Source organism: Panicum hallii, chromosome 3 (genome assembly GCF_002211085.1).
Source record: "Panicum hallii strain FIL2 chromosome 3, PHallii_v3.1, whole genome shotgun sequence".
Taxonomy (NCBI): domain Eukaryota; kingdom Viridiplantae; phylum Streptophyta; class Magnoliopsida; order Poales; family Poaceae; genus Panicum; species Panicum hallii.
The window spans coordinates 56,281,388-56,353,132 of record NC_038044.1 but is presented as its reverse complement, the minus strand read 5'-3'; the positions used below and the strand labels follow the sequence as shown (position 1 = coordinate 56,353,132).

Here is a 71,745-nt window from a genome sequence, read left to right as displayed (position 1 = left end):
TGTTTTGTTGGCTGTAGTAGCATAGCATTCACGGAAAGCGTCGGCCTAGCAAGTTCACCCCGAGAAGAATTGATGGGGCGAGAAATATATAGGGGCTGGAAGTGAAATATCAGGGGCACAGGTGAGGCATACAGAGTTGTTATGCGAAGTCATCTGCTCCATCCATTTTATCTGGCACCTCCTGAGCTGGGACCGCCTCTCCAACGTTCAGAATCCAACCATTGAACCACCTCATTATTACTAGCGGTGTATAGGTGGTGGAAGTATATTTATATTCTGGTAACTTTGTAAAGCAATTAGAGATTTTATTTAGAATAGGAGCTTCATTTATTAAATGTCAGAGTTAAGACAAGGTGCATCCATAAGTTACAGTCAACATTAAGAATTTAAGCTTTTTCATGCAACTTTTTAATCTCTGGGGTTTATTTATTGTTTGATGCTCCTAACCTATGAACATAATCATGAAAAATTCTTAATATATTCTCCAAACATACGTTATGATGCCCTATAGCAGTTCATAAAATTTCAACTTGAAATTCAATTGGTGCATGAAGAAACCAGAAGACCAAAACATGTACAGAGGCAAGTGATGAAAAAACTTATGGTGAATCATCCACATAAACTCTTCCAGAATTGTGGCCTTTCCTTGAGCTTCTCACACGGTCAGGTGGTTCGTAAGTTACTGGTGGTTCGCGAGTTCCTGGTGCCTTCCATGCCTACAAGGGCTAGCTACACTCATTGAGAGGTGTCTTACGAGGAAAACGAAGGGATCTGTTGAGAAGTTGTTTGCGAGAAAACAGAATGTTCATGGGAGATAGCCTAAGCCTTGGAGGTGTAAGTATCCATGGGAGCCTAGGGAAGGAAACCTAGATATATGAACGGGTGAGGGATCGGAGGTAAACTAAGATGGCGGGGCAGAGTAGTTGGGAGCAGAAGATGTAGTCCAATACTCAATGGTTAATTGATGTATTGGAGTGGAGGCCGCTCCGTGGATCAGTTAAGAGAGATTTTTATTAGCTGGCTGCTAAGTATTAGTTAGCTGAACATTAGCGCTGGGGTTTGGACACACAAACCAATAGCTAGTTGCAGTGGTAATTGTGTACTGTACCTATTGTATGGTGACTCAAATTCTACTTGGTTAGGACTTGATAGAGATGTGCTATTAGGATTTCTTATTCTACTAGAACTTGGGCATTGAATCCTACTAGGTGTAGGTCTCCTACTTATATATATGGGGGCGACCTTCAAGAGGAGCAGGGATACTTGAGTTATAAAAGGCTAGTACCTCCGCAGGTCCCAGCTCAATTCTGTTACTTGGGTTGTTTTGCTAGCAGTGCTTAGTTACCTCGCTGCACAGTTTGCTTCTTACTTAGGTTGGTGCCCGTGTGTTGCTACGGGCGGCTAGAATATGATCAGGCTCATTGACATTTATAAGAGAACTTTTGCGTAATAGTTTTAGATAGATCTTTACCCTTACGTTGTAAGCTCATTTTTTGAAACATAGATTTAGAATATGAAATATAGTTGTGAGCTTATTATCCGACCATGTTTGAGAGCTAATGCAGAATGTTATCTAGTTTACCTATTGATGGAGCTTATTATTATTGTTGCGACTCCCACTTGCTTAGTTCTGCTTTCCAAAATTCTGCATAAGAAAAATGAAGAAGTAGATAAGTTGTCGCAATGAAAAAGGTTCATCGATTTCATAGCAGGTGGTAACTTCTGAAGTATGGTCACAAGAATATGAGGCCCTGGATGCATCTGACTGCCGTGATACCCCCTTCCAAAATTGCTGAGTTCGAGCCATACCATGTAATTCGACAATAGTTGCAATGTTGATACATAGACATATGAAAACAAACATCAATTCAATCTTATCTACACACATCACAAATATCTATCATCTGGATAAACAAAGTGGCAAACTAATAGAAGCTAGAAGCATGAACAATTTGCGAACTAATATCACGGTACAACTGGCGAATTAAATCCTCAGTATGGTATGTGCAAGCCTTCAATCCTGACATGTATATTACCACAATTCTCAAGCAGCTATTCTACAAGCCACAAGTTATTTTGACACAGCGAGCCACTGGCAAAATTAAAAAAATTCCAAAATCAAAACAACCTGCCTAAGGAAAAAACCATTGGCAAAGTGCTTCTCATAGGAAACTGAGATAAAATATTCATAACCAAACCATGCCACAAACTCTAAAGTATGTTTTTAAAATTTACTCTATAATATGAACAAAATTACTCAACATGCAGCAATATAAATCCACTACACAGAACAGTAAAAGAATTTCTTATCTTTGTGTAGCTGCTGCAGCATGGACCTCCTGAATCGCCTCCCTCCCCTAAACCACGAGTGCTCAGACGGCCAGACCCATGTGTTGGCTGATCCTCCACAGCATATGAACTCAAAGTTCAGGTACATAGGAGCAGAAAATTCTTTCGCCCTCAAAATCCATAAGTAAGTAAATCTACCAATGTAACCTACATGAACCCCATGAATGTAGCAATCCATTAGGGGAAAAAAGTAAACTGAATAGAAGATATGGACTAGACACCGATGTAGGGGCTCTTATTTTAATATTTTATTAAAAGAAATAGGTAGAGGCTCTCCTACCATTCTCTTTTTAATATTTTTTAATATTCTTAAGGTGTTTTCTTACCTAAGTACTAGGTCTGTTCGGTAGAGCACCAACTCTAGATCCATTTATCTAACTTTTATCAAAAGTAATTATATTAAATACAAAAATTTAAACCATTTTAATTTATTACATGCGCTTTAAAATTTGCATGGTTCAACTTCTCAACTCTGCCAGATAAGCCTATTGTATACTAGCAAAATTGTTGCTGATCTTGGGCCGAATTCCACCAATAGGCACCTGTGTTTGATTTTGGAGGCGAAGACGATGTAGGGCTTTTAGTACCCAATTAGTGGCTCTGTACAAGCCCAGCAAAAATAAAAAGTAAACAAAAACATGAGGCGATTTTTCTTCCTGTAACAAAAGGTAAAATCGCTCCCTCGTCAACTTAAAAAAAAAAAATATCGATGGCTCGTCGCCCTCTTCGTCATCGGCGCCAAGGCCAGAGCCGCCTCCAACCACCGAACCGAAGCGCACCGTCGTCGACATCCCCACCGCCGATGGTGGGCTGGCGTTGAGTCCGGTGGTCATCTCCATCCGGACCTGGCGTTGATTTCTTCCGTAGGTACAGAATCCCAACTCGCCTGCGAGAAACCAAATCTGAATCTTGCGTTCTTTCCTTGGATTAGCGGTGGACTCCTTTGGCCCCATCCGTGCCTCTGATTCGGTCGGAGTCTGATGAGGTGTCGACGCGCCCAGATTGATGCCAGATGACGGCACTGGATTTAGGGTCTACAGGCGCAGGTGCAGGCTATTTCCCAGCATGTTTTGGTAGGATTTGTCCATGGCCTTCCGGATTGGATATATCTACACTTGGGTTATCAAATCACGTTCCCAAAACATCCGCCTTGGATTTGTTTGCATCTATGGATGGAGCTGATTAGACGAAGTTCTAGATCAAGCCCACGTCAAAAGAAATAAACATATCTGAAATGTGACATTCTTCTGTGCTGAAGGTGATGGCAGAGAAGGCAGGGCCTGCCATCCGTAAGCAAGCCATGATACTGTGATAGTGACTGATGCGGTGGCATCTAGGGTGCACCATCTGCTTGGCCTCCGGTAACATACTTATCTTCGGCTTGGTGTGAAGGCACGTGGTTGCAGTGGATTGTCATACACAGTAAGAAATTATGCTGGAATGCTGTTTCTGTTCTCCGGTACAAGATCTTGATATAGAGAAGTTTGCTCTTGTTGTGTTATTTAAATTTCTGGACGGTTGTGAATGCAATTCTTAGCTGGGTATATTTGTCACTGTTCTTTTATCATATCTGTATATCATAAAAAGTTTGGTTTCTATGCTAAGTTGTTATAGCTCAGTGATGTTTGTCGTGAACTTACTATACCATTTAGAAGGGATATGTCAAATAAAGTGGCACTCAATCCATTTAAGAACTGTCAGCTGAGTACATAAATACAATTTAGATGTGTACTGTCCATTTGTTCGTGCCCTGAAGTTCACTTTTTCTATTGATAGGGTAGAAACCTTGTAGGGTAGTTTGTTGGACATCCAATACAGTGAGTGCATTTAGTTTAACTGGCATCTTTCTCATCTTTAACAAGATTCAGCTTTCCAGCATATAGCTAATCATTCCAGTAAACACAAAAAAAAAAAATCGCTGTTCCTTAGGTACAAAAATAGATATGCAGTGCATTTACAGATATTTTACATTTTTGTTCTACTGTGTATGATATTTCTTCTACTCTTCTATTGACTGTTGTATGTTTTAAGCAACATTCTAATATACTCTGAAATGTTAGCTTGGAACACCTATTCTTCTATTGAAAATATGGTAGGGTCTAGGTTAAGTATTAAAACAACTTTCTTTGCAGTTTTACACTTTCACCAAGAGTAAGTTTTCTTTTTTAATAGTCTACTTGATTGACAGTACCACCTAGTGGCTGCATATAGGTGGGCAAGGGCTTCGGCAAATCATATGGATGATGGAACGGTCAGCACCAGGCAGACAAATGGGGTTCGTTTCTCTTTTTTTGGAACCCTAGCTGGTTAACCCTCTAAAGCCTCCTTTTTTACAATATTTACATAGTGTCTTTGAATACAATAAGCAACTTAAGTGCATCCTTTTTAAAAAGATGGAAAGCCAAACATACTGTTTTGCAAAAACTGTGAACTGCTCAAAAACGGTTAAAGCCATCATGATGTTTACCGAAAGACTACTAATATGCAAGCATTTCTGCTTCGCTAATTCATGCTATATATTGACTCAATTAGTTATCACTTGCTTGTAGGACTGAATTTCTAATAGCTAGGTATCAACTTAGGGGGAGTTTGATGAGCTTGTGGAAGATAAAGGAGTAAAGATACTAATTGATCCAAAAGCTCTTATGTGTGTTATTGGAACCAAAATGGATTCTATTGATGTTCCTCTTAGGTATTGATTGTTTCCTGCAAATTCTGTGGCGCTGCAATTCACATAATAGCTTGGTGATGGTAATATCTCGCAGGTCAGAGTTTCTATTTATGAACCGCAAAAATCAAAAGGAGCGTGGTTGCAGTGAATCCTTCTATGATGTCAACTAACTGAAGCTCTGTGATGGGATAAGTCTTTGTACCATTGGTCTTTGTGGTCCTCGGCATGGTGGTTTTGCTGCCCCAACTAGAATAGCATCTTAGATTAGCTTTTAGGATAGCATTTAGGACAGCATGTTAGACTAGCTTTTAGGACAGCATCTAGGACAGCATTTTAGACTAAGCATCACTAGCTTTAGACTAGCATATTGGCATATGCTTGGCTGCCTTGGCCAGCTATAAATATGTATCCCCAACCCCTAAGGTTGGCATTGCATTGTGTGAGAAGTAAACCAGAAAATTGCCCCAACTTCTAGTGCCATCCTCTCGATGGGAGTAAGAGTTTGATACTAACAACTAGTAGTATCAGAGCCGTTCTATCCTATACCTTAAACATCTCGTGCTCATCTCCTTCTCACGCCTCCCTTAGTCCTCAGCCGGGAGCAAGAACACCTGCTGTCCCTGCTCACCCCTCTTCCCCTGCGCAGATGGGCAGCAGCTCGTCTGAGGCCGCCTCCTCCCGACGCAGCAGCCCCCCACTAGCGCGCCATGTCCGAAGGACAGTCTCAGCGCTCGATCGCCTCGAGCGCGAAGGCACCGGCAGGAGGCCGAGCTCGCCACAGCAGAGGAACGCGAGCGAGTGGCGGCAGAAACCGCCGCGACAGCGGCGAGAGCGTCAAGGCTGGTGGCGGCGGAACTGGCAGCAGCAAGGGCGGAAGTGGAAGCAGCAGCGGCGGCGGATGCAGCGCGTGCGGCGGCAGTGGAGCTCAAGGCTCTACGCGGCAGTAGCATCAGCAGCTCTGCCTCTGCCGACGATGACACCGACGTGGAACTCAAGCAGGTGAGGGAAGCAGCGGGAGAGCGGGCGGCGCAGTGGGCAGCCGCGCACCCCCACGGGCGCGGTGGCGGCAGCCCAGACAGGCGTGGACGAGCCGGCGGCACTTCTGGCAGGGACGCGTGTGGCGGCTGCACTCCTAGCGGCGGCAGCCGGGTCGACGGAGATCGCGGATCTTACAGGCGGCGCGGCTCTCCCTCCCCAGACCGGCGCCATGGTCACCACAGGATCCAGGCGGTTGTCAGGGACATTGGCCCCGGCGGTGGGTGGCCTACCCTCACAAACACCAACTATGTCGAGTGGGCCGCGGTGATGAGGGTAAGGCTCCAGGTGCGGCACATGTGGGAGGCAGTTCGGTACGGCGACGTCGACTACGACGAGGATCGACGGGCGCTGGATGACTTCATTACCGCAGTCCCGCTTGAGATGCAGTTCTCGCTTTCAAAGAAGCGGACTGCCAAGGAGGCCTGGGACGCCATCGCTGCGGTACGCATCGGTAGCGACCGCGCCTGCAAGTCCACACTGCAGGCACTTCGCAAGGAGTGGGAGAATCTGGCCTTCAAGCAAGGTGAGGACGTTGATGACTTTGCTCTCCACCTCAACACTCTGCTGCAGAAGATGGTGCAGTACGGCGATGACACCTACGACGAGGAGAGAGCTGTTGAGAAGCTCTTTCGCTGCGTCCTCGAGAAGTACAAGCAGATCGCTCGCCCGATCGAGTCTCTGCTGGACCTCTCCATGATGTCGATCGAGGAGGCAATAGGTCGCCTCAAGGTCATCGACAGCAATGAGCCGCAGCCTCTCTCGGGGCCTATCACCATGGTGGGAAGCTCCTTCTCACTTGGGAACAGTGGGAGGCCTGCCAGGGTGACGGGAGGAGGGTTCCCCCCTCCTCCTCGACAGGCGGCCGCAGGCGTGGCAAGCCGCGCAAGGCACGCGGGGGCGCCTAGGCCGGGGTACGAGGAAGTGCCCAGGGCGGCGGCGCCGGCGCGCACAAGCTGGCACGAGACGACGCCTGCCACAACTGCGGCACGGTTGGCCATTGGGCCAGGGACTGTCGATAGCCATGACGCGGCCAGGTCCACATCGCACAGGTGGAGGAGGAGGAGCCAGCTCTGCTCCTGGCACACGCAAGCATCGAGCTACCTCCAGTGGCATCAGCCATAGCGGCTCTTCTCCACCTGGACGAGCCGAGGGCACACGCCTTTCTCGGCGACGCCTCCAACAACAACAAGACTGACGGGTGGTGCCTCAACACCGGCGCTACCCATCACATGACCGGACGGCGGGAGTTCTTCACCGAGCTTGACTCCAGCGTCCGAGGCTCCGTCAAGTTTGGGGATGCCTCCGGCGTGGAGATCAAAGGCGTCGGCTCCGTCATCTTCACCGCCGAGTCTGGTGAGCACAGGCTGCTCACCGGAGTCTACTACATCCCCGTGTTAAGGAACTCTATCATCAGCTTGGGACAGCTAGATGATAAGGACGGAGTCCTGAGGATTTGGGATCGCCATCGTCGCCTTCTTGCCAAGGTAACCAGAGGCGCAAATCGACTCTATGTCCTTAATGTGCAGGTGGCACAGCCCCTCTGCCTCGCTGCTCGTCTGGACGACGAGGCGTGGCAGTGGCACGAGCGCTTTGGGCACCTTCACTTCGAGGCCCTGAAGCGGCTCAGTGCCAAGGAGATGGTGCGAGGCCTGCCATGCCTCGACCACTGGAGCAGTTCTGCGATGTCACGCGACGAAGCAGAGGCGACTCCCTTTTCCCCAGCAGACGAGCTTTCGAGCCAAGGAGCGGCTCGAGCTCGTGCATGGGGACTTGTGTGGCCTGGTTACACCAGCCACACCGGGAGGACGACGTTACTTCCTGCTGCTCGTCGACGACCTCTCCCGCTACATGTGGGTGATGGTCCTCGGCAGCAAGGGAGAAGCTGCGGACGCCATCAGGCGTGCGCAGGCTGCTGCGGAGGCGGAGTGCGGACGCAAGCGGCGCGTACTACGCACTAACAATGGCGGCAAATTCACGGAATTCGCGTCATACTGCGCTGATGGGGGCATTCAGCGCCACTACTCCGTGCCGTACAGCCCGCAGCAGAATGGCGTCGTTGAGCGGCACAACCAGACGGTTGTGGGGATGGCTCGGGCCCTCCTCAAGCAGAGGGGGATGCCAGCTGTCTTCTGGGGAGAGGCGGGGGTGACGGCGGTCTATATCCTCAACCGCTCGCCTACCAAGGCTCTCAACGGCAGGACGCCGTATGAGGCTTGGCATGAGCGCAAGCCAGCGGTCTCCCACCCGCGGGTCTTCGGCTGCCTCGCGTTCACCAAGGAGCTTGGCCACGTCGGCAAGCTCGACGACAAGAGCACTCCGGGGGTGTTCATCGGCTACGCGGAGGGCTCGAAGGCCTACCGCATTCTTGACCCGGTGACACAGCGTGTGCGCACGGCGCGCGACGTAGTGTTCAACGAAGGGCGAGGATGGGCATGGGACAAGGCAGCGGAAGACGGCTCGACTCCGACGTACGGCGACTTCACTATCGAGTACGTCCACTTCGAGGGAGCTAGGGGAGTAGGCAGCTCCCCTTCACCGAGCGTGCCTACCCTAGTCCCTGAGCCTCCACCGATCCCGGCGCTCGCTACTCCGGCAGCGCCACGCTCTCCAGCCACGACTGTGGCTGCGACTAGCTCTTCTCTAACACCACTACCGCCGGCGACCCCACGCACTCCAGCACCACCGGCCACCCCTCCGGGCACGACTACTCCAACACCAGCTCGTGTCGAGCATAGCCCGGTGGAGTTCGCTACTCCGCTCTCTCATGACGAGGAGCGCATCGACGTGTACCACGACAGCGAGCTGTTGCGGTATCGTACGATGGAGAACCTTATCGGCGATGCTGGAACTGGTAATCGCGATCTGGAGGCGCAGTTGCACCTCGCATGCGATGACGGCGAGCCTTGGTCTTTCGCAGAAGCCGAGAGACACGCGGCATGGCATGCCGCGATGCAGTCGGAGATGGACGCGGTTGAGAAGAACCGCACCTAGGAGCTTGCTGACCTCCCTCCTGGTCACCGCGCGATTACCCTTAAGTGGGTGTTCAAGCTGAAGAGGGATGAAGCCGGCGCCATCGTCAAGCACAAGGCCCGATTGGTGGCACGCGGTTTCATGCAGCGGGAGGGGATCGACTTTGACGATGCTTTTGCCCCTGTGGCACGGATGGAGTCCGTGTGACTCCTTGCGCTGGCTGCCCAGGAAGGCTGGCGAGTTCACCACATGGATGTCAAGTCGGCGTTTCTTAACGGCGATTTGAAGGAGGAGGTCTATGTGCACCAGCCGTCGGGGTTTGCGATCCCCGACAAGGAAGGCAAAGTGCTACGCCTGCGCAAGGCCCTCTATGGCTTGCGGCATGCACCGAGGGCGTGGAATGCCAAGTTGGATTCCACGCTCAAAGCGATGGGCTTCGAGCAAAGCTCGCACGAGGTAGCTATCTACCAGCGGGGCAATGGAGGAAACGCCTTGCTAGTGGGTGTCTATGTCGACGACTTGGTGATCACCGGTACCAAGGATGCGGAGGTGGCGGCGTTCAAGGAAGAGATGAAGGCCACCTTCCAGATGAGTGACCTGGGACCTCTCTCCTTCTACCTGGGGATCGAGGTGCACCAGAACGACTCTGGGATCACGCTTCGACAGACCGCCTACGCCAAGCGCGTCGTTGAGCTGGCTGGGCTCACCGACTGCAACCCAGCTCTCACTCCGATGGAGGAGAGGCTGAAGCTAAGCCGCGACAGCACGACGGAGGAGGTGGACACTATGCAATACTGGCGTCTTATTAATGCAGCGACCAACGACGGAGCACCAATAGGCTATGAAGAGGATCATCCGCTACGTTGCGGGGACTCTCGACCATGGTCTCTACTACCCGAGGTGTCCTGGGGAGGCACACTTCATCGGGTACAGCGACAGCGACCATGCCGGCGACATCGACACCAGCAAGAGCACGAGCGGGACCCTCTTCTTCCTCGCCAAGTGCCTCGTTAGCTGGCAGTCCGTCAAGCAGCAGGTGGTGGCTCTGTCCAGCTACGAGGCCGAGTATATAGCGGCCTCCACCGCCTCGACTCAAGCGCTCTGGCTCGCCTGACTGCTTGGTGACCTTCTCGGCAGAGACACTGGAGCAGTGGAGGTTAGGTAGACAGCAAATCCGCTCTGGCCCTGGCAAAGAACCCCTTTTTTCATGAACGAAGCAAGCACATCCGGGTGAGGTACCACTTCATCTAAGGCTGCTTGGAGGAAGGGAGCATCAACTGCATCAACACCAAGGACCAGCTTGCGGACCTGCTCACCAAGCCCAAGGGGAGGATCAAGTTCCTTGAGCTCTATTCCCGGACCGGGATTGTCCAACTTTCCCACAAGACGACGCACAAGACTTAGGGGGAGAATGATGGGATAAGTCTTTGTACCGTTGGTCTTTGTGGTCCTCGGCATGGTGGTCTTGCTGTCCCAACTAGGATAGCATCTTAGATTAGCTTTTAGGACAGCATCTTAGACTAGGCATCACTAGCTTTAGACTAGCATCTTGACATATGCTTGGTTGACTTGGCCAGCTATAAATATATATCCCCAACCTCTCAGGTTGGCCTTGCATTGTGTATGAAGTAAACTGCCATCCTCTCGATGAGAGTAAGAGTTTCGACACTAACACTCTGGACGTGATAACGCTACTAATTGTTGCATTTCATCAGCTCCATCATTCTGATTCGTGCCCAGTTAAACTGTTGCTGGTATTTCAGTTTGAGCTCCATTTACCTGCTGTGGACATTTTGTTTCCCCGTGAGACATTTGGTTGGAAGGCTCGGTCACCCCAATTTGGGAAGTGCTGGGGAACATTTAGCATCCTTTGCTTATATCAGATTATTATTATGGATGGTGCATTCTTATTGTTGATACATCTGGGACTGAGAAATGTGTATTCCCCTGTAAATGTAGTTGCTATTGTAAAAACAAAAATGAAGCGTATTCCTAATTGTTTACTCTGGTGGCGTCTCAAGTGGGCATCTTACCATAACTTTGCATCGTCTAACAGTTTCACGCATCAGTGACTCACTTTTGTGCTACAATTGACACATTTGGAAGGCCAAAACATAAACATGTTGCAACCCCTAATGCTACAATTGACCCTTTTAATGTCTTAGTATATACTGAAAAGACTTGGTCAACTGACCAAAACATAAACATAGACGTGGCATTATGTAACTCAAATTTTGCATAGCTGCTAAAAATATAAGCTGATTTAAATCATGATTTTAAACTCAAAAGTTTAATAAGTACGTCACTTAAATAAATACCTACAGAATGTAAACTTCAAAATGCAAACACCCTAATACCGGGTAAGATATATACATTCAGCGCTACTAGCAAAGATCATTACAGAAAAACAAAACATTTGCACCACTTTAACTGAAACATCACATGGAAGAAATGAATGCAATTGTTATCTGAAGTGTGTTTCAGTGCATATATTACAATGTTCATTGGAACATTGAACATGCTAGGACGACTTTCAAGATACTCCACGGTGCAGATCTAGGAACAGTTTTAAACTGCCATCAGTTACGGAGGACAAATACGCACAAAAACTATGGACATCTTGATGTTCCACAGCGCTGAAGTTTTCACATCGCAATGCAACATCCTCAGGCACTGGTGAACACATGCCCAGCAACATGTGTTATCTTATCATACAATGAATTCCGTGCCAAATTGCATGTAGTTACCAGTTTCAAGCAAACTGGTCCACAATCACACTTCGTTATCGAGTACACCTTCAAGCTTAGGCCTTTTGTAGTCGTTTCTTCCATCCTGCTCATGTCTTCCAGCAAGCTGAGCATCATCGTGGCCCTTGTGGTGCTTCAATGTGTGATCACCCTGCTGGGACTTGTGCTCGGAACCATCAGTTCGCTTATCAAATGATTGAGGGTGTTGTTCTTTACTGTCCCTCGGAAACTCCCCATCTTCAGCAGTCGTTGACCCACTCTTCTCACCGTGGTAACCATTCTCCATTACATAGTCAACATGTTGAAGATCCGCTGGAGGCATGCTATCATGGGACAAAGTCTGCATCTTATCCTGCTTGATCTTCTCGTCCTCAACAGCCAATTCAACACCATGTTCTAGCTCTCTCTCAAGTAGATCATCATCATCCATCACATTTACATTTGCAGCAACTCCACCTTTTGATTTTCTTCGCTTCTCCAATGCTGCTTTTACCTTATCCTTGTCAATTTTATTCATCGCATCCATCCTTGATGTTGACACACCAGGAGCTTCATTGCCACCAAGAACACCATCTCCTGTTTCATTAGAATTTTCATGTGATCGATGTGGTATGTGTTCTTCGATTGGATTACGGAACTCACGACTGGACTTAGAATAATGATGTCCTGGGGAGGATTTTTTGTCATGATGGGACCTGTCCATACCAGCATCAGATTTACTTCCACTCTTGCTGCTCCTATCTTTGCTGCCACCATGGTTACCATTGTCGTTTTGAAGCAATTTATGGCCAGAAATATGCTTGTCTGAATTCAAGTGTCCAACATCACGGTGACCTGGAGCACCTGTCAAGTAAGAATGCTGCAAATTTGACAGTTTGGCAGATGGTTCCTTGGAGTTTCCTTCAGATTTTACAGATGAATGCTGATTGCGCACACCAGCAGAGCTCCCTTCAGCTTCACTTCCCTGTGATGGTTGTGCCTGTGGCGTACGGTTTTGCTCATACAACTCCAACATTTGATTGCTAACCTCTGCAATCATGGACGACAGAAATGTTTTGGTTGTCAGATGAGATATTTGCATCTCAGACCACATTGTGACAAAAAATAATAATAACTAATAGTTAGGATAGTAAATAAGAATTTCCATGTAATGCCTAGTTAACATTAAACTATACAGAGTGGGACCTAATAGAATTTGATTGCTGGCCTTTAGAGGCTATTAGGTTTCTGGCAGCTGGAAAGTGGCTGGTACTTGTGTCATTTCTTGGTTTCTACCACAGTCAGGAACTTGGCCTCTCAAGCACAACGGTTTAGGTGACAAGTCACCAGTAAAGTTAGAAGATCATCATTGTTTTGTGAATTATTAAAACCTAATTGTGTTTGGAACAGTGCTCTTCCAAAGATACAGCATAGCTCTGCAAGGTAAATATTAATAATAAAAAGAAATGTGTACATTATCAAAATCCCATTTGTAACTTCAATATACCTCACAAAGAAAAAGGCAGCAATATAGCAAGATATAGACACGTAGCACCTAGAAATATCAAGCTGGAACAAGATGCTCCATTTCCCAATAGACAAAAACAAGCCCATATCTTGGGGTGGAATAGCATGATATGTCCAGAAAATTGCCTAATGCAATGCCCTCATTTGACCACCCTTTTTATAGGCTAGCTAAACTATGTTTACTTCTGGTTGTAGCTATTTTTCTTAGAATAGCCTTGAAACTATGCTACTTTCCTCTGCAACAGGAAAATGAATTGGTTCAGGCAAGCAAATGGCTAACAGGTACAGTTTTTGGAAATTAAATTGTGTAATGAATTGAGGCACGAAAAAGTTATGACATTAAAAATCCAAATTGTATAATGTATTTTCATCTTTAGAAACAATGATAAGAAAAATAGACCATGTGCATGTAGGATATAATGAACTAATGTCATGGAGAAAGATGTCATCCGAGTATCCTACTTTAGCCTAAATACAAGTTCAATGAAGATTATACCAATAACTGTTAGTTAAAGAAAACACAAAGTCATCAAGTTAAAGTATCATGAAGTTTGTAAATTCGTTAAAACCCAAGATTTTCACAGGAATCGGGAACATCTATTTGACACACTGAACTCATGGTAACAATTCAACCAATGGAGGCCAAACCAATATGCTGAACAAATGAACAGCATAGAGCAACTGGAAACATTTCATCAGACTTTGCAAATAAGGACCAACCTTCAAGCTGTCGTGGCGTGACATCAAAATCCTGCCACCAAACTTTATCACCCTCAGCTGGAAGCTTCACTTTGAGAAATTTAGCAGCCAAAAAGATAGCACCTGCTGCAATATGATGAGGCTCGAATTGCAGGCAAAGCGAAGTACGCAGCCTGTACAGTGCACAACATTTTTAAAGTGTAGTAGATACACAACTGTGAACTGCAATTTCAAAAGACAGCAAGGGTAGCATTAGCATACCCATCATTTACGAAATTCCAGGCAACCTGAGGAAGTGCACTTTTTTCAACAACCTTGAATCTCCTTATTGCTTCAACCAAGGGCTTGTAAGCATGATGAATATTCAGGTCAAACCCGAGTGTTACAAGTACAACTCGCTCCCCAAGCAAAATAAGTTCTTTTTGTTTATCATATATTTCCTGCAAGGGGAAATACACTAATATCAGTAGAAATAACTATGACATAAACGGGGAAATATCGTTTTCGAATCAAATAAGAACTAGTGCATGAAGAAAACAAATCCTAAGTGGATTCAGAAACAGGAAGAGGAGAAAGAGAGCACTATCATAATGTCCGCTCTTGATAAAAAGGAGCATAATTTTTTTAAAAGAAATGCTTTTTCAGATTGTTCAGCTTTGGTAGCACCTGAGCATGTTTTATGCAACCACAAACTGATAACGGAAGCACACAAAGGCAACAACTGATGGCCATCTTTATTTTGTTAGATTAGAAAATGTTTACTAAGCATCATAAACTGTTAAACATTGATATTAGGAGCATGTGCTCCTCAAATCCAGGATGAAAAGTGGATCTCAACTACTTTCATCAAGACTTACGAGTGAGATTTGAATCTAGATATAGCAAAAATCTACTTTTTTAAAATTAGCTAAATTTAGTGAATGAATAGCTTATACAAGAATATAACTACAGCCTAGCAGTGTATGATGAAACAAGTTACAAAGTTAAACACACACTGGTTCCCAAGGGTATGCAACAATGAAGTTCAATAGTGATATTCATGCTGGACAAAGTCAAGTGTCAGTACTTCTGGATCAATATAACAGACAACCTAATCCATCACCTTCTGCTGCTTGATTCTCTGAACAGCATTAGGATCCTTCTTATGAATAAGCTCGTAAGAAACCACGATGACATCCTTCAAAGGTCTAGGTGTTTCTTCAACTTTTCCAGCCAAGAACATACAAACTGTGGCAATTATCTGTATGGATATTAGATTCAGAAGCATTGGCACATATTTTATAGAATTCTTTAAAAAAAATAACTGCACAGGATCAAAGAGTTTACGTCATACTAGTAGTATTCAGTTTCTAACACGAAACCAAAGGGAATGTGAAATTTTGAATCTGTCAATCTCTTGTCAACCGTCAAGATCCTGTTAATACTAATCGGGCATACAAAATGGAAAAGGAAAACCACTTGTTTAAACTAATCTCAGTAGCAACCTGGAAGCTCGAGGTAAGCTTAATTAACCATTGAAAAACAAAAAGAGACAGGCATTGAATAACACTTACCCGTCTATCATTTTTCGCAAGGGATTGGCGAAGGTAAAAACGATGACAGAATACCATAGCTGTAGCAATTGACACTTGAGGCCTAAAAACAGCAATACAATTTGCATCAAGATTATGACCATCAAGGAAAATGTCATGATTTAGCATGCAAAAACCAAGATCAACCATGCAAACAAAAATGAACACCAGCAAAACCTCGACCCATTTTCGAATGCCAGACTATCAAATATAACAAAATTTAAATTATAAAATAGTAGCTACACAAATTTCTCTCTTCACGATGACAGTATGAACATCTTGATCAAAACTACAGTTATCTAGAGGGGAAATAGATAAATATCCTGGTCCCTTAAACAACTGTAGATATGTGCATCCCATAACAACGTCCACCTAAACTACTACATAAAATGAGCAAACATAAGCTGACGTACCAAACATATATTCAAAAAACTTTAGCATTATGGCAACACTTAAGTAGCACTTCATTTAAAAATGAGTGTTCTTAGAATTTAGAAAGTGAAAGCAAAGAAAGCCAACAAATGTAGAAGTAGATCAATGTATCCAATCTTACACTTTAAGCTTCATGCCCAACTCTTGTAGAAAATTGCAATACGACTTTCGAAGGCCATTTTCTCTCTTCAAATCAATGCCATCCCTCCTGGATGGAGAATTTTCTTCTATTTCCTTTCTACTGAAATACCATGACGGACCAAGTTTCCTGGCTTCCTCACGCCAACCCTGGGTCTTGCCATTGGGGCTATTGTCCACAGCTCCATGATGTGAGGAATCACTTGGCACCATAGCCATGTAGGCTCAGTTGTTTATATTCAAAACAAATTGATGAACAATTTACTTTGATGAACTCCTAGTAGTCTCTGAATGGAGAAGATACACATGGTGTTATGACAGTTGTCAAGAAATAAAAGGGACAGTATGGCACATTTCAAAGTAAGGTACAGGATGACATGTGCAGTCAAAGTTTCAAACACTCAAGCTAAATTCCAGGACTGATCATAAAAACAGAAAATAGTACTGGCATGCTGTCATAGTATGCAAGAAGACACAATAATACCCAACCATGCCCAAATACATTAAACATTTGATGATGATTTATCTGATAGTACATGGTACGTGCTACTCAAAATTTAAGAATCGAATAGATATAGCCAATAGAATCCAACTATCTGTTAAAAATAAGGCATCCCACTACTAATAATTAATCCAGAGCAATAAGAAAATTATAAAATTTCTGAACCTAGCCAGATCAACTATACAAAATAACTCATCCTCCTTTCCGTCCCAGCATTCTCCATCCCAACCTCCCAGATCCAATGTTGCTACTGACTACCTACCTGGCAGAGCATGAACCAAACATCCTGCAATCTCATGCCCCTAACTGGAGTCAGTTACAAAAGGAGCCACCAATTCATGGACATAAATGCATCAGCTAATACCCTACAACCATGCACCCCAATCCCAACCAACGGCTTACTCATTTGTATAGCCATTCTTAATGGTGGTAATCAGTTATTAGAACCCACATCTCACAAGATCACGATTTCAATCTATGGCACCTTGCAAAGCCATGATTTCAACCTATATCAAGCCAGCGAAGACTCACTTGACTAGGGTTGCTACTGACTACCTGCCTAATCAAGCCAATTACCCTTACTAGTCATTTAGTCAACAGGACAGGATCAAGAGCCACTAATTCATGGACAGAAACACAGTCCTGGCATGAATAATACCCTACAAACCACTGTGCAGTCCCAATTGGCAATTTTTTTTCATATCTATAACTAAACCCCAGAGGTGGAAGCCCGTTATTGGAACCCACACCTCACAAGACCGCGATTCGAAACTAGAGCATCATTCAAAGCCATGATTTCAACCTAACTCAAGCAAATCAGTACTCAATTGGGGTTGCTACAGACTACCTGCCCAGCAGACCAGGAAATCTTGCAAACTCGTACAGTTGTACCCCTAACTCGAGCCGGAGGCAGGATCAAGAGCCATGAATTCGTTGACAGGAACACAATCCTTCCAAGACCTAATATCCTACAAATCACAGTGCACCCCAATCCCCAATTCAACCAACTGTTCGTTGTAACCAGTTAGTTATTGGAACACGCACCGCACAAGACCTCGATTTGGAATCTATGGTACCCGGTAAAACAGGGCTTCTCAACCAATAACATGGTGCAAGAACGCAATTTGCCCCGCCGACGCGCCTAAAATAAACACCTTGTCACCTGATCAAGAAACCAAAAAAAAAATCAACACATCTAGGGTTTCGAAATTCCAGCCCCGACCCCGATTCCCCCGCGGCCCTTCCCATTGCCCGCAGACGGCAATCCAAATGAACGCCCCGCGAGACACCGGCGACTGCCGCGCGCAATAGCCCAGGCATCGATGGGGAGGGAGTGAGACTAACCTCGTCAACCGCTAGGGTTCCCGGTTCCGCCGCCACGGCCGCCACCAGAGCCGAGGGGGCCGTCGCCACGGCCCGCGGGACGGGTGGCGCCAAGGCGTCGGGGCTCCGCGGACCCCGGGCGGCAACAGCCGAGACGCTCCGGCTCGCCGCCGCGAGGGGGTGGGGACGAGGTCGGCGGGCGAGGCGCAGGGGAAGAAGAGGAAGGAGCGGCGCGTCGCGGCCTGGGGATAACTCGCACGGAAGACGCAAAACCCTAGACTGTTTGGATTTTATTTTATTTTTCGTTTAGTTTTCTGCGGTTTAGTATTTCCCTGGCTTCTTTCAACGGTAGGGTACTCTGGATTTTTGTTTCCCTTTCTCTCTTTTCTCTTTTTTCTTTTTAAAATATGTTTAAATGGTATTTCCTCTATTCCAAATTGTAGGTCGTTTTGGCAAATTTATATATAAATATTTTGCTACGCATCTAAATATATATTATATCTACATACATAGAAAAATTTATAAAAATAATTTGTCAAAACGAACTGCAATTTGAAACGGAGGAAGTATGTGCTAATTTTTCCTCGCTTTAAAACCGATTTTGGCTTCTTTTCTTTACGGAACACTTTTAGATGGAGGGTTTTGCATTTAGGGGTGAAAAATGGTCAGGTAATTTTCCATATTTTATGAAAACACAAAATCAGATAATTTAGATTAGCACGTCCAGCTGATATGTTTATCTGCAAATATTTGTTCATGTATTTTAGGTAGTTCAAAATCAATACATAGACTATACGACCTTATGGAATATAATTATACATTATTAAATATTAATCATTTGATTATAAAGTCTATATCAACAAACATGTTAATAATGAATATGCGATAAGTCATAAAAAAATGTGGGATAAATGTAGTTATGAATATGCATACTAGTGAAAATATATACATTATTTGAATAATTAAATTTTCACATTTCGTTATGGAGCTAGCTCGAGAATAGTTTCAAAATCATTAGTCTAATTACATAATTATTACATAGTCTCCATTTTCAAAATTTTAAACGTGTGCTATTTTAGAAGTTATACCGTATGTTATTTGTCATATGGAGATTACTTCATCTGTTATAGAAACAAATCTAAAAAAACTTAACTTTTTAAATTTGGATGCAAGCTATTTAAAATTGTTTCAAAATAATTAAAAAGAATATATGTACAGCCTAGAGAGTGTTAGTAGCTGGCATACGGCTTATATCCACATTCATGGTACTAAGTCAAGTCTACAAATGAGGGAACAGCCTCAATATATATTTATTCTTTTACAAAAGTAGATAATGCCTTTCATCAAAAAAAATAAAATAGATAATATCGTATATGTATCCATAACCATTTTTATCGAACACGGATTTGAATTCACATGTATATCTGTTTTAGAAATGTACGTGGATACATATATATGTATTTACGTTTTAGCATATAAGGATATCGAATAATTCTGATAATCGCTTTCATTTTCCACGCTTATTAATTTGCATTAGGATTTTTGTTTAGATTCAGTTTGAACTTGTGGCAATCTTTAGTATATTTTCAGAATACGTCACAAATATAGTCATGCAAATATATACATACTCACCCCAGTGAACAAATGCATGCTGTCTACTAATATGGGCATCTTTCGAGAGACTGGACCGACGTATCATAGGATCTTTTCTACTTCTTTTTTTCCTTTCATCCAGGTTGATTTTGTGTGTGAGTAGTTACCGGTTCAAGAAAAAATATATGCATACAACTGACGATTAACTTGTCTATAACGATGTAAGAGTAGAAGGCAATGGCCGGCCGAAACTCAATAATTTGCATGTCATTGTCACTAGACTACTAAGTGTAATTCTCACAAAAAAAAAAGACTACCAAGTGCAATTCCAATATGGACACTATCATGTATTGTCCATACATGTCTATCTGATATGCACTCAAGGGGATAAACCTTTTGTTAGCGCCGCATAGTCACCATGTTAGCATTCCTTTAGATGGTTTTCGCAAAAAAGAAAAGAAAATATTCCCTTTTATAATTATATAAAAAGCATCCATTTTTTAGGTGGCAGTTCTACTCACTCAGTCAAACTGATATGTCCAACTAATGTGATATATGGAGAGCAGCTGTCATCATGGGCTTTTGGAAGGCCGGTAACCACGGAGAAAGTACCGTAGGCTTTAGGAGGCCCAAAATCAAAAAGAGCCTAGTCGTGGCAGAACCGTTTGAATTATTCTCGTTTAACTGTGTAGACCATCACTATACAGGCGACAGTGATCTCAACGCACTTCAAACGGAACAATCTAATGGTCTGTCGGGTAACGTCCCGATGAAACCATCGAATTCCGGATCGTCAAGCGTACCTCGCACGAAGGTGAGTCCAGAGATACAATTACCGTCATATTGTTACAACATAGGTCTAAATAGTACTGGTAAACCTAACTAAAACAAATTTATACAGGTATTGTTTGAAAACTTTAAATTTTAACTAACATTATTCAGATGCGGCAGCGGAAAGAAAACACGGCTACTCCTCGCAAAAGCAGGCACCACACTTAGCCCAAAACATAGTGTCATTCCGAAAGGTCATTGCCGGCCGGGGACGGATCCCACTCCACAGACCAGCCAGGCGGTAAAGTACAGGGCCACGGGGAACTCGTAACTGAGTCCCCGAATGACATATCTGAAAACCATATTACTAGCAAGGCTGAGTATACTAATACTCAGTAAGGCTTACCCGATAATTGGGTATACTAAACCCATAACTAGACCATGAGAGGTTGAAAGGCTCTAGGTTTCTTTTGCTGAAAAGCAACAAAGAGTATGTCTTTATTTCCATGTTTTAGCTTTCAGGTTCTAGTTCAATTAACCATTCTAAGTGAGCATCTATACTAGACAAGCAAGGTAGATATTAAAGCATGCATCAATATTGTTCCATCAACTGTTACTCTTGTTACTCTATGTGGTAGAAGTATCAAGCAGTCTCATTCACCGCGAGAAACGGACGATTTCTGAATCGAATTTCATAACCTTGCAAGGGATCCTAACTCACACGCTCGGAAACTTTCCTTTCCGGGCAACCATTCCCCTCATATTCCGGATCGTGGATCAAAACCACCACAAGCGACTGCAGGACCATACGCACATCCAATGTGCAGGACGTACGTCTATAGCGCGACTGTATGACCGTACTCCTGTCTGCTATGCAGAATGTACTCCCACACGTCGGTGCGTGTGAACATAAAATAAAAGAATTCAAGTGGTGGGAGAAGTCCACTTGCCGGGCCAATCAGGTATTAGGCTTACCGCGCACCATATTTACGGTATGTGGCTAGTACTTTCAAACACTTGACCACCACTACCACACACTGCGGCCTTATCAATTTGACCAACACAGACGGATACCATTTCAAGTCATGGTACTGCATATAATCCCATCCGTGATTCTTATGGTGATTGCAAGATAGTAAACAATCAACTCCTATATCGCGCGAGTGACAGTAAATCACTCGACTTCTGCCGGTCCTATTAGCAGAGCATCTACTCGATAAGGACTCGGAAACATCACATAGGTTCCTGGGTTTCATGCAACTAGGGTTTCATAACAACTCTTAGCACTTAATGCACAAGATAGATGTATAATAATATAAGTGCATAATTTAAAATATTGGATTATGCACCGGGGCTTGCCTTCACTGGTGAGGCTGGGGTCAGAGATGTCAGTATCTTCCGAACCTGGGTTCGGAGTTTCAGAAAGACCCTTGGCGACGTTTACTTGAGCTTCAGAAATACCCTCATCGGGTTCCGGGATTAGCTCGTAGGTACCGTCGGCGAGTGTTATCAAATCTACATGATATGCAATGATTTGAAGCAAATGGTTATTATTTTATTTTCACGATAAAGTTGCATTCCAACAAGATTACATTCAGTACATCACTTCAAGACTTAACTAATTTTGTACAAACAAAAAGATTTGAAGGAATAAACTTAAATAGAGTTTCTGGTGTAATAACTTTATTTCAAAAGGCTATTGGTGAAGATTACTACAGAGCTGATCAAATCTACTTCACAGCGTGCCTTTCTGATAGCTTATCTAGCTGATTGGGGCATACATTGGCTGTGATTTTTCCTTCAGCAATAGTAGTCGATAGGGGTGTAGCCGATCGATATGTAGTCGATGGGCATGTGGCCGATGGGTGTGCAGCTGGCAGGCGTGTATTTTACAAACAAGACCCTAGAAAAATACAGAGACTTGCATTTGGATCCCTAATCGACTTAAACAGAAGAAGTCGAGCGGTGGTGAATTAAAATCCGGCGAGGTGGCTTACTGGCGGCGAGGGAAAGGTGGGGAAAAAGGTTTAGGAGCTCACAGCGGACTTGGGATGGTTGGAATCGTAGAAGGGAAGCTCGGAGCCGGCGGTTCGACTAGAAACAGAGCCGGCGCGGCAAGGTTCCGAGGGCGGCGACGGTGTTCCGGTGACTGGAGTGTAGGAAGGTGAAGGAAATTGGTCAGGGAACTTCGGCGTGGAGATGTAGTGCTAATGGTGCTCTTGGCGAAGGAGAAGAAGGGGTGGAACTTCGGTTCGACTAGAATTAGAACGGCGGCGGAGAGTGAGATCGTCAGCGCGGCGTTCCGGGATGCACGTGTGCAGGAGGAGGAAGAAGAATAGATCAGGAAGGGGCAGTGAGATGTGGCGGTGCTGGTGGAGCAGAAATTGGAGAGGAGGAGCGGCGGAGATGGCTGACGGCGATGAACAGAAGAGCTCCGGTGAAGTAGTCGAGCGGGGGAAACAACAGGAATGCGGTGCGCGCGAGGGAATAGAAGAAAAGAGATGTTTACTGAGCGCGTCCCCGAGCTAAAAAGAGGAGCGCGGGCGGGCGCCAAGCAGCTGCTGGCGGTCGACGGCGCGCGTGGCGGCTCGGGCGGGTGGCGACGCAACGCGTCCACGCGAGGAGGAGCCAGCGGGGTTGTTTAAGTGGCGGGCGGGCGAGCTGGGGCCAGGTGGCGCAGGAAGAGCGGCGAGGGGCAGCTGGCGGCCGGGGAAGACGCCGGCGATGGGCGGTGGGCGGCGTTGCAGAAAAACAGGGAGGGGAAGCAGGAGGAAGAAGACGAGGACCTATACATAATTTTGCAAAAGTTTAAGGATTTTACTGTAAAGTAAAATTTTCTTCCAAACTATAGCTCTAATGAAAATATGCCCAAAATCAAAAGTATAGAGCTTAAAAAGGTCTACCACTTTGCTTTAGGGTCTAACTTTAAAATAGTTAGGGTTTTGAAATTATTTTTAAAACTAATAAATCATTCAATTTCAAATAAATCCAAAAATAAGTTACCTTTTTCCTGAAGTCTTGAAGTATTTACACTTCTTACAGTGGTTAAAAGGTGAAAACTTACATTTGCAATTCAACCCTTCCCATATTTTTAAAATTACCTCCCATTTTTACACAATTTACAAAAAGAACCCTAATTTTTCCAATATTACAAAAATACCCTTTAACGTATATTTAAGTTTTTAAAGATATTCATCGGAACAAACGCATTAAGTATCACTTCGTACTAGAAATTAATATACCTAACTTCTAAGTACCTGAAATGTCACACTAATCAATTGCGTAAACTCGCAAGAACTCTCAGCAAAACACATTCTGGGTGTGGCATCGGCGGGAGACCAGGTCTGAGGTCGTTACCCCAGCAACCCCAAAGCAGCCGGCGCTTCCATCGGCAAACCACCCAAGATCTGCAGTCTCGTAATCATCCGGCCATCATCGCCGAGCCCAACAGCGCTCGCCGTGCGTGCCCAGTGGCAGTACAGAATCACGGAGCTGTGCCAACCCCGAGCTGACCCCATGACTTGTCTCCCATCCATGATCCTCCATTTCAAGAGCTGTTCGGATTCGATGATTAATTTTTAGCCCGGATCGTATCGAATGCTTGGATACCAGAACTAAACGTGAACATAAACTGACTATAAAATTTAATTGCATAAATAGAGACTAATTCACATTTAATTGCATAAATGGAGACTAATTCACGAGATGAATCTATTAATATTAATTAATCCATCATTAGTACATATTTACTTAGCACAACATTACCAACTTATGAACTAATTAGACTTAATGGATTAATGTTTAGTGCGGGAATCCAAACGACATCTTCACCACCGCTGCTGCCGTACTGCGAGGGCCGGCCGGCCGGCGAGGCGAAAGCAGCGCAGGCGGCCGCCGTGCACGCATTCGTTGTTCACCCACGAGCCTACTGTGCTTGCCCGGCCACGCGCGGCAACAAGAGGAAGCCAACAACGGCGAGGAGATCCGGCCGGCCGGGGATTCCCCCGTCGCGTCTCGCCAGCGGCGGTGGAATCGTCGACGGGTATGGAATCGATGGCTTCCTTTTGAGGCGACCATTCAGCGGCGCGCAGCAGCTCAGGCTCAGGAGGGCCGGTCGGTACCATGCCTGGCGCTGATGGCAGTGGCAACTGCCAGGCAATTTGAAATGAGCAAGTAGAGTAGGAAGTGTTAGCACAGTAAATATCTTGAGAAGATTTTCTATTCACGTATTTTCATCCTCGAGATACAACCTCACTTATACGTATCTTTCCTTTCTACATGTTATTTTTTTTCTCTTCCGATCAGATATCAGGTTTGCGTCATCTAGCCATTCCGTCGTCACACCGTCGTCAAAACTACCAAGAATGAGTTTTGTCGTGGTGCCCACCTAAGCTGCAATAATAATGCTCGTGATCAAACTTCATCGCTGATACGTGAATCCATCCATAGAGGTGGTGATCCTCGCCATCACGTTAGCTCCCGATCCGAGTCCGCACCTACTGTTGCTACCTCGGTGACACCGCTGCTAATGTCGTTGAAGGAAGTAGGGTGTGCGCTTGTTCGTTGCCCCATCGTATCTACCTTCAATGTCCGGTCGGCTCATGTACAGCTCCGATCATCAGTAGGAAGCTACTAATTTTGTGTAGTCGTATGCCTCCAATGATGCTTTCGGACTGCGCCTCCTTCATGGCTTCGGCCACACCCACCTCGACTACTTCAGCAAAAGAGACTATTGTTCACATGACCTACTCATCATATTTCACTTCAATTGTAGCACTCGCATCAATATTCCGGCTGCGCAATATCTCCATTGTTCTCCAGTTTGTCTAGTTGTGTTGCTGCCACTATAGCCGCCGTGAGACGATATTTGATAGTGCAGAAAATATCTCAAAAGGCATCTTGCCTCGAATCTTATACTCTTATATATTGTTCTCGAGGCTAAATCCAATAGAACCCACGGCTGTACGCTTCAATCCTTCCTAATGAAAAGTTGGCTCTTTTTTTATTTTTCCCTTTTGCCTGTACGTACAGAAGTTCGAAATGGCTGCAAATTACGTTCCGTACCAAACGAGCCCGTGCCAATCAGCCAGTGGCAATGCGTTGGCGTTGCCTCTGAAGTATGAACTTGGCGTGCCCCGTCGACGCTCTTGTGCCCACGCGTTTGAACCAAACAGAGCAAGCAGGTGGAATGTACCCTGCTGCCGGCCGGCCGGGCATTCCGCTCGCTTTTCTCACCTGACGATTTGACCCGACAGGACGGCGACGCGCCGTACGTGCCGTGCCGTCTGCCTCCCCGCGCCGACCCATCGCACGTCGAGGCCGTCGCTCACGACACGCGCGCGGCCCCGCGCGTTCGGACAAACCAGCAGGGCCGAGCCTCGCTTGAAAAAGGAACTGGGAAAAGCACCGTGCCCGGTCGGAAATGAGCAGTGAAGGCTCTCCACGTCAAAGAGAAGAAGGTTGTCGTTCAACAGGAAAGAACGTCCCGGGCTGGACATGGCCAACGATGATCCTGCATTTGCGATGCATTGACGAGCTTTTCAGTTTTATTTGTAGCCAGGCTTCTTGGTAGACGACAAGCTCAGTCTCTTTGCCTCGTTTGAACTGGAAAGGAAATAATCTAGCACAACTCCAATACTTCAGTGCTTATAAAATTGGAGGGAATCGGAGGGAGTGCAAAAAATGGAGCGGTGGACGGAAACCATCCTATACATGTCACTTGCAGTGTGACATTATTCGAAGGGCATCTATTTATCGCTCTCTGTGATTGGAATTCGTCCAATTGCAGAGGCGAGCGCCCCCACCTCCCCTGGCTCCGCCACCGCCCTCCACCACCGCCCTCCACCACCGCCGTCACTAGTCACTCTCGCCGCCGCGACGCCCGTCCACCGCCCCCTTCATAACCTTCTCCTCGCCCCCGCCGCCAGCCACCGTCCACCGGGGAGCGCCGCCTCGCCTCCGCCGCCGGCCGAGCCGCCACCACTGCCGGGCCGCCACCGCCGCCGACATTCTTCTCTAGGACCGGTGGCCATTAAAGCTCTGGCAACTAGAAACCCTAAGCTCCGCCGTCTCGACCACCACCCCGGCTGCAGGCAACCTCGCCGGCGGCCGCTCCACCCCCTCCCCCCTCCCTAGCTCGTCGGTGACCGCTCCACTCACTTTCCTCCCCCCTCCCCTAACTCGCCGGCGGCCGCTCTCCTTCTGCGACAACTCGCCTCCTACCAACGCGCGCGAGGAATAGATTTTCCCATTATTCCTGGTATCAAAACATTTCGTTGCAAATATCCACCACCTACCGGGGTTTGTTACAAAACTATCCCACTGCACATAGTGCCACATATACACACCCAGTCGATCAGCGGATATAGCAAAAACTTAGTGCAATTTCAAGCGCTTGTAAGTAATTTTTTGGTGGAATATTAATATAATCCACGATTTGTGTCAAGATCACTTGTGGAACTATGTAATTTTGACAACTACATACATCAACGGTTCGAAACTGGTGAAAACAGGCTGAATTGATTGCTCGTATGTGCAGTGAAGTGGTGTTTCACAAAAACTCAGTATGGATGGGCATTTGCAATAAGATAGTTTATTGAAGAAACTCAAAATCCAAGTTACACGTTAAGTGGTTTTTGCAACTATTCCTAATTCCTTAGAATCAATAGGGAATGATAAACTTCATATACAGTTGTTAATACCCCATGAAACACCTGAAGGAGTAAACTTCTAGATTTTGGTGGATTTAATTTGGATCTGAATCTCTTCTTTAGAAACATTCCCTTCAAACTTTTGCATCTCCGATCCGGTACTTGAAGATAGCATTCGCTAGCACCCTTTTCATTCATAAATAAGTCTTGATGTGGATATAGACATACGCTGGAGCTGTACCTTATATATTTACATTGCAATGAGAGAAAATAATATTAGTAGCTACACCATCCGTCCCAAAATAAAGTCATTCTAGGATTCAAAATTCATCCTAAAAAATAAGTCATTTTACCCTATTTAGCATGTGCATGCAACAATCAATTTGTGCCAAATATGTATAAATAGGTCCAAATAGGTATGCAACAATCAATTTTGAAGGAAAAGCTATGGTTTTGTGAAATAATTTGGTTTTGAAAAGCTATATATGGTGTATTTGGATGCTACAAATTTTGTAGTTTGTAAATCCATTTGGCTTTGTCCTTTTTCTGAGTTATAAGCTCCAATCCGGTCATTTTTTTGTAAACCGTAACTTCACATGTCTTTGGCTTCTAAAACTATACATTTTTTCTTGATACATGGTTTCTTAAAACTACAACATCCAAATAGATGCATGGTTCTTAAGACTAACGTCTAAATAGGTCCTGTAGTATGGTTTCTATAAAGAGGGGTTGATTTTGTATTAGTACGTAGCTACTCTAAATTCAGGTCACCAATAAACAACTGTAGTGTCAAACTCATAACTGCCCCTCCTCTCTTGTTTAGAGGGTCCCATCCTCCCATAAGAGCGGGATTTGTTTCTCACGATTCTCTCACTCTCTCTTTCTTCAATCACCGTCGTCTCTGTTGCTCTCAGAGCATCTCCAAGAGTGTCTAAAAATAGCTTCCAAAAATTTATTTTAGAAACAAACGAAAAAAATCATGCTTCAACATTTGTCTAAATGGGTACCCAGTATATCCGCACATCCAATACTGATGCTATTTTGCCTTAGAAATTCGCCGCCTCTTCGCATTCCCAATCCAGCTGAAACGCGCTTTTTTCCTGGATTCGCGAGCTTGCTGCCGCGTTGGCATCCGCTCGCGGCATTTTCCCATCGGCGTCATGCACAGCGGAGCGCCAGAGCCGCTCTTCCGCTGGCCGCAACTCGTAGAGCTCCACCGTTGCTTCCCATTCATCGAGGATAGGCGAGCACAAATATTTTTTTTCCGCGACCGTGCCTGAGTATGTTTTTTATTAAGAAGAAAAGAAGTTTGTTACAGCAGTCTTAAATGGTTTCGGAGGAAGAAACCCTGCCCAAAGAATCCCAAAAAAGAAAAAAATGATTACACGGTGTTCATGGCGCGACCGAGAGCAAGCGCGACACTTTCTAGCTGCGAGTGTCCTGCGCGGCACCACAGGACGATTTCGTCCTCAGCTAAAGCTAGGAGCTCGTCGAGGCCTCTGGAACGACGATCGAAAGTCCTCCTGTTATCCTTCCAAATCAGCCACGAGATGAGAACTACCAAGGTGTCAAAGCACTTCCTATCTCCGCGGGCACGTTCTTTCCTCGCCCTATTCCACCAGTCTCACAAATCACCCAGATCCATATAAGTTGATGTTCTAAACATTGCTTCAATCAGTGGTTCATGCGAGTCAGGCAGGGCAAGCCAAGTCGCTCGTCATCAGTCCGGCGCAGCCAAAGCCATCGCATGCGAAGTGCGTAACCAAAAATTTCCAAGTCGATGATGCCCAAACCACCTAGCTCAGGCGGCCGGCAGACCCAAGGCCAGGCAAGCATGCAGTACCCTTCAGGCGAGCACAGATGTTGCCACCAGGAGAAGGAAAAGCGCCGCCACCTGGCTCCACATGAGAGAAGGGCAGAAGGTGATGGCGTCCTTTTTTGTTTTAACTACAGTGCACAGTGTTGGCCGGCGTTGATTTGATGGAGGCAATGTTGAGCAGTTGAGCCCATGGATGAGGTGGTAGGATTTAAATTTTTTTGGTACTAATTATTGAATACTGTTGGAGAGGAGGATTGTTTTTGACTTCCAATAATTTTTGGCAAGTCCAAAAACTAGTTTTTTGAGATTCTATTTTTTAGACACTCTTGAAGATGCTCTTAGTTCTTAGTACCAAGAAGGCAACAACCAAAATTGTGTTAGTCTACTATGTTATTATATTTGTGCTAGAAGATATAAATCATAAGTCTATATAAGAAATCCATTTGTTGCTCCGTGCGAACCTTGAGATTAGGAGGTCCCCATCTTTTTCTTTGCAAAATTATGAGGCCCCCTTTAAAGTGCAATAAACGTATCATCAAGCATCAACTTTCGTTGTGGTTTCTAGAAAAGCTCCCTGATGATGCCACTTGTTATCTTTAAGCTAAGCATCATTGTCGGGGACAAATATCACGGATCCCCCCAAAGAATATTTCTTAGAAAGCTGATCACGGATTAGCTCCCCCTAAGTACGCGGTTTGAGCCAGCTAGGCCGTCAAATGGCCGCAAGCGGCCACCAAGGGAAGGGGCACCGACAGCCCAACGCAAGACATTGGTGAAGAACACGGCCGCCTCGCCCGACCCCAGGGTAAGGGATCATACGGGTCCACCACGCCCGACTCCAACGGTGAAGGGTCGGGCGTGTACGTCTTGCCCGATCCCAAGGGTGAGGGGTCGGGCACGTCCGCCCTAGAGGCGTGGGGTTCCTAATGACCTCACGAAGTGAATGGCCATGCCAGGGGACGAACCCCAGGCATAAAGATAGGTAAGGACGTGCAACTACGTAACCTTCGGAAAAGATAGTCAACTGCGGCAAGCCCCGGTCGTCCTCCGCGCCGGGGATCAAGCCGTAAAACGCGTCGGGGGCTCACGCTGCCCGTCTCAGCAAGGCGTATGTCGCCCTTCATGTGGCCCGGTAGATTCGTGCCTCCCGCCCCGTTGAGATGCATGTTGCACGTCGCGCCAGTGAGTGAGTGGTGGAGGGACACTCCCATCATCATCTATAGGACCAGTGGGGACCATACGCAGTGAGGAGAAAAAGCGAGATCCCAACGACCTTCCTCTCTCTCTTGTATCCGACCTTTGCCCCTTGGCATATAAAAGGGAAGGGGAGGATCCCTATGAAAAATAGGTTCAGACTCACATTCACACACGCACACTCCACAAGAGACTTGGGAGCCCCCTCCATCTCTCGCGCCGTTTGTAACCTGTACTGCAAACTTAGTGCAGGAGCACAAGCGGCTCGAACTGGACGTAGGGACATTCTGCCCGAACCAGTATAAACCCTCGTGTCTTTCTTTCACCATCTGAGCCAGACGCGCTATCACGAAATTCACTGGTCGGCGGTTCGAGACACCGACAATCACCATCTCCGAATGCATTTTCTTTAATTTGGAAATATTCCAAATACCGTGTTTGCAATTTGTTACTTATCCAAGGTCCTTTGAGCAATTTAACACATTTTCATTTTAAGCGGAATGCATAATTATTTTCTAAGGCTCGTGGATCAAACGGACATTACCAAAAACTGGCTTAATTTATACTTTGCGATTGTTAAAAAACAGATTGTAAAATAAAGCTCTAGCCTGTTTGATCCCTGGCTTCTAAGCTATGAGTTGGATCACTTGTTTTAGATGTCAATAGTCTACAATGTCAGCTGGGATGTTGGTCATGTGAAAAAAAAAATGGTGAGTAACTGCAGTAAACTCTAACACGAAGTTTGGCCATTTCGCAATCACAAGCTGGTAAAAAGCTAATAAAGACAGCTCTTGAAATTGTTATAATATAATCTGGATTAAGATTAAAAGTTAAAACATCTAGATCCAAAAGCTACAATGTTTGAATTAGCTAGAGATATAATCTCTGCTTATCTAAATCGGGTCCAAAGCTGTGTTTGGTTAAACTTTGTAACCTGCTTTTGCTTTTGCAAAAATCAAAAGACAACCAAAGAGCTCAAAAATCCTAGATGCTTTTGCCCAAAATCAGTTTTCATTACAGTATAAATGCAAAAGCACCTCTCCCACTGCTTTTAGTGGCTTTTAGGGTAAAAATTACCCACCTGCCGCTGGTTATGAAAAAACGGTTCATTTTTCTATTCTCCCACCCATCCGACTCCCATCCGTCTCCCACTCGCGCCTCCGCCCCGGCCGCCACCCCACCCCACCTCCGCCCCACCCCCGCCCCGCTCTGGCCTCCGCCTAGGCTGCCGCCACGCCCGCCTCCGCCCGCCGCCTTTTTATGTGGACCATATGGATGAAAAACTTAGAAAATTTAATATTTTCTTTCAAAAAATACATTTACATACAAAATAGTGAATATATTAGATTCGTACGAGTATTTTGTATATAGACAGTCCTACAAACCTCCATAGGTATTATAGATATTTTACCCGCAGAACACAGTTTCCCACAGTTCACAACTGTTCTAATCAAACGGTCTTCTATTTTTATGACAGCAGTTTTTTCACGGCGCACCCCTCGCACCAGTTTTTCAAAAACACGGACATACGCTCAGTTCTCCAGTTGCTTTCCCAAGGCTTCTCTCTGCCCTCCCACGTCGAATATATGCCTGCGGCCCCTCCCCCCCTCCCCAACCCCCCAGCTGTTCCAGACGTCTCTTCAATTCCCTCTCCCACCTCGCCTCGTCCACCGCTTCCTCCTCCCAGCCGGCCCCATGGCCCACCACTCACTGTCGCCGTCCGGCAGCAGCCGCCGGCGGCGGCTGTCGGAGCTGCTGTGCGAGCAGCAGGAGCCCTTCTATCTGGACCTCTACCTCCTCGAGAAGGGCTGCTCCCCTGGCTTCCTTGACGCAGCGGCGCACGCCGGCGGCGCCTGCTCGACGTGCTGGCCGAGCGCCCGGAGCACCGGCGGCAGGCTGCTGAGGCGACCGGCTGAGAGGAGCAAGAAGGGGCCTCGCGGGAGCGGCGTGCTCCGGCTGCTCCTGTCCAAGATTCTCAGCGGCGCTACGACGGCGCGGGCTCCTGCTGCGGCGACGGCGGCCAGGAAGAAGCGGCCGCAGCCGGCCGCCATCGAGTGGCGCCGCGTCGACGACGAGAAGCAGGGGGTGCCGGGCCGCTCCACGGACGGTACTGTTGGTTCTCCCCAGCGCGCCGTCGAAGGCCACCACACGGAGGTCGACGAGGAGCAGGAGGAAGACGACGAGGAGGACGAGGACGAGTCGTCGAAGAAGCAGCTGCTGAGCCCGGTCTCCGTGCTGGAGCAGCGCCTGTTCGAGCACTCGCCGCCGCCGCACGCGCAGAGTAAGCGAACAACCACCCGGCCTATCGCCCAACCCTTTCTCGTCACCCGCCATTATCGACCTCGTAGAGAGGTCGAAGTCTCACGCGCCATTAATTGCAACCAACCCATGCAGAAGCCTTTGTCCTCTTCAGCGAGCTCCTCGAGGCAGCCTGCACACCAACCACGCTGCTGCACCTCCTTGCCAACGCCAGACAGTACAAGCCCAAAGACGGCCGCCGCCGCGGCACCGACGGCGGCTCGACGCCGCCGCCACGACGGCGGGCTCGGAAGAAGAAGAAGAACAGCAGCCACGCGCGACGGGAGCCGGACGACGACGCGCCGTTGGAGAGAGACCTCGCCGCGGTGACCGCGCTCGTGGCGTCCGAGATGCCCGGCGCGAGGGTCCGCGCGGAGGACCTGCGCCCGTCGGCGCAGGACGTCGGCGCGGACATCGCGGCGGCGGTGCTGGACGCGCTGGCGGAGGAGGCGGCGGCCGAGCTGCTGCTGCTCCTGCTGACGGATGGGGATGGGGATGGACCGCGGCCGTGCGGCTGACACGGCGCGGCGCCGGGCGACGACGCTGACCTCCGTTGTTGGGTTTCTGGTAGGGTGATGTACGCGTCTCATCGACGTGTGTACGTGTATCATATGGTTGATGGTGGTTTTCTTGGTTGAGATGTGCGTAGTTTGTGCTGATTGCCTGACAGTGCCAAGTGAGCTACCGTTTCGCATTGGTGGTTGGCGTGAGAGAGCCTGATAGGGCATGATGCCAAAAGCCCAAAACGGAGCTTGTACATGGTCGACATGCATGGTGAGACTATCGAGAAATAAGAACAGAGAGATCCTTACTATCCCAACCTGTGTGTTAAGATTACGGGGCTTGTTTGGCGGCGCTCCGCCTGCTATCAAAATGATTTTAGTTGTGGCTCTTATAGTGGAGTTGAAATCGTTTTAGATTCTTTTTTTCATGAATGGTCCTAGCTATTTGACCTTAGTTGCACCGTAGCCACGAATTTCATGTTTGGCCTTAATTTAGAATTTGAGTTCGTATGAAATTGAGAAATAATAGAATTGTAGATTAAACAACGAAGAAAAGAGAAAGAAACACAACTCGCAAACAAACAAACTTAAAGGGTAAGAGAAGCCGCTTTGTTTTCCAGCATCTGGTAGAGCTCGGTGCCGAAGTTGTTGGAGGCGCCCTACCAAAGGGTGTCCCTAACCGTACGTGCGTCGTGTGTGGTGTATGGGAGGAATGGGTTTAGATGTTCTCTGTCGGACGTGCCAGGGGATGACGTATACAGTGTATATGCCTCGGGAATGAAATTGCGCATTCCTTTTCTTGGGCGGGACAAATTCGAATTGTTTGTGCGTCCGTACGTGCAACACTTTGGACACGCTAGCATGCACCGCACGTGTGAGAAAACAATGGGCTCGCGGCCAGGTGGCGGCCCTGGGCGTTGGGTTTGTGTGGGTTTGTTGTTTATCCGCTCTGTTTATTCGGTGGAAAACTCTGGTCGTAATGAATGTCGCTAGGCATGGGCATGCATAGGATCTATCTCTGCATAGCCACCGTACCTTTGCTCACCTTATTTGGATGTACGCGCGGCCGTACAGATGGCACGAGTGCAAGCATAAATGCAGTCACTGAACCTTTGGCAGTACAGATGCTGCAAGTAATCCTTGCATTCCAAATTACCTATCACTTAGAATTTGTTGCTAAATCAGTTATCTCTTGCTTGCACCAACTTTATAGAAACATATGCAATTTTTTGCAATGCTAAATGAACTCAATATCAATGTATACCTTATGGTGAATTTATCGGAACTAATTCTATATTGTAGATACCGGTACCTTAAGTTTGACTCTGGGATAAAGCAAAAGTGATGCGTAACTAGAGATGAAGAGAGCATATACTGAATTACAGTAGAATGGCACGGGGGTGTTCGGTGTCTCATCCTTGTTATCCTAAGGAAAAACAACTTTTTTTAAAAAAAGAAAAATAAAAAACATTTTAGAAAATAGAAAAAGAAAAAACAAATTAGCTTGGACGAAAAAGAAATTAAGCTGGGCGAGCACCCATGCATGGACGGCGCATTAGTAGAGCTGGGCTATTTTTGGACGGACTATGGTACAATCTTTTAAGTACGACCTGAGCATGGCACGGTACGAAAAATTTTGAACCGTGCCGGCACGATACGAACACGAGGGTTGTACTGTGTCTAGAATCGTAGCACGATGGGCCGTATGACACGACCCGCATTTTGAACGTATTTAGGCCGGCACATCATGAAAATGGCCCGTCGACCTGTGTATAACCAGTTGTTCTAGGATCAATCAATTTATGCTACTTCTTATTAACAATCGTTATTCTTCAATAGAGTCATTCAAAGACTGGCATGGCATGGCATGACTTTTTATTTTTTACGCATAGAAATCTTTTTATGTAGAGATAAGTACAAATATATGAGTATCCATAGGATGATAACTATATAAAATATATTGAGGATCGTGCTTGGACTGGCATGGCACGAAGATACGCTGGCATGTCGTGGACAGTGCTTGGACCTCGTAAAAAAGGATTGTCATGCTGTTGCGGTGCGGTATACCTCATGCGCGTAGAAGTTTAAATCCGATACGGTACTAGGCACGGCCAGACCCAAGTCCCACCTCTCGACGCAGTAGCAGTACCAACCACAGCGGGACGCGGCAACAGCCACCGTACTCGCCGGTGAGTGAGACGGCCGGTGGTACTGCTCGTCCCTTGATCCGTGATCGGGCGACGACCGCGCCGCCGAGACCAGCCGCCTACGCGCAGGCGCAAGGGTATACGTGTACCGGGCACATCCCCCTGCTCTGCTCTGCTCGGCGCCGCTCGACCGCTCCGCTATAAGTACGTGCCGCTGTTCCGTTCCGTGCGTGGTGACGGAGGGACAGAGCATCTCAGGCGAGGGCGACGCCGGAGCTACCGCCATGATTCTTATCAGCAGCACACTTTCGTTCCTCTCTCTCTCTCTCTCTCTCTCTCTCTCTCTCTCTCTCTCTCTCTCTCTCTCTCTCTCTTCTCTTCCTCCTTTTGAATAAACAACGATGCCTTAACCGAATTAAAATTTAAACCACAGGTGCAGGTGCGTACGTGCGTCCTGGGTTTTGTTTGTTTTGACGTGGACACCCACGGGAACGGTTGGTGCCTGCGTACGTGCACGCACCGTGGTGACGTCGTCTTGCGAAAATATCGAAAAATATGTGAAGAATCTTTCTAAAATCTACTTTAGAAATCATCATTTAGAAAATCATTTAAGTAAAACTTATTTTCTATATCTTTATACTCTCCAATAAATTTTCTATATTATATACGTAGTCCAGAGAGCAATTCTCGCTCTCCATCTTTATCTTTAACCAGTGAGAAATTTAGAACAGAGGAGGTCTATATTTAGATATCCATTTGAGAAGACTGTTGAAGAATAATTTTTAATCAGTATCTCTAGCCTAAAAATATAAAGAGTCTTTTGAAGATGCTCCGGCTAGCTGCCCAATCTGGCGGCAAGGCGTCACCTTATTACCTTCTTCGGAGCCATCGCTCGCGCTCACACATCTTTGCATCATAGCCTACCCTCGTGGCAACCCAACGCAGGGGACACAATAGCAACCCAAATAGATGTGCGATAGATGCTGAAGTCGCAGAAAAGAAGGGATGGATACAGGATGACGACCGACCACACCTTCATCCCCGAGAGAACCTTGGGACATTCTGAAAACATTCGAGCACACAACTATCATTTTAGTACCTAGGAAGTGAATCCTAACATGCTGCTACTGTAATTATGTCTTTCATTTCCTCCCCATGGTCGCCATGAATGGAGACACCAATATCGCGGTCACCTTGCTTGTCTACCTTGTCTTTATTTTCACCTCCTCTGCTGCCTCCCTGCCTAATTGATCATTAGGTTCTTCCTTATTCAACTTTTATTCAACTAAGTGAAGCCCATGATGCTCCGTGTCATCTCCCTCCTGAAATGATGTGACACTTTCCTTTCTTTTCAGCTCATAAGCCACTCAGGCCTTTGCTTCTAAACCCTAAAAACCAAGCAGTTTGATAGCATTAGATGACGGAGAACGCTCGACGACCCTCAAAATGGAAAGAAATGTAACATATGGAGCAAACCCTTGAGAGATACCAATACACGAAATAAACATACATGGATAATCTTAAACTTTACGTTTCATAGAGTTGTTGAAAGTTTTAGCCCTCTCCAGTTGACATCCAAGATCCTTGCACTAATGTTATCATATTTTAGATTCGAATACATTGCGCACATTATTTGTTAAATTAAAGAAAAAAAACTCGACATCTATATTGTGAAACGTGAGCCATTTTGGAATAACATACTTTGGCCCTTTTAGAATATTTTTTTTACAAATGATCTATGAAAATAGGTCCTTTTTCATAGTGTCATGATGTTTGGTGCCAGTGTTAACTAGCATGGCGTGGTGACAATTGCGGCCATGCTAACTGCCGTATTTGATCTAGCACGGTGCCGCTTGTCATGTATGTGTTGTGTGCAGGATATACTTCCGTTTAACAACGATGCCAAATATCACAGTTTTTAGAAACACACCCATTTTTAGATTTGTTTGTTCTTAAAAGAATGATTTGTGAACACTGATTTTTTTGAAAGGGATCAAATTGTAAAGACTTCTCATTTCTGGACAGAGGTCTTGTTTAGATGCAGCCCAAATTGCAAATGTTGTAAACCGGAGTACTGTAGCACTTTCGTTTGTATTTGACAAATTTTATCTAATTATGGACTAGTTAGGCTAAAAAGATTCGTCTCGTAATGTATAATTAAACTGTGCAATTAGTTATTTTTTACAGGGCCAGAGTAGGCCTTTCTTTGGTTTTCTTCCCAGGCCTGGCCTGCCCGAGCCATTGCGGGCATTCATCCATACTTATTTCGCAGAGAATCATGCTTTGCCTCTTGGCTTTCCCTAATCCTCATTCTCTCTCTCCTCACTTGGGACCCCTCCTGCCCTGCCCTGCCCTGCCGTCGTCTTCCCCTGCCTCACTCTAATCCCCTTCGCCGCCGCTCTCCCTGCCGGTCTCCGTGCTCCCCACCCCGCCCACGCCTTGTCGGTGAGTAATCTGACTCCGCCTCCCGCGCGGTTACCCGCCAATCTCTTGATCCCCGCTTACTTCGTTCCTTTGCCTCGAATCGGGACCTTTCTTGGCCCCCCTGTTTCTTGAAATTTTATTATGTTGGCGCAGTTATGTTCTAGACAGATTGGTGTAGATTTCGCTCACTGGATTGGATTGGTGTTTCTGGATTGGATCCCCGTTTGATTTCTGGTTCTGCAATTGCAGGATTGGTCGGGTCGGGTACTTGGGTCAGGCCGCGCGGGGCGGCGACGGCCGATGGCGGAGCTCGTGGGGCCGCGCGTCTACAGCTGCTGCAACTGCCGGAACCACGTCTGCCTCCACGACGACATCATCTCCAAGGCATTTCAGGTCTGAACCCCGTGAATCACCTTCCCTGCACTTCCCGGCGACTTGTTTGTTCATAGTACTCAGCAGCTCAGCAATCACCTGCTTATCTATCCGTGAATCGGGGTCCTGGCGTTTAGTGGATCTAACTGTGTGAATTGTGGTGTACCTGATGGATATGTGGCTATCAAATCCAGCGATTTGTTTTGCAGCAAGGGATGATATGCAATATTTTGGGGAAAGCATGCTCTAATTGTTTATTGCTTCTGCAATTTGATACGGAAATGAAATGCTTTGAGGTCGACAAAGTCGTTATCTTACGGTTCGTGTATCCTCGTCTTTCTAAATCCTATATCTGGCTTCATGAATCATGACCACATGGCTGTACTTTTAATCACTCATTGAACTGAATGGAAGGCATTACATGCACTCTGTTAAAAGCACAATCTAAATTCTGAAACTAGTAATCTCTGTTGCAGTGACTGAAACTGTTTGTTAGCAGAGTATCATTTGAGTCGGAAATTCCTTGTTAGGCTGTATCAATTGGGACTTCTGATACTGCTTGGAGAATGATGCCTTCTTCCCTTTTCTATTTTATTAGGGGAGGAATGGCCGCGCCTTTCTGTTCTCTCATGCCATGAACGTAGTTGTGGGGGCAAAGGAGGATAGGCAGCTTATGACAGGGCTACACACAGTTGCTGATATCTACTGTAATGATTGCCGAGAGGTGCTGGGCTGGAAGTATGAGAGAGCGTACGAGGAGACACAGAAATACAAGGAAGGAAAATTCATATTTGAGAAGTCAAAGATTATCAAAGAGAACTGGTAGTATCCAAGACTTGACACACCAAACGGTTTCGCTGAAGATAAAATGGTCATTATGTGTGCTGTTGAATGTTTGTGTCCATGTAAATAGCCGTTCTCCATGGGGTCCATTCCTAAGGCTTCATGTTGTTGCCTCAGGGACATTTGTAAAGCACACTTATTCCTGTTCGTCTGTGTGAATAAGATACAGCCTTTGGTTATTTGTTATGGAATCATGGCCTCTAATGTGCATAACTTAGTGGGCCCTCAAGTAAATTTTACAATCTTTGTCCTGGATTAGAATGTTGTGGATTTGTCGTTGGCCTTATCAGGTTGATGAAATTTTAATGGTCAATTCTATCTTCAGTTCTGTAAGATCATAATAAGCAACTATGGTTCCTTGAAAAAAGTGTAGCTTAGTTGCGATGGAACTAATTTTTTATTAGTAAATGGAATGTTTATTCAAGAGGCCCTCTGTGGTATTGTCGTTTCCTTGTTCTACATCTCTTTCTCTGCAAAATGGTATGTTGATGTTTCTCATTTCAGTCAGACTCTGTTCTTTAGTAAGGGAGCTTGTATTTGATACGTTTGGTTAACGAATCGGTCCTGCATGTGATATATCTACTGACAAAAGTAGACTAATCAAGCATGGTTACTTATTTTGCACCATTAGTCATCCTTTTACTAACTGCTTTGACCTACATTATGGTAGGCAAGTTGAAAATCTGCAGGGTTGGGGCTGACCTATTCTTGTAGTGCATTGCAAAAGGATCAGGGTTTGTGTTAAGCTTATGACACTTTTGTCTGCACTTAGATTCAACTTAAAATCTTGCTTTTAGCTTGCGTCATTTAGCGGAAAGGGACTCTGATGAATGAGATATTGCAACCGTTATGCATGTCTTTCTCTTTAAAAAAAATGCTATTTTGATTTTACTCATGGTATTCGGGTTTTGTTGTTTAACAATGGAGGTGTTTGATAAATTCAGTTAACAATTTGTTTCTGGTTAACATTTCTGCTGACCAAAAGTAGACTAATCAAACGTAGTTACTTATCTTGCATAATTATCATTAACTTTGTTGACTTACGCTTTGCTGCACATGTAGGCAGGTTGAAAATCTGCAGAGTTGGGGATGACCTCTTCTGATAATGCGTAGCAAATGCATCTTGCTTTTGTGTTAAAAATTACCACTGGATTAGGTTGGATTTAAATTCTGCTTAGAAAACCTGCCGTCTCACTCTCTTTTCTACCATAAGTCAAAATTTGCACCTTACTCTTTTGGCCTGTCCTGCGAAGAATTACTACCATGAACGAAAAAAAAATCTTGATCTGATTTTGGTTTGAGTTTTTTCAGGTACTGCTGATACTTGACAGTTTGCCAATTTTAGCCAAAGTGATTTTGGATGCAGCTGGATGCTCTCTAGAATATCTTTTTCGGTGCATGACTCCGGAATCTCGACATAGTTTTGGTGTGAACTGACTACTGGAACAGAAGACGAAAGTGACCACAAGTACGAATTTCTGGTGTCGACGATGCCTACAGGTTTGTCTGGATGCCCAAAACTCAAACATAGATACGTCATGAAGTGTACTCAGCATCACAGGTAGATAAGTCGCAGATTCGAGAAAGACATGGAGACACATCATTTCATTTTACATACTCATAGCACAGTAGTGACGCTGGAACCATTGCAATTTGCCTAGACTGCAAAAATCATTCCAGTATATCATTTCAAGTGCTACTGCCAATAAATTGTTCATATTTGAATATCAATTTGAAGCCACTATGGGAGCAGCCCTTGTTCTGCCATTGACCAGCAGTTCGTTAACACTTCACACTCATGCAGTTTTTCCAGTACGTACCTCAGGACTAATGTCACTCGAGTACTTACAGTGAAGGATGTGACAGTTGCAACTTGCAACCCTGTAATGCAACACATGGAAAAAGAAACTCAAACTATCTTTCCTTAACATTGGAACCATATTACATTTAGGCCCTATTTGGGGGATATGAAATTTTCATGCTTCAATTCGTATGCCACTATTTCGCACCCTCTATGGATTTTTCTCGGTAAAATTTACTCAAAACAGGTGTTTTGAGGAGAGGAATTAGACAGACAGTTTGTAGGATCCAAATCCCCCTACTGCAAACAGACTATGGATAAAAACACAGGTGGTGTTTACAGATTCACAATTACACTGATTTCAACTCCCCATCCTCGGATCCTCCTGATCTCTCCAAACACTGCTATACTCTAGTGCATGAAGCTATTACAAGTCCTCATTGACCACCTCTTTCTTCTTGGTCTTCGCCTCCGATGCACTCGCCTCCGTCCCCTGCACCATCTGGACGCCGCCGTTGCTGCTCCCATCAGCGGCCGCCGCCGGCGCCACCTTGAACTTGGCGTAGATGTCACCCCTGTAGAAGTTCCTGGTCCTCCACACCAGCACCAGCGACACGAGAGCGCCGGCGAACGTGACGGCGGTGATGATGAGGAAGGGGCGCTTGAAGCACACCACCCCCTTGCAGATCTTGTCCCCGACGGCGGCCACGCCGCCGTGCTGCCTGGTGGCCTCGGCGTCGTACATGCGCCCGGTGACGACGACGTTGAGCACGTAGGCGCCGGCGGGGCTGGCGGCGGAGCCGAAGTTGAAGAGCGACGAGTAGTACTTGAGCCCGAACACCTCGGAGATAATGGCGAACAGCAGCGGCCACTGCGCGCCGAAGCAGAAGCCGATGATCACCGATGCGGCGTAGAGCGACTGTGGTACGCCGAAGGCGATGAAGAGGTGGCCGACGCAGGAGACGAGGAGCACGGCGGTGAGCACCAGCGGCCGCGGGAACCGGTACCGGGCGAGGAGGAACTCCGAGATGTAGCCGGCGCCCGCGCGCCCGGCGTAATTCCAGATGCTGATGAGGGAGACGAAGGTGTTGATGCTCTTAGCCGGGTAGCCCAGGGACTGGCCGATCTGCGCCATGTTGTCGATCGCCGTCAGCGTGCCGCCGATGCCGAACACGGAGATGACGAACAGCACCAGCATCTCCACGCTGACCAGCGCCTGCATGATGGAGTAGTCCTCCCCGAGCGCCGGCGGCTTGAACATGTTGGCGATGCAGCCCATGCCGCCGCCGCCGCACAAGGGCGGCGATGGCTCGTCGTCGTCCTTCTCGGCGGCAGTCGCCTTTGGTTCTTCGACGGCGATGGCCGTCGGCTGCTGCAGCGACTCCTCGAGCTGGGAGACGGCCTTGTACTCCTCCCTGACGACGACGCCGACGGGGCTGAAGAGGATGATGAGTAGCGCCGTCGAGGTGACGACGTAGGCGGCGTGGGAGAAGTGCACCTGCTTCTGCACGACGATCATGACGAGGAGGTAGGCGGCGAGGGCGAGGGAGAGGTAGAGGAAGTGGTAGAAGGGCGTGTTGTAGGCGCCCTCGCCGTCGCGGCGGCGGGCGTAGGGCAGGACGCGGATGGTGTAGACGGTGAAGATGTTGAAGGCGGCGGGGAGCCAGGCGACGAGGAGCACGAGCGAGGCGGCGTCGTCGCCGTAGATGGCGAGGTAGAGCTGCGTGTAGATGGCGCCGCTGAGGCCGACGAAGGACTTGAGCAGGCCGATGACGATGCCGCGGCTCTCCGGGAAGTTCTTGACGCAGGCGACGAGCGCGCCAGTGTTGGAGAAGGTGAGCGCGTTGGCGCCGAAGCAGATGTAGAAGCACATGAGCCAGACGGGCGGCGCCGCCGTGCGGCCCGTGAGCGCGAGGTAGATCATGAGGTAGCCCGCCAGGTTCATGCCGGCGCCGATGAGCAGCACGGCCCACGTCGGCGCCACCTGCTGCACCAGCCCGGAGATGACGCCGACGTTGGTGCCGAGGTCCTTGAAGAAGGAGAGTTTGTTGAGCGTCTCCTGGTTGTAGCCCAGCTTGGAGCGGAGCACCTTGGAGTAGAGCGCGAAGATGTAGGTGGACCCAGACGCCGCCATCACCACTATCGACGCGAACACCACGAACCACCGGCTCTGCACCACCCGCCACGCGAACGCCGGCGTGCACATGGACACCTCGCCGCCGGCCGCCATGCCTGATCTGGCCGAGATATCGGAGGTCCGTGGAGGTCGGCAGCTAGGGAGGCGCAGAGCTAGCCATGGTGGGAGTGCTACTTATAGGGACGTGTCCGCTAGGAGTCGTCGTTGACTAGCAATGCAATGCGTGCAGTGGAGAGACAGAGACAGCTATCGAGATGCACAGAGATTGAAGAAGCTTGCATGGGAAAATATCCCAAGTGTCCAAGTTGATGATCCACTTACTAATTAATCTTTAAGAAATAGCGAAAAATCGATTAGGAATGTAGGATGTTGCTTGGTCGATTTGAAACACATCCACACAAGATTCCCTGTCACTTGATCCATCAGGGCAAAAATACTTTAATTATATACAGTTCTGTTATTTGAAATAAAATGTTTCATAAAAGTTATCGCTCAAATCTATCTCCGAGAAATAATACGTACACAATTTGAACAAATGTTTAGTAGTAGAAACAAAAAAAAAACTTATACTTTACATATTGTAGATTTATGGAGTAACTAGAAGACACAATGATCTTTTGTAGAAAAAAAAGGAAGAAAACACGACAATGATCAAACGAGTTGTTGGACGAGACAATAAAGACCTCCCGAATTTAAACTAGAGTCTCCCTTTTAAAAAACAATTAAACTAGAGGTTGCCTTGGGGGATTTGCATGGTTCGCTGCCGTGTCGCCATTCTTAATTCGGGCATGCATCTTCCAGCATCAGTGGAGATACGCACAACCAAGTCAAAGTCTGACAGCTCCTTCGCAGCTAGCCGCTCATGGTCTTTAGCAGCCGTTTTCTTGTAGTGTATTCTTAGGGACGTGTTTCGCTAGCAGCCGTTTGACTTCGCCAGTAGTGTAGTCTCTAGCACACGCATCATCATGCGTTGCAAAAAACGCCAAGTGTTCGTCATGCAGCAGCAAGCTGATGTTTAGCTGGATGAAGACTTTGCGGATACGTGTGAACATGTGATTCGCTGCCGCTGCAGTTCTTGACACTTATCACAAGTAGCCAACTTGTGGCATCTCTCAGCTCGAGGGACGCGTGGGGGGAGTTATTTTTTCTATCACTGCCAGAAAACATCCTCATCCATTCAACGTAAACATACCGGTAAAAATTAGATTCGGTACTGATCAATATTTCAAACCGGTACTAAAGCCTCAACATTAGTAACATTAGTATCGATTTGAAATATTTTTTCTCGAACATTTTGGATATTTTTTCTTTTAGTACCAGTTAGTACTAAAATTAAATATATTTAGTCTCGGTTCCTTAGTACCAGTTGGGAAAATTCAATACCAATAAAAATAGTAACCGGTACTAATATAATAGTCTGTTTTTTAGTAGTGTATTCTTAGAGTTTGTTAACTCGCCGAGATTATTCCAAGGAATGAAGGTTTCGAGGTAGGTTATTAGGGTTGGTTGGTTGATCCCAGTTGAAGATCCCTGCATTTCAATAATCGCACGACGAATGAACAAACATTGTTTCCTTTTTCTCTTAACATTCAGGCTATTATGGCTATCAGGGGTACAATGAAGTGCATCATTTGAGGGCTTTCTTTCTTTGAACATTGTGCTATTATGATTATTTCGGGAAGAACGAATAAGTATGGTGTTATTACAATGTATAGGATTCATATAATTAGGTATTTTTAAAGCTTTGCACTTTAAAATATAGGGGAAATCCACTTTACACCTATCAACTGTCATAAAAAATCTGATTTTCAACCTACAAATATAAAATTGGATAAATTTGGCCCCTTGAGTAGTTCTAAAGATGGCTTTTCCTCTTCTATAAATTACAAAAATTCTGGTTTGATAAAAAATAATCCAAAACTATTTTATTTTAAATTAGAAAATATGAAATTGGCACCAAATTTTTTCTAAAAATGGAACCTATATGCTGGTGCTATATTTGGTTTTTATTTATTGAAAAATAATAGGTATAACCGTAAATACAAAAACACTAATAACATAAATAAATTGGATCAAAATATATGACAAGTAGAGTACCAATAGATAGGTACTCATATTTTTCTAATTTAAAATAAAGTACTTATAATTTGTTTAGATTAAATTTAATTTTCTTTAATTTATATAAAATAGAAATCATCTTTAAAACCATCCAAGTGGCTAAATTTGCTTGGTTTCAACATTTGGATGACCAACTTCATCCAATTTTGTAGTTGAAGGTTGAAAACAAAACTTCTGTGATAGTTAAAGTGTGTAAATTGGACTTTTCCCTAAAATATACATCAATGTATTCATCACAACCAATTGAACACTCATGGTACGAGGACAAGCAACAAACTTATGGATGATCATACCTTTTTTTCTCTGGGAGCTTTGTATAACGATATGAAATTAAGATTCCTTTATGCAGAAAACAATGCTAGTTACTTCTTGTGTTTGCACTTCTAACTCTGCCGGTCTACTATTGCTCTGGCTCGTCTTGTGTATTACTTAATGCGGCTAATATGTGAGCACATGTGGTATGCACTTGAATCTACCTTTTGCTCCATGTTCCGACAGATATCTTACGAGATTCTTGTCACATCAGAAATGGTTTCGGTTTCAAGTCTTAATCCCTCTCATCCTTGATGAGCAACAGAATAGATAAGCTAGAGTGCACGTCCAGTCCGGGAGAGCCACGGACCGTCAGCCGCCGTTGACACTTGACCAGTAGTATAATGCCCATACGGATGCAATGCCCTGCTTGTGCTTGCACTTGACTGACACCTAATCAAGCTTGGCAAAGTTTTAATTTGCTGATCACGCTGGGAAGACATGATTGGCTGCAGTTCCCTATACATCATTAGACTTATCTAATCAGGTATAGTAACTAACTACCAATTGTCTTGATCCGCTACTCTTCGCTGATAATCAAGGAGGGATTAGTAATTAGCCACCAGCTCTGACCTTGCTTAGCAATCAAAGGCGACGGGATCTGCACGCTTCCATCGACTGGGGATCGATCGATCGAGCAGAGCAACCGGAATGCATCATCAGGCCTGGTGTGATTTGATAATTGGTTTGCTTGATTAAGCTACTGTTAATAATGGGCCGTTAGCAAGGCCTGGTCGATTGATTGATGGTAGCCTGCTTGTATCATCCTATCTTGGTCCAGCGATGAACGAGACCGTCTCGAGCTTCGTCGCTAGCTAGGCTCAAAACGTTCTTGTAAACTCTTTATCTTCCTCGCAATGAAAAACGTGCTGAGACATGGTCGCGAAAAAAGAGACCAAGCTTGAGCTGGACCCAATATATCACTTTGAATTCTGATAGAATCGAAGTTTTGTCTTTGTTCATGTGCGCGCGGCTGCACATGAACCGTTTTGATTAATGTAAGTATATTTACCGCGGGACAATATGCTGATAGCATTAAATAGATGTGTAGAATTAACCAATTAGTGTAATAAATAGTTGTTTCCTTGACGACGCAAGACAATTAAGTGTTCTGTGTTTGTGCTTAGGAGAGCAGACCTAAAATATGAGCATGATTTCCTTGCTAGTTACTCTTGTATACCAAGCTCAAGCTGTTGTATCTTTGTGAAGAAACAATTTGGTTGTCATCTATTCTTTAGCTCTATATATACCATGAGAAAATATGTGCATGTGCATAATCAGAATCAACTATATTTATTGGCTGCACGTAGAACCTGATTCGCAGTGTATGGTTTATTCAAATTATATAAATTGGTACCCTGTCCCTTCTCTTGTCTCTCGTCTCTCTCTCCGTCGTCCCCTATTCTCCCTTCCTAGTCGTTCTGGTGCAAGCTGCACTGTAAAAATAATTTATAGAAATATCATTTTTTCTAAAGGCGGTTCAAAAGATAAGTAACTCGTTTCTATAAAAGGAGTAGGATTACTGTAGCATCTGACCCGCCCTTGGAAATAATTTTAGGGACAAATGACGGCATCGTCCGCCCCTAGAAATGGCCACCATTGGTAGCTATTTGTAGGAACGGGTGCCGACGGGAACCACTTCTACAAATCGATTTGTAGGAACGGGTCATGACATCACCGGTACCTAGAAATTGAATTTTAGGGGCGGGTGATGGCATGACGTGCTTCTACAAATGATCCCATGTAAAAAAATTATAATATTTTCGTATGATCTCGGATGAAGTCAAACTTTATATCAAAATTATATAGGTTGATGAGACCTAGAACTTTGTAGATGATAAATTTTTCATTTAAGATCATTTAATAGTCCAAAAAATTATTATAAGTATGTACAAAGTTGCACACTTTCTATATTCGAACTGCTCTATTACAGAGATATAATTTTTTTGATGAAATATGCACACTTGCATTAACCTGGATTCGAACAGCTTACTTCGAGCCTCACGCGTACCATTCTCTTCACCGCACTACAATCACTTATAACTCTATGAGGTACGTTATTTTTTTTATTAACTCTGAAATCGATTTCTTGGGGCGGTTCACACCCCACCGGTCCCTACAAATATCTTTTCAGGTGCAGGTTACACCCCACCCGCCCTAAAAAATATTTTTCTATTTTATTATTTAAATATTATAATATAGCAAAATAAATAAAAAGTGAAACTTCTATACTATGGTTATTATGAACTATAGATATAGCAAAAGCATGCCAAGCATATTTCATTATATATAAAGGTTAAGATTATGGAAACCTCAAATTATGACTTGAGTTGATGAGATATTAGCGTGGGGGAGTCGATGAGTTTGAGAATGTAACCGAACTCTCTGCATAATGTTTTGAATATTCTATAATTACAAAAATTTATTTAAAGTATGACGCCATGCCAATTTACGAAAGATTTGGACCTCTTTTATATAATTGCACTATCCATATCCATAATACTTCTAGATTTTAAATTAGAGAAATTATAATATTTTTTTGTACTATTAAATGATTCTAAATGAAAAATTTATGAACTATAAAATTTTAGATCTTGCCAACCTCTATAATTTGGGTATAAAATTTGACTTCATGCGAGATTATATTAAAAGTTATGAATTTATTTGTGTAGAATCATTTGCAGGGGCGGGTTATACCATCACCCACCTCTGAAAATTATTTTTAGCTGCGGAAGACGACATCAACCTCTCCTAAAAATATATTTCTAGGCACGGCTCAGAAGGTACGTACAGTAACCCTTACATTTTGGGCTGCCCCTGTAAAAAATAGGACGCTTCTAAAAATGCTGCCCCTATAAAAAAACAGGACGCTTCTAAAAATCATTTTTTTATAGTGATCCTATGGTCAAATATTTAAGGGAATTTGGCGTTCTTCCCCCTATTTGGATCTCAAATTATGATTTTGCCCTTATTTTTTCAACTGTGCGATTTTACCCCTGCCTTTTGAAATTGAAGGCTCCGTTTACCTCTAGTTTTGACTCTATTAGTTGGATGCCCACTAAAATAAATAAATAAATGGGAGAAAAACTCAGAGCAATGGAAAAAGATCATGGTACCCTTAAGCCTATCCACATGCCCACTCCTTTCTCATCCCCAAAGTCATGTTCCCAGACCCTCCCTCCGTTGAACCCTAGCGTAGGCTAGGGATGGCTGCAGCAGACGGCGGCGCACTAGGAGAGGAGGAGGAGGCGGCGGCTGTAGCAGGCGCGTGCAGGCTGGCCCGGCTCGGGCGCGCGGCGACCCTACGCGGTGCACGGACCGCTCGGGCCTGCTCCTCCTCTCCGCTCGGGACTGCTCGTCCTCGTGGACCACTTGGGCCTGCTCCGCCTCTCCTGCCTCCAGGACCCCACCCCACGGGAGCCACCGAGCACCAGACGCTCGTCGGCGTGCTCCCTAGCCCAGGAGGAGGAAGCGGCTTCCTTGTCGCCGAGCTGTAGGCGCGTGGTCGTCACCTCTACAGCTTGTAGACGCGGTCAGCATGGAAGAATCAAGGTAAATTCGATGCTGTGATTGAAATCAGATTATAGAGCAAATTATATATGGCCTCTAGACAGATTCAGCTAACTTTATATTTTGATGCTATGATTTGTAGGTTAAATTACAGAGATATACAATTAGTTGTTAGAGTTTGGTCTTTTTTTAGCTTGCCTGATGGGGGCCCAAATCATGGCTGCAGGGTAAAACTTTGCCAACACAAAATGTTCACATGCATAGCTATGGGATGTTGCATTTAGTTGATTTCATTGCTTAACACATGTGGGGTTCAAAGCAACATATAATTTTGTGGCGTGAGTTGGAGAGTGACTCTATTGAGTTAAAATCTGATGAGCAGTTGTTTGAGTGAGTTGTGGATTAGCATAAATATTTTTTTGCATACTAAGATCCCTTTATTCTTGCATGTGGGAATATGATCTGAACATGACGGTACCCCTGTTTGGACATAATGGAAGGTGATCTATTGATTTTGGTGGACATATATATACATATGTGTGTGTTATGGTGCTTTTGTTGGATATATATATATGTAAGTTATGTGCACTTGAACTTAAATATACGTTGTGTTTTGTTGCTACCAAAATTTTAAAAATTTTATCAAATTTCGATCATATTTGAAAGTTATAAAAATCTGGTTTGAATTTTCTTGAGAATTTTTTTTAGACCTCTCAAAATGTACCCCAATTCTTCTATTCAAAACAAGGGTAAAATCACCAAATTCACATAATAGTAAGGCAAATCCGCAAGGGCAAATTGGTCTTTTCATAGCAACTTTAACACCGTTAAGTGACTTTCATGGAATAGGGGCAAACCCTTCCTTTGTTTTCAAAAGGCAGATACGGTCTAAAAAATAGGGGAAAAAAATCACCATTTCACTTCGAAACGGGGGCAAGAACGCCAAAACCCTAATATTTAATGTGCACCATACATTGAGCGGGGAATAACCTTCATCACCAAATCCTAGTAAATGTGTAAATGACTTCCAATCTTGGATAGATTCACTAGGCACGGCGGCGCTCATGGCAGTAATCTGAATTTAGCTGTGTTGAAAAGAAGGTGGTAGGGCATACGCTGATTTCAGATATATAATAACAGCAACAGCTACTCGATGATCGCTGCGCGCAGAGACGACTACTGTTCTTGTCTGACTGCACGGGTGGAGCTAGGTCTGGTGCTGGGCGTGCTGCAGAACGGGTCTAGCCTAACTTATCCATTGTAAATCTGTAGTATTTAGGTTTGAAAACAACAGCATCCTTAATTTTAATTAGTCTAGCGCTTCATCCGTTGGTCAGCTCCGGGCGGGATCTCCACCCCTGTCTGACCGTGTTGTAGTCATGATGGCAGCAGGGTCTCGATCGCTTGCCACTTGAACGAAAACTGCCGGAGTGAGAATCGTCCAAGGTTAGGACATGGTGCCGTGGATGTACATTCATTCTCTGACTATGCCTTGCCGTACCGACTCGGGCGTTGAGCAGCAACCTGTGTATGGGAAGCGTTCGTTCGTTCAAGCGTGGTTGGAAGCATGCACCTTTTCTTCTGCTCATAAAGATAGACGTACAGAACCTTTAATTTGGATGAATACTGAAGCGTCGGCATATCTACTATCGTCGTATGTGGGCCAGCACATGACAGCGTGGCCCTGCATGCCGACCTCGCACCTTCAGCAGTGCCTCCGTATGTCGATCACCTTCTCTATATATCCACATGCTATTCTACATTTTAGATGCAGCTAATTATTAAATAATTTTTCAGTAATAACTACTGCACGTGATTTCTGATCATTATTTTACCGGACGTGATTCAGTAATTGGGCAAGCTGGTTCAATAATTTCTAATCGGTACGGTTAGTAATTTGATTGTTGGGTGTGGAATAAACGCTACACTTAACGTGTAGAATAGTATTATCGTGTGTGTATATATATAAAACACCGAATATTATTCGGTACCCGAGCACACCCACCCCGCACCCCGGGCGATCCGTCCAAAGGCGCTCGGCACCGGCGCGACCGCGTCCGGTTTTGCATGAGGGAAGCGCGGACAAGCCGGTGGACCGAGCAGCCAACGTCCGGTTTTTTTGTCCCATTCATATCGATCTCCACCAAGAGCGGCCAGTGCCTGGTTTTTCACGGATCTGCAGGAAATGCTTCTTTCCTCGTTTGTAATTCTTCAGGGTTCCACGGAGGCCGCGCGGTATACGACGAACGCCGCGCTGAATTGTATCACAGTGCCTGCAAGGCAGCTAATCAACGGAGAGACACGAGTGGTTTATTACTAGGTCACTGTCTTCCAAAAAAATAATATAGCTCACGACACTACTAGAAAAATGGTCTTCCATCCACTTAAAAATAGCTGTATGAGTTTGTGGAGGATGGAATGCTCGGGAGGCCCTTAGTACCGGCTGGCAATACTAACTGTTACCAGTGTGAACCATTTTATATCGGTTGTTGTTACCATTCGGTATTAAAAAGATCTCGACGGATTAATTAAAAGAAAAGCAATCTACCTTCCAATTGTTGCTACTTCCTACCACAAGGAGCAGAGTAGCAGACTGTAGCTTCATGTTGGAGGGCGCCTGTTTGGGGTCCCACTCCTTAAGCCCCACGCTAAAGTGATTGATCCAGTAAAAGTAAGGAACCACACACAACGTCGGCTTGGATAGATTGAAAATAAGAAGTGAAAATAATAGTGAAAATAAGGGACATTATGATGTACTTGATTGGACCGCCGTTCCGGTCGGTTCTGTTCAGGATCATTCATAATATTCCTTATTTTTACGAGATCAATCATATTGACCATCGCGACAGGTACATCAGACAAGACCGCAACATATGATTTAGATACGTTGGTTCAATCTCTTCTAGTTTGCACAATAAGCCCAGATAGTGATTCCAGCCGGTATAGGTATGTCGTGCGCATAGTAGAGAAAGAACACGAACTAATCCACAGTCATTGTGATGCTATCAACTTGTACCGGTCCTACACCGTGCATCAATCTATACATCGCATATGAACAGATTGCAAAGCCCTAAACAAAGCATATCTCTGTACGTGCATCGAGACCAAAGGCTAAACATGATCGCTCTGGTGCCACTGATAGGAAACGGGGACGCTACGCTAGCTACCGCGTTCAACAAGAATCTCATGTAAGAGGATGATCATAGATCATTACCACTAGACGCGCAACGCAGTGGAAGTAGAGTTAGGGTAGCTAGCCCGAACGTAGTCGCGCGTCGGTGAAGAGGAAGCAGATCACGGCTTGTAGCTCCTCCTCCTTATCCCGCCGATCAGCACCACAGCAACGTAGCAGCACCTCCTCGAAGTCCACATGTACGGGGCGGGAACGCCGGTCACTGGTGTGTTACCACCGCGCGCTCGGCTAGGGTTGCGTGGAGAAGAGGGGCGACTGCAGCTAGGGTTTGTAGCGCAAGAGTGCTAACCGGCCATAACCCCGCCCCTCATTATATAGACTCCATTTAATGAGCCTTCACGCTGAAAGCTCATTAGAATTCTAATCCTCCGCGGATCAATATCCGGTCCACGCATAATGCCTCTTGAGCATATCACCAAAACACTGCCCAAACAAGCTCTCAAATGGCTTCCGCTCTATATAAGCATGAATACGATGCCTCCGATCTATATGGATTCAACTAACACAGATGGTAAAATGGAACAGAGCAAGTAGCGGTAATTACGTACTTAGGCCTGCATGAAACGTTAAGTCTTGATATAAGACAGGGAAGGCATCAGAAAATTTCCGGTTAGTTGACTTCCTACCCATTCCACCAAATGAAACAGTAACTAAGCAGAAATCCATTCTTTAAACTTCTGCTAATAACTACTGTTTCTTGCATGGCAGTGACCACGCATTAACCGGCCGGTTGATCTACAAGACTTCATTCACAGCGGGATAAGCTTCCATACCTCCATGCCTGCTGGCACTAAAGATCTACGCGACACGTTATTTGTATGGTACCTCTGCCTTTATAGAAATAGCAGGAGGGGCCCTTAAAAAGGGAAAGGCAATCTCAAATGTTACTTTTCTCAACCTCCTCCGGTCCATGACCCAAAAAAGTATTAGTTTTCTCATGAAAGAGGCATGTGACCCACACTTTATGTAATTCCTAAAATATGCAAATTTCTATGTTATCTATTCTAGACTCATCGCACCGGAATCATGTTTAAGCTTGCCTTCTCACCGCGATGCCACAATACAACCTTTAAAGAAGAGGTGTTTATACCGATGTGATAAGCTAGACAGATGCGCTATGTTGGAATTCTCTACTAAACCACATGAAATGTTGCCTCTAGCAGGTCAACGGTTTAGATTGTGAAACATCATATACACAACTTAATTAACCACAAACGAGGTGTGTACAACGATTGTTTAACTTGATGAACTAATTAGATCATAATATGATACAATTTGACAGTATGGCTGATAGATCTGACAGTATTTATAGAACAACTTGCACGACATTATGGCATGCAGCAACTCAAAACCTCTTTATATTTCATTATTTTCCAAACTGAATTAGAATAATGGCCCCATTATTTTCAAAGCCGTGCTCTGTAACACAGTCAAGTGTGCCTAGGTACAATGAAACCGTGGACGCATCGACATTCTACGCAAGTGGTTCTTGTGTATTCTGTCATAAGATCTTACTGTTATGCTTTTCTCTTGGAAGAACGAGTCAGGAAACACCAAAGAATTTAAAAATAATTGCATATGCATGTGACTTGACTCGAACCTTTTGTGTCTTCTCATGATGCATGCACTCCGTATTTGGATGTTTGACTAATAATGATAGAAATACTATCTATTGTTATTTTAAACCATGTGAATATATACAACGAAAGGATCGGTGTCTAACAGTGCTCCTCTCTAGTCTATTGAAGTCTCGCTTACTCATTAATCAAATTTTCTAACAAGTAATTAGGTCATGGCTTAGAGGGATTTGGGGTGTCACAATGCCTTGCTCTAGACTAGAGGGATCGCGGGGAAGCTTGCTCTTCTGCAGTGGTGATGGGCAATGGGTGGGACGGCAAGCTTCGTTAATACAATATTTCTCTTTTGCGTAAGCTCCGATGGTGATAAAATTTATACAAAAATTAGAGATCTTATCGAGATCTACAACTTGCAGCCCATCGATTTTTATTCGAAACCTTCTTGATGCTTATATAGTGGTATAATGTTCGATTCTACGAAATTTTTTCTGAATATACTACACCAAATCAGAATTGCATTGGTGGCAAAAAACTATCAAGAAAGTACCAAAACTGCCAAGAAAATGATCCTTAGCAGCCGGCCGCCAAGCAAAATCCGTCAAGAATAGAGAGCCGGTAAAATTCAACTACCTTGGCTAATGGCCGCAAGGATTATTTTTTTGACTGTTTGGCCGCCAAGTAACAAAGTAAAGTAGGTCAGTGTCGAAATTGCAAATGTGTTAAGAAATTGTTACAACCGCAAAGGAATATAGAATTCTTCACTATAAAAAACGATTTGCAGGGACGTTCCGTTTTTTTCCAGGGGCAGCCCAAAAGATAACCCGCTCCTACAAATGGAGCGGAGTTACAACAATTCACCCGTCCCTAGAAATGCAATTTTAGGGGCGGTGATGGTGTCACCCGTCCGTAGAAATGACCACTATTTTTAAGGAGGGTGATGCCATCACCCGCCCCTAAAATGCATTTACAGAGGGTGGATGATAGCATGGTCCACCCCTACAAATAGTCCCACGTAAAAAAATGCATAACTTTTTCATATGATCTCGGATGAAGTCAAACTTTATACCAAAATTGTAAAAATAGACGAGACCTACATAAATATAGTTGATAAATTTTTCATTTAAAGTCATTTAATAGTTTAAAAAATTATTATAAGTTGTCTAATAGAGATGACTTATCTCATACAACTCAAGTCATACTTTGAGGTTTCCACAATCTTAACCTTTATGTACACTGAAATATTTTTTATCTCTACAGTTCACAATAACTATAGTGTAGGAGTTTTACTTTTATTTATTTATTTTGGTATATGTAAAGATTTAAATGAATTTTTGAAATAAAGAAGAAAAATATTTTTAGGGGCAGTGGAACTGCCTCTAGAAACGGATTTCCAGGAGCTAGTGATGGCATCATCCATTCCTACAAATCAATTTCAGAGTTAATATAAAAGAATAGCATACCCTATAAAATCACGAGTGAATGTATAGTGTGGTGGATAGAAAGATATATGCGATGCTTGATGTATGCAGTTTAAACATCGGGTGATGCAAGTGTGCATATTTCGCTAAAAAATTGTACCACGATAGTAAAGGGGCTTGTGGTGGTGGCTGGTTGGCTGCAATATCTTTTTCTTTTTTATTTTGCTATTTTCAATTTTTTTATTTTTTTACTTTCTGGAAATTGATTCGTAGAGGTGGGTCATGGCATTATCCGCACCTAAAAATAGCATTTCTAGTTGCGAGAAGTAGGAGCGGGTACCGCACCCGTCCCTAAAATACGTTTTTATCCCTCCTTAAAATCCCTTTTTTCCAGTAGTGCTTGGCTGTTAACTAGCACCGCCAAGGAAACTACATTTTCCTTGACAATTTAATTTCCACAGCTAAGTAAATTTCTAGCTGTCAAAGTAATTCCAGTTTGGTGTAGATGGTATTGTGTCGGTTATTTGAGCACCTTGATTGGTTTCCTATAACGATGTTATTCATAGACTCTTGCGGACAGCATGAACGAGCACAGACCATGGAGGCAAACTACCGAAGGCACTTGTCGCACCCTGAAAGGATACGATTAGAAAGAAAAATAAAGCAAGGGTTTTCTCATAATTTTAAAATTTTCTCAATATTTATTTTCTTGACACAAAATTTATTATAGGAAAAAAAATAATTGGTTGTATTTCTAAATTAGATGAGGTTGTTCTGTTTGTCTTGCATTCATGCCGTTGCATTAGTTTTTTCTTATTTATGTGTTTGAGTTTGCAAAACAAAATACCCAAAACCCACTCTAAAACCCTTTTCTTTCTCTTCCCTATCTCTTTTGGCCCGGCCCAACAATCTCTCTCGTTTTCTTTTCTCTCGCTTCCAGCCCGGTCCAGCTCCCTTTCTCCCCTCTCTTTTTCTTTTTTCTCCCGCGCGGCCTGAACCCCACCCCTGCTCGCCAACTCGGCCCGCTTTGCCACCCGCCCCTTTCCCTCTCTCTTTTCCCCCGTTTGGCCCACCAGCAGCGCCCACCCTGCGGCCCATCTACTGACCCGGCCTACCCCGCCTCGCTCCTCTCTCTCACCCGCTGACGAGCGGGCCCCACCCGTCAAGGTCTTCCCCTATCTCCGGCCGCCCACCTTCCCCACCGCGCCATACGCCCGCCGGCCATCACTCCCCGCACCACGCTCCCTCTCCTCCTTTACTCCTCCTTCATGGCTCATGATGAGGAGCCCCACTCCATCTCTTCGCCTTGCCTTCTTCTGCCGGAAACGGCCACCTTCATGGCCATCATGGCCATTATAGCCGGCCGCCGAGCTCCGCCTCCTCTGGCCATCCCATCCTTCCCTCTCCCTTCCTCAGCTTATATAAGCGCACTCGAGCCTGCCTTGCCCCCTGCTCTGCGTCCTTCCGAGCTCCCGCACCTCGCACTCCTCCTCCTCCACTGCAGCGCCACCACCGTCGATCTCCTTCGCCGCAGCTTCCTCGTGACACTCGTGCGCCGCCGAAGCTCCGCCTGGGGGTAAGGAACCTTCCCGATCCCCTATTGCTCCTTCACGCCCTTCGCCGCTGCGGAATTGCTCGCCGGAGCAACCCGTGCACCGCTCACCGTGGTCCGCTCCATTCCGGTCATCGCACCGCCTTCCTGACTACCCCATCGCCTTCCCCGCACCCAAACCCCAAGTTGAACCGATGCCGGATGCTCATTTTCGAGCATCTCCGGCGACTTGTTGCCGGCGACCCGCAGCCGTTCGCGTGAGCTGCTGCCGTCACGCTGCTGCCGAGCCGCCCGCCCGAGCCACCGAGCCGCTTGCCCGACGGACTGAATCAAGCCAACCCTCAAGTCAAACAAACCCATACCGGTCAACTTTGAACTTTTTGCAAAAGAGCCCCTTTGTTTCTTCAAAATCAAATCTGCAGTCCTATCTAGTTTAAATTATTTACAAAAAGATCCTTGTATTTCTGTTTTAGCCCCCAAGCTTTTCTATTTGATTAATACATACTTAAATGTGTTCTAAATATAATTTATTTAGTTCAACACGAGTTATAAAGTTATGCATTTAGATGCTGTCACATGTTCTTTTCATATTAATTGTTTAATCAGTATAATTTGTACATAGATAACTATATATAAAATTTGACTAAGTTTTACCTTGTTTTTTGTAAATGCAAATATAATATAAGTTAATTGCAACAAGGGATAATTTCTTTTAAATATCCCGGCTCGACGGACATGATCTCCCGGAGAAGCAGTTTTTGTTCCCGCCTGGAACCGAAGTCTCCATCCCCCCGAAGATGACATTGACGGTCTTTGAAGCATCCTGAAACTTCACGTTGTGCGTTTGGTCCCCTTGATCATCGTCTTCGGGTTCTTTGTCCACTGGCTTCTTGTTCTTCTTACCGCCACCGGGATTGCTAAATGTCCTCCGGAGGTGGTAGCAATCAATTGCCGCATGATTGGCACCTGGATGCCATGGGCATTTCTTCTGCAGGAGCTTCTCGAACTCTTCCTGCGTCGTTGTCTTCTTGCCTCGCGAGGGACGATCCACAGCCGTGATGAGATCATCTGGCTTGCACTTTCGGGATGGACCCGAGTAGTCCCGCTGGCTCTTGTCATTGCGGTTGTCATTTGGACGCCGCAGGTTGCTATCATTGCGTCTTGGGAACCGCTCCCGCATCTTTTCCTCCTGCTCGGACCAGTCGTGCATCATGTCATGAAGCCCCGCAACAGTTTTCAATCTGTTCCGCCCAAAGTCTCTGTAGATGCCTGGGTTGGTGATGACGTTGTAGAAGCAGTCGATGATGTCTTCCTCCGAGATATTCGCAATGGTAGCGCGGACGTTGAAGAAATGGCGTGTATAGGACCGTAGGAACTCATTACGTTCCTATTTACACTGAGCAAGATCGTGACGAGTACCTACGTGAGTGATCGCTCCCTGGAAGTTATCGATGAAGACCTTCTTGAGCCGTTCCCAGGAGTCGATCGAGTTGTTGCTGAGGCTCTCTAACCAAGTGAGCGGCGCAGGGTCCAAAGCCATTGGGAAGTAGATGACCTTGGTGATGTTGGAGCCTCCTGCGACTTCCACGGCGGTGGAGCAGCAACGTAGCCATTGCTGAGGAGCTTGCTTGCCATCATACTTGGTGATGCCGATCGGTTTGAAGCCCTCAGGGTACTTGTAACTGCTAAACCGTGCGGAGAAAGCTGGAAAACGGTTGCTGCAGTCAGTATCTTCTGTCTTGACTACTTCACGCTCTCTGCGCCAGGAATCGATTACGGACCGTGCATCGCGTCCTTCATTGATTCGCTGGCGCAGGTCTTCTGGAGGAGGCCGATGATTGGCCTGCCGCAGGTTACCCCCTGGAGGTGGCTGTTGCCTCCCGCCAGGGGCCTGACTCCCGCGAGCGTTGTCATTGTTGCTGCGCTGAGGTCGGGGACGGCCGCCTGCCGTTCGACTATGAGCCTGGCTTTGGCTTTCGTCCACGCGCTCCTCCCTGAGGGTAGACGCCGGGTTTTGTTGATCAAGCTGAACCCAAGCCCTCTGTGCGTAGCAAAGTGCTTGACGCATGTTTGGATCGTTACTGCGCTCGAGTATAGCCATTACCCTAGCGATGTTGGCCACCGGAGTCCTAAAGCCCCGCTCGCTTACGGCAGCGAATTCGGCGTCAAGCTCACGATGCATAGATCGCATGCGCTCATTGACCCTCCTTCGGCGGGCTGCGCAAGCTCTGTTCGTGGTCCTCCGTACCTCATGATCAGCGGCATTTTCATCGCCGGCATTGGCTGTGGCCTCATCTTCAGATGCCATATCAAAGTCGATGATGGGCAAGTCACCATCATTCTCGCCTTTTTCCGCCATCAGCACCTGGCGTGAGATGAGCTCATCGGAGCTCGCGTCGACTAGCTTGGTCGACTTCTCTGCCACGGTGGCTAATGGCCTGCCTTCCTGAAAAGGCAAGGGCTCGAGGTGTGCCACAAGTCGGTCCTCGGCCTTGAGTAGATTGGAAAGTTTCATGCCCTTCCAATGCACGAAATGACCCTCCGGAGTAGAGGTGATCACCAGACCATCGGCACTAGAACAATCCGAAGCCTCCCGACGCATGGTGGCCTTGGGCTTTCCGAGTTGGAGTAGAGAGTCCAAGTCCTCCAATGTGGAGAGGGACTCAGAGACGTCGGCCTCCTAAAGATTAGTGGTCAAATTGCGTAGATCGAGTCGTGATTGGCTACGCGAGTCCTCAGATTGGAACAGGTCCAACCCGAGCAAGGTTGTTGCAGCGCTGGATGGAGTCACGCAGAAAGCAGACTCCTCGGTCCTCGTAGCGGATCCATGGATTGACAAGTCGTCGAGATTATCAACAAACTTGTCGAGGTCGCTATGAAAACCCGCCGCGGGAGTTTTCGGCTTCATGTCGACGAGGAATCGACGGAAACTGCCCGCACCATCTGCGATGCAGGCCCATGAGCCAAAAACAAATGTCGTAACCTGAGAAGGCACTGACCTGGTGAACTGGAAAGATGCCATCGAGTTCGCCGGTGGATCTTCGATGCGTTCCCCTACCTGGCGCGCCTGCTGTCGGTGTTTTACTGGCTGCCCACCGAGGGGTATACCCGAGGTGGTAAGTTTAGGTGAGGAGACGCCGAGATCAGGAACTCGAAGGTGCAAGGAACACAAAGCTTAGATAGGTTCGGGCCGTGAGGTGCGTAATACCCTACGTCCTGTATGATGGTTTGTATTGCCTTGGGTATTGATGTTGTATTTTGAATGGGTTCCTGCCCCCCTTATATATCCGAGAGGTTAGGGTTACATGAATCCTAGCCCAATACTAGCCAAGGAATCGTACCCGAATATAACTCGACTAGTTTCCTTCTGTACCGACTAGCTTTATCTCCTACCCATATGAGTAGAGAATAACATAAATAAGAGATAAGACAGACTTTATCTCCTAATCCTGTTTAAACTACGTTATGTACACAGTCCCGTAGCCCCGGATCTGACACCTATACATGTGGTTTCTAATTAAAATAAATGAAGTTTATAGTTCTTTTGTTTTCTTTTTCAAATCTTTGGATAGCTGTGGCTTCTCAACTTTAGTTCCATTCTCAGTGTTTCTTGTGTTTGCGTGATCCATAGAATCGAGCCCTATCCTTTAGTGCGCTCTTTTTTAAAGCCTTTCTTGATTGGTGTACTGTTCTTAGTTGTGATTGTTGTTTGCTTTGTTTGGTTGTGGCCGATACTTGCTTCGAGCAGAAGGAGTGTTGTTTGATAGCTTGAAGATCAATAGTTTCAAGAGAGCAAGAGCTAAAGAGCAGTAAGAGTAACTTTCGTTGGAGAAAGGAAAGTGACCCTAACTATCCTTCTATCTATGCTTATTTACAAGAATACCTTGTATTAATTGAAATATGGAGAACCATCCAGGAAAACAGGACAACCACAAGAACCATATGTCTCTGGTCTTGACTAATTAATTAGAGACTCTAGTTTGAAGCAGTCTTACCAAAAGGGCAAGAGGGGCGGCAGTAGATGGGGTATTAATCCGGTCCTCTTGGGAAGTGAGCTTTGCTAAGACACTACGCCCTTTAGGGGGTTTATGCTCGGCTATTACTCCGGAAACCTTAGCGGGCTGCTTCTTATTAAGGAATCTTTGTAAAGGCCTCGTAGCATCCCTATGCAATCACACCTCAGAATTGTGGTATTGTGCCTAGCTAGCACAACATGGTTGGGCCAAAGTTCTTCTGAACTTTTACGTGACTTGTGGTGAAAGTATGCAGCCTCTACAGAGTGTCTAAAACTAATATATCAGTCGTGCTCACGGTCAAGAGCGGTTTGGACCCTCACATGATTAATAAACTTAAAGGTGGATTTAAATCGTTATACTGGTATTTCTTGTGGTCTTGCCAAGTACCAACCATAAGTGTACTCACCCTTACTTGCCGCTGCTCAGAAGAAGAAGGTGTGAAGTCTGCTGAAGATGATGTTGAGTTCTAAGCGTACCCAGCCCCCAGTCGTTTGCCTGTGAAGTTTGGAGCTTCCGTTTTCAGGATTAAGCGTATATCTCTTATAGACTTGTAAGTCTTTATTTATAATTCTTTGCATGATACTATTGCTTTTAGTTACTGATGATGTCATTATATGTATGAAAGTTGATTCTGCCATACATATAGGTAGCACTTGGTTTTGTTTTAAAATCGGGTGTGATAGAAGTGGTATCAGAGCTGTATAGACTGTACGACGTAAGTCTAGGTAGCAATAATCGTTTTGAAAGGTTTTTTTGATATAGAATCTACTCCTGCCTTATCCTTACCTCTCCAATGAATATTCTCACTACTTGACCATTTTCTTTTCAAAATCCTCCTTGATAACTCATCTTTCCCGCTTGATCCATTTTCATTTGCATCTTTTTATTTTGCAAATGCTAGACCCTCAATCCTGGTCTATTTATTTTCTCTCTTCTGTATTATTGCTTGATCTCGATCATGCATCTCTTTCTTGTTGAATGATATTTCCTGTTTCATGCAATACATCTCTTTGATTTCCTAGTGATATTACTACCCTCTCATCCTTTGTTCATTTTATCTCCTTGATATTTTTCCTTGCCTACTTATCCTTGTATCTATCCCCTCCTTGGCATTGTTTTCGCTTTGTCACTTTGTTCTAAATTACCTCTGCCCTGTTTCTCATAATTCTATAACTTTGGATTTGCTCCTTTGAATTTTAATTCCAAAGTGTCTTTTCTTATCCATATATGTTTAGATCATCCATGCCACCTGACCAAAAGCCTGCTCAAGATAACCGAAAAATGGAGTTATCACTTCACCCTAGAGAAGTCAAAATCAACTGCGGAAGATATGCCGCCCTCACCCGAAGAGCAAAATTCTACCCTGCACAAGCTGAAGGATTCCTCTATCAAGAAGGTTCAAGAATGTTGAACCTGAAGAGACAACCCATGCTTAGGAGTACCCCTTGCAGCCCTATTAACAACATTTAGCATCATTCTCTGACTATGTGTTGACTGGTGGAGTTCTGTGTTTGCGTGATAATGCTTGTCTTTATAGCCTTGTTTGAGTTGGTTCTTTGTATTGATTGTTGGTGTATTGTGGATCTTCTACCTACAATGACATCAGTTGCCTAGCTAGGTTCTTCTTTTGTACCTTCTGTATCCTTGTCCTTTTCCTTTTTTTCTCCCTATTACAATAGAGGACGTCAAGAGTTTGGAACCATGATGTATAGCTCACCCACACTACTATCTCATACAACTCAAGGCTCCTTTTATGGTTTCCACACTCATAATCATTATATACATTGAAATATGCATGTAGTATGTTTTTTTCTAGTTCTACACATCACAATAGGCTTATGGTACAAATTTTAATTTTTTTGGTGTGTTTTGCTATTTTATTAATTATTTGATTTTCCAGAATAAATTTAGAAAATGATTTGTAGGGGCGAGTGGGGGCTGCACCCGTCCCTAAAAATGCATTTTCAGGGGCGGGTGAGGCTCCCACCCACCCCTACAAATGGTTTTTAAATTTATTTCGGAAATCCTAATAATTAAAAAAAATAGCAAAATATATAAAAAATAAAATTTGTACCATAAGTCTATTCTGACCTGTAGAACTTAAAAATATCAAAACCATATTTCAGCATATATAATTGTTAAGAGTGTGGAACCATGATGTATAGCTCATCCACACTCTACTATCTCATACAACTTAACGCTCACTTTATGGTTTCCACACTCATAATCACTATATACACTGAAATATGCATGTAGTTTTTTTTCTAGTTCTATAGATCATAATAGGCTTATGGTACAAATTTCACTTTTTTTATATATTTAACTATCTTTTTAATTATGCGAGTTTCAAAAATAAATTTGAAAAAGATCTATAGGAGCAGGTGGGGGCCTCACCTGACCCTACAAATGCATTTTCAGGGGCCGGTGAGGCCCCCACCCGCCCCTACAAATTATTTTCTTTTTATTTTTAAAAATCTTTCAATTCAAAAAAATAGCAAAACATATAAAAAATAAAATTTGTACCATAAGTCTATTCTAACATGTAGAACTTAAAAAAATACCAAAACCATAAAATCATGCTCAAGTGTTCATTGACTAAAGGTGCCATTATCGTGAGGTGCTGCAAGATGTTATAGTGTGCTTGTTGCACACCTTTGAAATCCTTGTCGATAAAGGTTTTCCTCCCAACTGTGCTAACACCTTCCAATCTCCCCAAAAAGCGTGGAATAGGCAAACCAAGGCCCACTTTATCCTTTAGGTAACCTAGGCAACACTCGATGATTTCCTTAGTAGTATATCCCTCTATCATGGACCCCTCAGGATAAGCACGATTCAGTACATACCGGTTGAGAATGGACATGAAATGCTCATACATCCATATTTCGTGTAGGTAAAATGGACCTAGTGCCTGAATCGATCGACCATGTGAATCATTAGGGGTTCGTTATATCAAAAAATCTTGGAGGGAAGCACATCTCGAGCTGCGCCATAGTCTCCCTAATAAATTCTTGGAGATCCTGCAATTCATCTTTGTCGATCACCTTTTGTGAAATCTTGTTGAAGAAGTAACACAACCGAGTGATTACCATCTTTACATATACTGGTTTGATCGCTCTGATTGCAATTGGAAGGAATACCGTCAGCAACATATACTGGCTTGATCGCTCTGATTGCAATTGGAAGGAATACCGTCAGCAACATATGACAATCGTGACAGTTATAGCCACATAGCGATAAGTCTTTCATTAAGACTAGTTTCCTTATGTTGGAGGAGAAACGACTTGGGACTCTAATCGCTCTTAAGCTCTCTCACATTGCCTTTTTTTCATCATGTGTCAAATTGTAGCTAGCCAGGGGAAGTTCATATCTGACATTCCCTTTATCCACAGGGTGAAGATCTTCTCTTATCTTCATGGCTACCAAGTCCTAGCACGACTTCAAGGTATCCTTTGTCTTGGATGATGTCTCCAGAAGGAGCCCAATTGTGTTACAAACACATTCTTCTTCAGGTGCATACCATCGATTGCATGGCGGACCTCAAGATCCGCACAATACGGCAAGTACTTGTAGAAGATGGATTGTTTCTTTAATGGTATGCCATCGATAGGTGCCTTATCTCTCTTTCTCTTCTTCCTATCTTTCTTCATCTTCCCATAAGTGACCTAGATGGTCTGGACCATATCGAAAATATAGTGCCCGTCTCGTTTTACTGGAGCAGAATATAATTCAGGCATGCCATCAAAAAAATTATAGAACTTCTTATTTCGGTAACTATATCCTTCCACCAAGAAACACCTATACCCAAGGTAAACTACCTTTCGAGAACCTTCTAGGAAAGATGATACGGTGCCATCCACGCACACCGTGCATCCCATCCTATCTTTGATTTGTCCTAACAAGACAAACAGTGCCTGGTAATCATAGATGGTGACGAATATAATGGCTCTAAGATTAAAGGGCTGCCGTGTAAAACCATCAATGATGTTGATACCCTCCTTCTATAAAGTTTCCATCTCTTACATCAGAGGCTCAAGAAAAATATCTATATTAATGCCAGGATGCTTGGGGCCCTCTATAAGGATGGATAGCAAAAGATACTTTCTCTTCTCGCACAATCATGTAGGCAGGTTGTATATCGTCAATATCACTGGCCATATGCTATGGGTGCTAGTTCTTTCACCAAATGAATTCATTCCATCGTGCTCAACGCAAACTGAATATTTCTTGGGTCTTTTCCAAATTCCAGGTAGTACTTCTCATCGAATTACTTCCACTTGCGAGCATCAACTGTATGTCAAAGCTTTCCATCGCCCTTCTTGCGATTATCTAAATCCCACCATCGCATCAGTTCAGCATCCTTCGGGTTCAAGAAGAAACACCTCAAGCGATCCGAAATAGGGAGGTACCACGTAACCATGGCAGGAATCTGCTCTACTTCTCAAAAATGATTAAAATAGTATCTGCTGGCTCAACAGAGGTAACACTATTCCTCGCCGTACCCTTTATCTTCCTTTTATTCCCATCAGCTGGACCTTGATTGTCGCCATCACAGTAACCGGCATTGTTTCTATACCGACTTGCAGAACATACATGGCATTTGTCCAAGTCTTTGAAAGTATCCCCATGATACAAAATACAATGATTTGGACATGCATAAATTCTTTCCACACTCATCGTGAACGGGCTGAAAAGCTTCTTTACTCGATATGTGCTAGCTCGCACTTTGTTTGGCTTTGGAAGCAACCAAACCAAGATACGCAGCAGATCGTTGAAACTACCGTCTGACCAACTATGTTTAGCCTTCAGAGTCAACAGCTCAAGTATAAAATGAAGCACGATCCAGTATTTCGGACATCCCTTTGATCGCTCATATACATTTTCCTCTTTTCACCGTCTCGAAGTTTGCTAACCCCTTGTCACTACCAACCAATAGCTCCGCTTTGCGTAACATAACAACTGGCTCAGGAAATCACCGTCGTCAAGTTCGTCGTCACTACCATCACCATCGATGGGCCCCTTGTCAACACCATCACCATGGAATCAATCAACACCATCATCATCGCTGCCACCAACATCAAAATCATCGTAAGCATCAAACATTCTGTCAAACTGGACGTCTTGTATGATTTCATCGAGTGGATTATCTGTCCGAGGTGGAGCATTCTCGCCATGATACATCCAGATCATGTAGTTCTTAACAAAACCACCCACCAACACATGCGATCTGATTTAGTTGTGTCGGTGAATACTCTTATATTCTTGCATATTTTGCATGGGCAAAGTATTCTCTGTGTCTTCTTATTTCTTACGTGGTTTTCCGCAGCTTGCATGAATTTATTAAGTTCCCCATAAAAATAGGCATCCGTCCTTCGTGCTTTGTACATCCATATCCTATCCATCTCTGAACGTCAACAAATAATTTAAATGGATTAAAAAAAGTCAACTTAATATGTACTAAATAAAAAATCAAAATCCAACCTATTATCGTAAAACTAAATCTTGGGAAAAACTATCATGCATTTATGTACATATAGAAATAAAATAAATCAAATCCTATACTCGAAGGAAATGTAGCCCTAAATGGCCATAAATATATACTTCTATATATACGTAGACGTTGAAAAGTCAATTTAACATGTACTAAATAAAAAAATCAAAATCCAACCGTACCACTAAATCTTAAAAAAATCTATCATGCATATGTGTAAAGATAGAAAAAAATAAATCAAATCTTTTCCTTGAAGGAAATGGAGCCCCAAATAGCCATAAATATATACTTCTATATATGCGTTGATATTGAAAAAAGTAAATTTAACTTGTACTAAATAAAAAAATTAAAACTCAATCTATTATTGTACCACTAAATCTTGGAAAAAGAAACTATCATGCATTTGTGAAAATATAGAAAAAATTAAATTCTTCCTCTCTCTCCTCCATCGATCTAGAAAACTATTTACTTGGAAATGAGGCTAAAACTTATAGATTGAGACCAAATGGTTTCACAATCATATTCTTCTACTAAAATAGTACAACTTCATCCAAAAGTTTGAGGCAAATGGAGTCTCAAATGGCAAATCCACACCATGGAGATCTAGATCTAGCTAGAGGCAAAGAGAGCTCCATTTGAGCGTTAAAACTATCCAAAAAGCATAGAAAAGATATGAGCTTAGTATCAATTTACTTTGTACAGCCCCCAACTCAAAGGAAATCAAGTTTGAAACCTTCCCTCCCCTTTTCACTTTTTTCGATTTTCAGACAGCACCTCCCCAAGCAAACAATGGGTGGTCGGAAGGAGGAAGAAGGGTGGTCTGCTACTTTTGTTGGGCATTTTTGGAGGCGGGTGAGGGGGTGACCCATCCCTGCCATTTGTAGGACGGCCCCTACAAATGGTATCTTCAGGGGCGGGTCACCCTTTACCCGTCCTCAAAATGGCGCCCATTTTTAGAGGCGGGTGTGGGGTGACCCGCCTCTAAAAATACTTTTCCAGAAGCGGGTCGGTTGCTATAGTAGCCTCGCTCCATTTGTAGCAACGGGTTACATTTTGATCCTCCCCTGGAAAAAAAAGGACGTTACTATAAATTATTTTTTACAGTGTCCGTCACAGATTTACGGACTTAATACGCAGTGTAGCGATCCATATCATCAGCGTGATGAGCATTTGAGACAATTATGCCATTCTAAAATAAAGAACATGTTTTGTATCACCTTATTACATATATAAAGAACCACGATCGGCATATATAAAACAATCTTCACGTGCGGTCTGCCTGTATATATGAGCACAGTGACCTATCCTCTGACGCATAAGTATCTTCTCACTTTGTCAAGGCTGGTACTAGTATAGAAGGTAGAGCCCGCAACATGTATGTAGAACACAAGGCTGCCTACATACACAGTGCCAATTCCTGGACTTGCCGCACGTACACACTCAAATGTATTACGGCGTAGGTGATAGCTGTGAATGGCTAGCAATTCTACATGGCTTATGTAGAACACAAGGCTGCCTACATACACAGTGCCAATTCCTGGACTTGCCGCACGTACACACTCAAATGTATTACGGCGTAGGTGATAGCTGTGAATGGCTAGCAATTCTACATGGCTTTACTAATTACTACACGCGTAGCTCAAAAATTAAGCATGGGAGACGTCAGGATAAATGGGTATGGTTCTACAATGAAGCTTAGTTAAACAGTCCATGCCATTCTCTCAACCATAACCGGAGCTGCCTGCACGGAACATAACTGGTATGGAGGAAACCGGAAGGAAGGCACATAATGAACTTCAAGGCCGGTGGATTGTGGGAGGAAGGGTGCCAAACCCTAGACGGCATACACAGAGACGACGAGCTGAGGTGGGCGTGCGTATAGTAGTTGGAGGGCGCCGGATACCTCTAGGCTAAAGGGAAGCTATATTTCGTGTAATGGGATTTGCAGGCACCGTCAGTGCCTTAACGGTAGTTTGAACACACAAAATGCATTGGTGCAGTGCGCTATACGTCTGGTTACAACAAGCGGTTCTGTGGCAACCTGCAAAGTTCGGCTTGTTTTCACTAATATCAGCTGGAAAGCCATCCGAAACTAAGCTTAAGTTATTAGTTGGTGTACCAATTTTGAGAGTCAATTTTGTAGTACCCACTCTCAAAGTCATTACTCATATAGGTGAATTGTGTAAATAGCTGGACAGTATACACGACTTCACTATACATGCATAGCCGATAGGGATGGGATCAGGAGAAATGGGCCTTTACTGTACAGTGGACCGATGGCATACGGTTCGTGTGTGGTTCCTTCCATCATGGATGAGCAGCTACCAGGATGGAATTCCAAAGCATGTACCGGTGCCTGCGTCCAAATGCGGACGCCGAATTGACAAGTCAAGCTCTAACTAAGAACTGTAGAACTCGTCTTGTTGGATATGGTCTCATAGTTTGTATCGCTTGTACTGTAATATGGTTTCAATTTGTGATTCCTCAACTTTGCTCGTTAATTAGTTACTAGTAGGACTTTGAGTTGCACATCATCAGGGGCACTCTGGATCAGTTTAGAGGAGGGATGCCATTTTCTGCTTCCTTCAGCGTGGTTTGGCGTCGCAGTTGTCTGATCGACGGCGAATCGCATCATGATCCTGGATGTAGACATCAACGGACTCATAAACACTTGTTAAAACTTTGGGGAGTACGGGATCCATTTTGCAAACAATAGCTTACAAATATGCAGAAAATAATTACTTTGCAATAAAGAATAGAAAAGATATATAAAATGATACTCTCAAACTTATCTTCATATATAGTTCTACCCATGCTATTGTCATGCTAGTGTCATAAAAGGAAGGGGAATTGACAGACTGTACATATTCAATAATCTCATGGAAGAGTTAGATTAACCTACGCTTGGTGGGTCAGCTCAGCTTCAAAACCAGGCATGGAAATAAAATCAAACTAATGCAAATTGAGCCACGAGCAGCACAGGCCAAAAGTTTTCACATGTGGACATTCATGAGTATACCTGGTATGCATCCTCACTAAGCCAAGGCCGGTATTATATATACACACTAGAGCTTGGCTGCCCTTAGAAAGTATGCGTAGCATCGAAAGGTGCGTACATTTACGGTACAAAAAACTAGTAGAGCTTGGCTGCACGAGCGTTGGCGAATGGTATAAATACCTGGAGAGTCTACATGCCCTTGATTGCTAAGTGCAGAGCCGATAGACATGGGAGACGTCAGGAGAAAAGGACATGGATGCCTAGAGAATGGCTGTCATACGGTTCGTGCGGTTCCCTCCTGCTGGGATAATCAAGCAACGAGCTAGTATTCTTACGCTGGACGGATGGGGTAAACTTTAACTAAGCACTGTACAACTCAGCACGTTGAATAATCACATAGTTTCTGTAGTATAATCAGCCTGGGTAACCTTGTGCAATGGGCCCGCATTTGGTTCCCTGGCTCGGTGAGTTTTTGGCCTGTGTTGGATTGTGTTTGGTTGACTGTATGTCTAGGTAGCCTAGTCCAACCAATCAGACCCGTATTGTTTTTCTTTTATGGTACCTCGACCGCTCAAGTGAATATACTTCCTTTACTGTGTCAAATTGTGAGCTCATAGCTCAGCAAGTTAAGATAGAGTAATGTTCATGGTCGAACTTACCTACCTATGGGTTTATTTATTATTCCTGTAATAATCAAGATAGGTATTAGGGTAGTTGCAATTTCCTTGCATCAATTCCCGGGGAGAAATGGTACTATGTGCTATAGGCTTGAACACTTGGGAAGGAATAGTACATGTACACTTAGGTGCTTTCATTGGTTAAACCGTGTAAATATATGTGCAGACTACTGTTAGTTCACTGCCTCAGGCTGTGGCAGTGTGACTGTACATGTTGCCATTTACTCATACATTTGAATTTGTACATGCATGCTTAATTTCCTCAGTTGCCCCTCGAAAAAAAAAAGACTGCTTAATTACATGTTTTCCGGAAAGAGAGTGTGGCAAGCTAGACATTAGCCCTCATAAAGAAGGTCCCAGCTACCGTACGTGTATCCCTATATATGCAACCTCACAGCCATACCTACAAATACAGCTACATCTCAGTTAACACTCGTCATATAGGAGTAGGAGCATAGTGATTGACATATGAACAATCTGTAGCTAGAGAACGATTATCTTTCAGGGAATCTTAACCATATTCTTTGGAAGTTACAATCCTATATAGGTTTTGGAGGCGCCAGGAGGTCAATGCATGGTTGTGTTCCTTGCAGAAACAAATGAAAATTGATCTTATTAGCTATTACAACCACGAATATCTACCTTATGTTCTAATATGTAATGTTCCATTTCAGCTCTGGATGAGATCATGCATCAGCACAAAGCAGATTCCTAAGAGGCCCGATGCTGGTCACGGATAGATTCTGTATTCAGTGATTCCTCCAACATATGAATCAGTTCATTATTCCATATTCGGTGCTATAATATATATGCACCACTGGTAACTACACCTGTTTATTTCAAAAGGATACGTTTGATTCAGTTGGCAGGGACACTGTTATTATCTTTTGCCTCTTGGATGCTCATCTTCGGTACCGATGAATGCCTAACTATCAGTAGTGATGCTCATCTTCGGTAGTGATGAAGGAAACGAAGAAAGAATTCTCACAAGAAAGCGAACAAAAAACATGTGGCACCGACATAAACAAATTATTACTTAATTGAGATGATGCATTACTCGATATGGTTAGGAGGTACCGTGCGGTACCTTCCAGTACCTCTTGTGCAGAATTTTTTTTTCTAGCCATTCATCTGATTGTGAAAATTAAAAAATTAAAATTAAAATGGGTACTGGTCCCTCCTTTTTTGGGGTACTGGTCTCACAAATTGGTACCTTTTTCTAGGTGCCTTTTGGTACCTCATGAGCTGGAAGATCAGGAATTCAGGATCAGGAATTCAATATTGTTCAGTTTCAGGATACACACACAGTCTTATGTTTTTTTATATCATGGGTGCTGTGGGCGGCAGGGAGCTTATTCGAGATGCGCTGAGAACTCGGAGATGGCATTCTCCATTTCTATTTGCTAGCCACCAACGACCCACATATATCTATCGGCCTGCAACGCCTTCAAGCGGAAAATAGCACTCAAAATAGAAAAGTCGCCATTCGTCCATAAGAAGTTACAATAAATATTGGTGTTCGCATCAATCATTCGTCCTTTTTTACATTGAGCACAAATTAAATAATTAAGCATGGGAACTATAGGGAGAGCTTGACATTTATACCTCTTAGAGTTGGGCACTTATACCTATTATCAGAATAAAGATAATAGAAATTTTATACTGCAGTTTCATGTGCAGTTTAACTTTTACATGACAGACGTGTCGACATTATTTTTATTTTATTTTTGGCCTTATAACGAGATCAGGTCTGCAAGGAACTTAACTTCTTTTGCAGTACACGGGAAATAGAAATTTTCATCTTCCCAGTGGTCTGGCTATGCCGCTTGGTGTACCTTCCGGAGGTGCTTGACAATAATCTTACTAGCTTAATTCTGTTGGGAGAATTCCCTGGAAGGCCCTGGATCAAATCACGCTTCCTTCTATGGCCCTAGAAAACTGAGACACCCTTCTGTGGCCTCCTTTTTATTTTCGTTCCCTTCCATGGCCTTCCGTTAGATCCGTTAGGCCAATCCGTTAGAATTTGAGGTTTGAGATGAGAAACAAAATTTTTTTAGACTGAACTACCCCTGCCACTCCACGACCCCATCTCCCCCATCCTATCCCGTGAGCCCCGAAGCAGAGGAGGGCGGCGGGCGGCGGCGCGCGGGCGGGAGGCGGGCGCGCGAGCGGCGGGCGGCGCTCGGGCGGGCAGCGCACGGGCGGCGGCGGCGGGCGGGAAGCGCACGGGCGGGTGCGCGGGCGGCGGCGGCGGGCGGGCGGGCAGCGCACGGGCGGCCGCGCGCGGGCGGGCGCGCGGGCGGCGGCGGCGGGCGGGGCGGCGGCGGGCGGGCGGGCAGCGCACGGGCGGCCGCGCGCGGGCGGGCGCGCGGGCGGCGGCGGCGGGCG

General features: G+C 45.0%; 4 protein-coding genes across 7 annotated transcripts; 2 read left to right on the top strand and 2 right to left on the bottom strand.

Moving 5' to 3' along the window:
- Positions 1-11,443: 11,443 nt before the first annotated feature.
- On the bottom strand, positions 11,444-18,221 carry LOC112887507 (cyclin-T1-4-like). Of its 4 annotated transcripts, none has more exons than XM_025953693.1 (8): positions 17,968-18,221; positions 17,668-17,785; positions 16,105-16,408; positions 15,534-15,615; positions 15,083-15,220; positions 14,242-14,420; positions 14,002-14,153; positions 11,444-12,804 (listed from the first exon to the last, which is right to left on the bottom strand). In XM_025953693.1, the coding sequence occupies exons 3-8, from the start codon at positions 16,338-16,340 to the stop codon at positions 11,801-11,803; spliced, it is 1,791 nt and encodes a 596-aa protein (XP_025809478.1). In that variant the 5' UTR covers positions 16,341-16,408; positions 17,668-17,785; positions 17,968-18,221; the 3' UTR covers positions 11,444-11,800. The 4 variants fall into 4 exon arrangements, with proteins under 4 accessions (XP_025809478.1, XP_025809476.1, XP_025809475.1 ...); XM_025953691.1 differs by having other exon boundaries at positions 17,700-17,785; XM_025953690.1 differs by lacking the exon at positions 17,668-17,785.
- Positions 18,222-31,604: 13,383 nt separating this feature from the next.
- Positions 31,605-33,119, top strand: LOC112887024. Its single transcript, XM_025953094.1, has 2 exons — positions 31,605-32,254; positions 32,368-33,119. Exons 1-2 carry the CDS (start codon positions 31,669-31,671, stop codon positions 32,787-32,789), a joined length of 1,008 nt encoding a protein of 335 aa, XP_025808879.1. The 5' UTR covers positions 31,605-31,668; the 3' UTR covers positions 32,790-33,119.
- A 4,084-nt stretch (positions 33,120-37,203) lies between these two features.
- On the top strand, positions 37,204-38,683 carry LOC112886060 (protein yippee-like At4g27745). The gene is made up of 3 exons (XM_025951816.1): positions 37,204-37,366; positions 37,595-37,738; positions 38,316-38,683. Exons 2-3 carry the CDS (start codon positions 37,646-37,648, stop codon positions 38,541-38,543), a joined length of 321 nt encoding a protein of 106 aa, XP_025807601.1. The 5' UTR covers positions 37,204-37,366; positions 37,595-37,645; the 3' UTR covers positions 38,544-38,683.
- A 1,454-nt stretch (positions 38,684-40,137) lies between these two features.
- LOC112884116 lies at positions 40,138-42,658 on the bottom strand. Its single transcript, XM_025949447.1, has one exon. It carries the CDS (start codon positions 42,589-42,591, stop codon positions 40,789-40,791), a length of 1,803 nt encoding a protein of 600 aa, XP_025805232.1. The 5' UTR covers positions 42,592-42,658; the 3' UTR covers positions 40,138-40,788.
- Positions 42,659-71,745: the final 29,087 nt, after the last annotated feature.

What these genes read in the sequence shown, in the direction of transcription:
- LOC112887507 (XM_025953693.1), bottom strand. Translation starts at nt 16,340, where the DNA reads ATGGCTATGGTGCCAAGTGATTCCTCACATCATGGAGCTGTGGACAAT. An exon ending in TTGGGCATGAAGCTTAAAGT is followed by an intron (nt 15,616 to 16,104) that starts GTAAGATTGGAT and finishes TGCTGTTTTTAG; the next exon opens with GCCTCAAGTGTCAATTGCTA. An exon ending in TTGCGAAAAATGATAGACGG is followed by an intron (nt 15,221 to 15,533) that starts GTAAGTGTTATT and finishes ATATCCATACAG; the next exon opens with ATAATTGCCACAGTTTGTAT.
- LOC112887024 (XM_025953094.1), top strand. Translation starts at nt 31,669, where the DNA reads ATGGCCCACCACTCACTGTCGCCGTCCGGCAGCAGCCGCCGGCGGCGG. An exon ending in GCCGCCGCCGCACGCGCAGA is followed by an intron (nt 32,255 to 32,367) that starts GTAAGCGAACAA and finishes CAACCCATGCAG; the next exon opens with AAGCCTTTGTCCTCTTCAGC.
- LOC112886060 (XM_025951816.1), top strand. Translation starts at nt 37,646, where the DNA reads ATGGCGGAGCTCGTGGGGCCGCGCGTCTACAGCTGCTGCAACTGCCGG. An exon ending in TCATCTCCAAGGCATTTCAG is followed by an intron (nt 37,739 to 38,315) that starts GTCTGAACCCCG and finishes CTATTTTATTAG; the next exon opens with GGGAGGAATGGCCGCGCCTT.
- LOC112884116 (XM_025949447.1), bottom strand. Translation starts at nt 42,591, where the DNA reads ATGGCGGCCGGCGGCGAGGTGTCCATGTGCACGCCGGCGTTCGCGTGG.